Source organism: Rosa rugosa, chromosome 4, assembly GCF_958449725.1.
Source record: "Rosa rugosa chromosome 4, drRosRugo1.1, whole genome shotgun sequence".
Classification (NCBI taxonomy): Eukaryota; Viridiplantae; Streptophyta; class Magnoliopsida; order Rosales; family Rosaceae; genus Rosa; species Rosa rugosa.
The window spans coordinates 12,079,845-12,151,933 of NC_084823.1; the positions used below are offsets into that span (position 1 = coordinate 12,079,845).

The following is a 72,089-nucleotide window of genomic DNA, read 5'->3' on the forward strand; positions in this document are numbered from 1 at the left end:
TTATATTAGATACTGAATAGATCTGCCTTTTAATATTTTCTAATTTAATTCATTTTTTTTTTTTTTAGAAAAACGGAATCAGGTTTCATTAATAATAACAACGACATCTCTCGATCAAGATAGAGAAATTCGAAAATCCATCATATTACATCTCGATACACAAAATCCCTCATATTCTTTTTTTTCTTTTTTTAACTTAATTAGACTAATGATTTAAAAACCAATTTGTGTTCTCAAAAAGAAGAAATTTTAGATCTGTACACAGCTCCGAGCAATATTACCAAGGGGAAATGATCATTTACCCAATTTCAACAACAAAATTGCCCACTTGCTCCACCATGAGTTGTTAAACCTCATTTACCCAAAACACTCTAAGGGATTATTTCCCCTTTACCCAATTAATTCTTTTTTTATTCTTTTTATTTATTTTAGGGACTTTTTTGCCCTCTCCTTCTTTCTCACTTAGAGGGAGAAATCATCCTCCACCTTGCCGGACTCCGGTGACTAGTGGCCGGCCTCGGACTCCGGTGACCGATGACCGGAATCCGGCGACCAGGTACAGGAATCCGGCGATCGGTCACTAATAATACCCAGTAACCATATTATTGCCCCCCAGTAATCATATTATTGCCCCCCAAAAATAACATTATTGCCTCCAATAATCATATTATTGCCGTCCAGTGAATTGTATGAACTCCCAAAATCAAAATGAATACACTACAGGCACAATTGATCAATTTATAATCATATTATTGCCCCCCAATAATCATATTATTGCCTCCCAATAATCATAGTTTCGACCAATCACAGAGTGCCATGTCACATTTGTTGTGTCATCCAACCAATCATAAAGCTCCAAAATAAGTCCATAATTTTCTGAATATATTTTTGCCGAAATATCCATTAATTAATTCTGATTTTCTTCTTTATTTTCGGCCAAAATTCCTTTAGGAATTGTAGGATGAACCTAGACTTGTTTTGGAATTCTTCTTTCCTTAAAATTCTCCCTTGAAAATCTCCATACATATCATTCCTTGTGTGGCGTCAATCACCTTGATTTTCCACGTTATTTCCTTGTTTCTCTCTTGGCTTTTTACGGCAACACATAATTAACTCCTCCAAGAATATCTTTTTGCCCTTAAAAATCTCCCTTGATTTCCTCCAATCGAAATCTCCAATCACTCTCCTTGATTTTCACGTTGGCTCCTTTTTTTCCTCTCCCCCAATAATCATATTATTACCCTCCAATAATCATATTATTGCCCCCCAATAATCTATTGACACTATGTTATTATTTGTGGGAATTATGTTTTTGATAGCTGATACGTTTATTTGTGTTTATAGTGTGGAAATGTAGTGTACTATGTTGGTCTATTGGGGGGCAATAGAAATATTATTGCCCCCCAGTAATGTGATTTTTAGACGTCTATTGCCCCCAATAGACATTTAACTTCTCTCTATTGGCCTCCAATTGACATTCAAATCTTTTTTTTTTTCTTTTTTCTTTCCTTCTGCCCCTTATTTTACTTAAAAAAAAAAATTTGGGCACCCAGAAAAATGATCTGGGCACCCACATCAAGACCGGACGCTTTTCTCGACTACTAGGTGTTGGACTCCGGCGAGGTAGGCCGACCAAAGCTGCTTGGTCGTCTTCAGGAGTGGATGCTGCTTCTCCAATCGGCGCCGCAGACCGGAAAGCCCAGATCGCCGAAATCGACCAGAAGCCCGGTCGCCGAAATCGACCTTGCTCGTCGCCGTCCGATCTCAACAGAGTCCTCGATCTGCGGCCTCTGAGGCGTCGTCTTCGGCCTATGCGGCGTCGTCCGGCCTCTGTGGAGCGCGGCAACGGGCACGGTGCGGGGGGAGAGAGAGAGAGAGAGAGAGAGAAACTGGAGGTGGAGATCGGGGGGAGAGAGACAGAGAGTCTGAGGGGAGAGGGATGAGTTTCTTTTTAATTAATAGGGATTAAAATGTCAATAGATATTAGATTGGGTAAATTGGGTTAAAAAACTGTTGGTGGAGCAAGTGGGCAATGTTGATGCTAAAATTGGGTAAGTGGTCACGGCCCCTATTACCAATAGATAATCACCATAGCTCTCACAAAACAAATCCGAATCATCATTATACTAGATTACTCTACTTGTTTGGTCATTCAACTCCATCCATCGTGCATTCTATGTTTTATTCAACAACTAGTACTTCTTTTAATTCCCCCAATTAGTGGCCAAATTAAAAGAAAGAAGAAAGCTTTTTCTCAGTTCTTTCTTTAATCTATGAATCGCATGCTTTTTCAAAACCGTGGGCCTTGACATACTCGATTGATTCTTCTCCCACAATAAGCTCCAGAAGATATGAGTCGGTTAATTTCCGTACGTACCTGGATTACAAAATAGAGTACTGGTAAAGCGTACGAGCACTACTCCACTCACACCAAACCCACCCACTATCTTTATCTCAATCTCCATCACCCTCTATATATCATCGTAAGCACCGGCCACTTACATTACAAGTACTAGCTAGTCTTTCTCTTTCTCTTTATCTTTCTCTTGCCATATATAAACTTTTAGGACAATCAACTAATCAGTGAGATCGATGATCAGAAAGGGAGAGGAGAATGGAGAACGATGAAGTATCAACTCGGCCTTCTTTAGCTTTTCCTCTGGGTTTGGCTCTTCTTCTTCTCATGCTATTGAGCATCAGCACCTTCTTCTTCTGCTGCCTCTACTGGGACAGAGTTCGATCTCTCTTCATATCCTCTCTCGATCAAGATCAAGACCCAGAAGCAAATTTAGATCAGAAACCTGCACGTCCGAAAACGGTAACTAATTGAATTTAACTCTTATTCTCTTTACTCTTTTGATTGTTCCAGCTTATATGAAAAGTTCATAGCCAAACAAATTATAAGCAAAATTACTGGTGTTTGATTAATTGATGTTTTTCTCTTTTTTAATTTGTTGTATAGATGGAAAATCAAAATCAACTACAGAGCTTGCCAGTACTGATGCCTGGAGATCAAGTGCCAAAGTTCATAGCAATTGCATGTCCCTGTGAACTTCCGGCGGTGGAGAAGAAGATCACGGTGATAGTAGCCGAGCCTACCCGTTTGTGTCATGCTAGTACTGTATGTAGCTAGTTTTTTTTTTTTTTTTTTGGCTCTTTTTTTTTTTTTCACATATATGATTTTGTATAATATTATTTGTAAAAAGGAAATTAATTTATGCTAATTGTGTGAGGTGGAACCCTATAACAGAACTAATTACAAATTAACCTCTATAATACGTTCCCTTCTTTCTTTCTGTAATTACGTTAGAGCCAGAAAACTTTGGCGAGCTAGCTAGTATGAATTTAACCAGAAAGCATGGACAGTTGGCCAATGAGGCTATGATGAGTTATATTCTCGAAATTTAATGAAGTGAAATGCTAGGGGCCCGTATACTTAACCTCATTACTAGAATTTACATGAACACCTTTTTAGTGGAAATATGATTGAGCGCACACTTTATTTGCGGGAAATGTCGACTAACGAATCTAAAAGTCAGTGAATCAGTCCAGTTTTCTTGAAAACAGTTTTTTTTATTTTTAAGTGAACATTTATAGAGGAAACTTATTTAAGAAAAAAAATAAGAGATATAAAGAGGGAGACCAAATCAAACCTCTTAGGAATACCCAAAAAATTTCTATTACAAAGCCCAAGAATAAAGGGTGGTGTCAAATCTCACCAAACTCTACCATTTGAAGAACATCTAAAATTGACAAGAGCATCTGTAACTTAATTATCTTCTCTGAAAATATGCGAGGAACAAAATTGGATTCGAGCAATTCGGTGTAAACAATTGTTCCACTAGACTTGAACACGTCACAGAACTAAGTGAGGAGAACAGAGAAAATAAATGACAAGAGATGAATCAACCTCCAACCAAACATGCTTTCAATCTCTAATGCGTGATAATGGCCTTAATAATCACCATCACCTCGGCATCCACTATCACCTCTTGAAAACAGTGAATTATATAGACATGACAAGAAAGATTTGGGCTCGGATATCACCTCTTGAAAACAGTTAATTATATAGACATGACAAGAAAGATTTGACATTCCTAATAAAAAGAGTTACTAATTTTTGGAGTTCAAAAATGAGCGGTTTTTCATGCAAAACTCAAATGTGCAAGAAATTATGTGCAATCATATAAAATATGTGGAACTGTGGAAGTGTCTTGTGTAAACTTGAGGCGGCTTCGTTGTCTTCTTACGTGCTTTTGGAAAGAATTCATCCGTGCCAAGCATTTTCGTGCATATTTATCAAGCAGCTGAAACGAGTTGAACCTGTAGTTCTACTCGAGACGTGAAAGCTTTCACAAATTTATGCAAATTGGGAATGACACCCTCCTAATTAATCGGATTTTAGCTAAAGCAAAATTGTCATGCCAATACATTCGACCAAGCGTGGAGAGATGTCTCGGTTTTTATAAAGTTTGGTTGTTTTAATTTGTATGTAATTAACATACACGATCAAAACAAAATAAAGGTTCAGGTATAAGAGAATTTCAAACAAAACTTAATGCTTTTCAAGAGATTATATTTGTATCTACAAACTCATGATGATGTTCTAGCTTGTGCAGTACAATTCCTCTCACAGCATGAGATTCCCAACCAAGTGGGCTTTTGATTAGAAACCTAGTGGGATTGTTAGCAACTTAGCATATATCTCCTCCATAATTGTAATGAATTATCACTTATTTGATCCAAAGCAGACCTATCTATATATTCTAGAATGGAATGGACAATGGTCGGGACAGTAGGCGTTGCCTAGTATTAGATACTACGAGTTTATAAGTGGGACATATTATTTCCTTTTCGCAAGTTAAGCTGTCCGCTAGAGTCGCCTGTTTCATTTAATCAGAGAAGAGCCCTTCGACCAAATCTGTAAATTAACTTGACCACACATCAACTAACAGCTTAGGTAGGCTATTGATCAATTGCTAATTCAGTTGGTATTCATGTATTTATACTATTATTAAGAGAATAGGCTTTGTTAGCCAAAACTGAAAATTTTGACAAATTTAACCCTGAAAGATTAAAAAACTTTGACAATAAATTAAATCACAAAAGTAAATAGGACAATTATAAAATAGATTTTATTAAGAAAATTGAAAAGAAATTATCCCACTACCTCCACTTTTCTCTTCCACTATTTTCTCTCTGCAATAACTACCCATTGAATCTATTTTCTTTTGCAGATCACTTTTTTTTTTTTTTTACAATTAAATTTTTTCTTACACATGCAGAGCATGTGATTGCAGACTAGTACTATTATTAAGAGGAGAAGAGACTTTGTTCGTCAAAACTGAAATATGTACCAAAATAACCTTAAGATATTAAAAAACAAAGTCCAACTTTTATTCTCCATAGACATAATCGTTAAAGTACTGAAACAAGAAAAAATTAAATGTACATGGGAAAATAGAAAAATACAATCCACTTTCTCTTCAGATAACTACCCATTATCTGCAATTATCTATAGGGAGTGAATTATTCAGATAACTACCCACTATCATCAGTGGCGTAGCTGGAATTTAAGTTTATTGGGGCACAAAAAAATATATATATAAAAATATACAAAATTTTTAAATGTAACTTTTATCAATTACAATGGTAATTGTGCTCGACCAAATTTCATAATTTGAAATCGTTGCATAATAGTCTCATCATTTATACTAATAAAAATTTCTTTCTCAATATATGAAATCAAGCAATCATTCATAAACTTATCACCCATTCGACTGTGTAAACGAGTTCATAGCAAAAAATACTGAGAATCATTACTTGACGACACACACACACACACACATGTTATTGATATAATAAAATATTTTTTAAATCGTATCTATATTAGACTTGAAAATCTATAAGTAATATGGAAATAGGAATCATTAACTATAACCGATTCTATTACTAATGTTAAAAAAATTTAGGAAAGAAAAATAATATGTAAATATTATATAATATTTACAGTGATTAATTAGGGTTTTTTTTGCACCAACAGTGTCTGGAGACTTAGGTGACTGATAATATAATACCCGAACTTACAAAGTTATCAAAGTAATACCCAGACTCAATTTTTCGTATCAACATCGTACCTCACGTCTCCGTTAATCTTGATCACGTGCGACACACGTGAGTCACAAAATAAGGGCAAGAAGGACTTTTTTACTCCAAAAATCCCAATCCAATAGATTCTCCAAAAAAAAAAAAAAAAATCCCAATCCAATCGTCATGCATCCCCATTAGAACTTCTCTGACCATGAAATTCAAAGAAACCTATTTATTATGATCTTCTTCATCTTTTAGAATTTGGATTTGGGTTGTTCAGGAATATGTCAAAGCTAATTCAAATTTCATTTGGATTTGGATGCTAAACTACGATAATCTCTCTCCTCTCGAAACTCCATCTCCAAATCCAGATTAGCCACCACCGCCACCTCCTCCACCAGCCCTTCTTCCCAGTTGAATCAAACCCTCCAACCCAATCACCATCTTCCTCTCCTCCCCCCACTGCCGGTCTCCGTCACCGCTACACTTATCATCACCTCCGCCACTGTATTTTTACTCTCGCCGGCGCCGGAAGCTCGACCCCACTTCGGCTGACAACAAGGCCTCCAGAATTGACAGCCCAATCGTTGAATTCCAAGACACCAAGTTCCTCACACTCATCTTCTCAAACACCTTAACTGAATCTCCAACAAACCCAAATCCACATACACATCCGAAGCCAAACCCATATTCACAACCATCCCATGAACCCCCTGAAGGAATGGATGGATTTCAAAACTTTTTAATTAGTGCGGAATTAGTTTAACCATTAAACTACTAACTAAACATAAAATCCATTCCTTTAACCCATGATCTTGGCTTATTGTGATATGTATATAAACATAGCATGCATAGTAAGGAAGAACAAAGAGGGAGTTTATGTTCTACTCACCCTTGGAGCGTGATTTTAATCCGATCCAAGTGAACCACCAAAGTTTCTCTCCTTGATCTCTCCTTGTGTGTGTTTCCTCCACCTTGAAGCACCTTGGATTAAGAACTCCTTCTTGTACTCCTTCTTGTGCTTGTAATCTTCTCTTTGATGTAACAAGTAAAGCCACAAAAGGATATGGCCTCTAAGGATCTTCACCAAGTGAATCAAGAGATGAAGAAAGATGAAAGAAAAGAAGAAATTATGCAAGTGTTCTTCTTTCCTTTTATTTTGTAATGGACCAAGAAAGAACTCTTTCTCTCTCTCTATCTCAAATCTGAAAATAATAGTGTGGAGACACACTTATTCTCTTTGTCCATGCTTTCACTTTTATATAATAAGAAATAACTCCAATTACTAAAAGAAAATATTGACTTTCATAAAGCCAATATTTTGGCTGGTCCATACTTGTTATTGGGCACTAAAAATGTGTCTTGGGCTTTCATTTAAATCTCATTTAGTGAAGCCCAAGTCCACACGAAAAGCCCGACAATCGTTTAGGCCCAATAGGTTCGGTTTTACCCGAAAAACCTAATTATGTCCAAATAATAAATCTAATTAATTATTTGGTCATAACTAACTCTTGTTTAATCTTCTTCATATACAATCTCAAGGATCCACTTATATGGTGTGCGATCTCTTAGGTTCTAATTAACAAGGCAGTGAAGTTTATAGAAACCATTCTATTTTGTTTACGAATCAAAAACTCCATTTTTGATTCTCCCTTGTTATTAGGATTATAAATGTTTATTAATCCTCGGGGACTTCACAAGTCATGAGTGACGTCTTGCAACATATCATGACTACCCTAGTTAATGTAGAATGACAAAGAACCTATTCAATTGGAATTACAATACAATACGGTCCTTCTCTAACACTATGTTCTAAATCACATCATCGGGGTATGGAATTGATATGTCAATCCCCTAATGTGATTTTCATTCTTATGTGATTCTTAGAATGTGATTAAAAACTCCTTTTTAATCTCATTCAATATTGCTTTGGCCAAAGACTCATTGAATCACATCTTTGAACATACACCTTATTTACTTAAGGATAGAGATTCCTTATTGTACACTCACATGTCTCCATGACCGAATTGATTATACCAATGAATGCATCTATTATATCCATTAAGGGACACAATATTATTGCATCATCAAGAGATAATCCATTCACTCATAAGACAACTATGGTGTCTCAGGTCAAAGGACTAATTTGTATTATTGCAATTTAGAGTTCAAGTTTGACATGTAAGTAAGACTCCATACAAGAACTCTAATGATCGCGTTCAGTGTACTCTTTAAATTAAGAGCACCCACATACTTATATTAGTGTCTCTACACAAATGACAAGAGACATATCATCCTCCATATTGAGCATACATAGTATGTGCTAGTCTTTCCGGATTATCAATGTCTAAGTGATAATCCTATGACTAGGAACCTTTTAGGATAAGAGTGTGAAAGAGTAAAGGTCTCACACATCTAACTCTTTAGATTACTTTCTCTTTAACTCATATTCCTTGGACCTTGTTCAATCAAATATTAAATATAAGCAATGAACAATAAACTTGCCCTTTTGATTAATAATAATTACAATAATAATTACATCAAAATGATTGTTTTAGGACACAATTCCTTCACCCCCTGCCCCAAACCCACATCCAAAAGCCCACCACAGGCCTTGGCTTCGGATGTGTATGTGGGTTTACTATTTTTTTTATTTGAGAGATTTCTTAAATATGCAGAGCATGTGTTTGCAGCTTAGTATATATTAAAAAACAAAAACAAAAACAAAAATATATATATATAAAAAAAAAACTTGCATAAGGCCTTAGAATTTTTTCGTTTCATATGTACGTCATGACGTAATACTTTGGGTAATCAATTTAGAACCAATTGTCAATAGGTGCAATCCCAAAACCATTATAAATCCTTATACAAATGTAATGTCTCAAACAAAACAGTTTAACTTAGTTTATACTTCGGACTTAAAAATTTTGCATCACAAAATAGTGAATCATCATCCTACAATAGAGCTCATTAGAGCCATGTTTTTCAATTCACAAAATAATTAATGAAAAAAACTAATGATTGGAGTCATTGGACAAGTCGCAATTTAGTTAGGTAATTGTGTTAAGTTACAATTTGCTTATGTAATTGTGCCCAAAACTATGAAAATTGACTTGTCTCCCATACTATTTTTTCATCTTTAATCCACATCATGATATTGGAGACCCATCTCCACCATCATTTCCGTCATCATCAATAGTCAGTCTTCACTCCCTATCTCTTTATTTACTTAATGTATTTTAAAATGTTAAAGTTTGTTTATCTAGTTATGAGTGAGTAGTGAACTAAATAAGGCTAGGGTGAAAGTTTTAGCCAAACTTGCTTGTATTGATGTTCTTGTTTACAAATTGATGAAAACTCATGTTGTAATCCTCACATGCTAAATCCATATTTGAATGCATTTACTTAAACCTAATAAATTTGAGTCAATACGTTTGCCATGACATGAAGTTTTTGCTAAGAGATTGATTACCTTACGCAAAAGGAAGCATGAAAGCACATCATGTGTGCATGTGAGGGTAGTGAGCAAAAATCACTTAGAGATAGGATTGGTTTGCTTGTTTGGTTACCTAAACTCTAAGAGTTATGCATCTAGGACAAAGAATTTAGACCTAACCATTAATTGACTTTGTCCATAGGTAGTTAATTCTAGACCTAACCTGTCAGAGTTGATAAAATCAAAGGGGTCTGAGCCTTAGTAGTCATAACCAAATGCTAAGAGGGTAGTTAGATAACTGTTTTGCATCATTCATAATCAAATGCTTTAATGCTTGCAAGGGAGGCACAAGGTGGAACTCAATGCCCTAACTCCCATCCAGGGGTCATCATTTGGCTCGCAGACCCAAAAGCCCATGGGCGCTCACTGGGCTCAGTGGGCAAAAGGCCATCTCGGCCCTGCCCGTTGGGCACGAGGTAGGGCTGGTAGAGGGTTCAAAGCCCAGGCCCGGCCCGCGACCTGGCCTATTAAAGCCCGTCTGGCCCGGCCTTATAAGCCCAGCCCGAAAGTCCATTCAATTCTAGTATTAATATTTTCTTATGTAGTTTTTAGTTCAATATGTGAACTAATTATTGCATTAGGCAATATTTTCCTTTAATTTTGTATTTTATCTTATTCAATCATTAATATATCATAATTTTTCATAGTTTTTTGTATTTATTTAATAAAAGAACATTACATATAAATGTAATGGGCTTGGCCATGCCCACCCAGAAAACCCGCCTGAAAAAGCTCGTAAGGCCCTGGGCCCATGGGCGGCCCTAGGGGTTTGATTTTTAAGAAAAGCACGGCCCTACCCAACCTAAAAAATAAAAATAAAAATATGTTGTGACCCTGCCCAGCCCGGCCCGAGCCCATTGACAACCCCTACTCATGTCCATCTTATAACAACCTTATCTTAGTCTAGTCTTGCTTATTTTCATTGCAATTAGTGTAATCATTTAACCAAAAATCTCAACAACAAATCACTATCCATTTATCCATATCACCCTTCACATGTCATACCTTGTCATGAGTTTTGGTTTTGTGACTTTGTAAATTGTGTGCATTCTTTCTTGTTTTCTTAAGTCTTGCTAACTAGAAAAGGATTTGCCAATCTTTGTGGGTTCGACATCCTTCCTTATTCCCCTTCTATAATTTGCACCTCTTGCATTTGAAGGTAGCTCTAATGCTAACACAATGAGGCCAAGTCACAACCATTAGACTTAGCAAGGAAAGTAGGCAAGGAATTTCACCAATACTAACCATCATTCACGGCACCATAATTTGCAAGCTTGCCAGCTAGCTAGAGAATTATCTTCCCTAAAAATATGAGAGGTACAAAAATTAAGTAAACGAGTAAATGTCATTCAGTTTCACAAGGGAATGCCAAGCCTCCATGGGACTAGCTTGGGAGATTTGAAATATTGTACCACCAAATTTGAGTCAGTTTCAAACAAAATATAACGAATTCAACACCAAACCCAAGCAACTCTAATTGCTTCAATCACCACTAGGACTTCCACATGAATAGCAATTGGAGCAGCATTGGCGACAATCCAAGGTCGCATATCCAAGGGGCACCAAATTTAAAATCTCAATTTATTTTAGTATATATATGTATGTGATATGAGGCCATTTTTGTAATGACAGAGATGGGAAAAAAAAAACTGATCAAGAACCAAGGAAATTTTAATTAAATAGAATTAAAGTAGGTTTTCTCTCCTAACCAAACAGATTTTTTTTCTTCTAAGAATGCTTTTCTCTCTGACTCTCTCACGAGAGGTTTCTCGTGGGCGGCTAACCAACCTTAGCAGCCACATAACACCTACGCTCAGACAAGTTGGACTTGCCCTCTTCTCTGGTCGTCCCTTGAACGGCGGTGCTCATTTGCCTTGTGGCTCCTTTTCCTTTGATTCTGGTTTTCTGGTGGTGAAGACGGACTTTGATTGTCACCCCCCCCCCCCCCCCCCAAATTTCAATCATGAATAATAATACAATTAAATCAAATACAATGCTCTGGGCGTGATGGTTCAGACATCAATACAAAAGCTGTGAAATTTTCCTTTAAACAAAGGCACAAAGGCAACCAACGATGTCCGAACCCACAATGTGAATACAGACTCGTTCTTTAGAGTCACATATTACATTAAGCAAAGTTTACAAATTAAACTGAAAAGGTCAATTCAATGTAACTGCATACACTACACTCTTTACACAACGGAAGACTAATAAATGCGTAGCACAATTAGGTAATAAACCTATCACAACAACGACAAGGAAGCTCTATGGCTTCAACCACACTCACCTTAACCTGCAGGATAAACTCGTACACCATGGAATAGTGCACCAGGTTGCAACCACAAACTCGGTAAGCTTTTGCAAGCTTGTATGAGTAAACTCAAAAATCAGCAACAGAAACACATGCTTAAGTCCTTTCAACCTAACAATCAATAAGCATATATCACAGCATCAACTATCAATTTCACATCATTCAATAGCATGCATCAGCAAGTCCACTCGTGACAAAATTTATATGCTCAGAGAACAAATCATCATTCAATTTCACGATCATAGTTCAAAATAAAACCACTTCAAGTAATGTTTGAAATCATTTTTCACACTTGAAAGCGAACCACAAATTCACATAATCCGCGATAAATCGAGTCAAATCTACTTGAGGAAGCAACTCAGGCAAATCGCGATAAATCTACTCAAATCAACTTGAGGAAACAACTCACGCAAGCAACTCAGGCATAGTTTTCTTTTCCAAAACTCAACATCCTTTTCTCAAAAGAAAACATGTGTCACTCCGTGACAAATCATATTAATTGAAATCTCAACAATTCAAATATGAAAGTCAAAGTCCCTCATGGACAATAAAAGAAAGACTACTCTCAAGATTCTCTTTTAAAACATGTACTCATTAATCTCTAGTAACCAGCAATTACCCCCATGAAGTACCCCAGCAGACAAACTAGAGCTCTAACTGATATTAACCAATCACCCAGGCAAGACTTGGTTCCCGATAACATGCCTTGGTCACCATCTGTGACATCTGATTTTCAGACCTATCTAGTCTTCAGACCTAGATCTCCACAGATCAAAACATTTAAAGAAGTCGCGCTAGACTTAAAAATGTTACACCGATTACGATCACCATCCGTGACCTAATCCTAGTCACCATTTGTGACCCAATCTTCATCACCATCCGTAACCCGATCTTGTTCACCATCCGTGACGAAGTTCAAAACATTAAGCGAGTCGCACTTGATCCAAAATGTTCCACAAATCTACTCAAAGATTTCCCAATCTTGCTCACCATCCGTGACGAAGTTCAAAACATTAAGCGAGTCGCACTGGATCCAAAATGTTCCACAAATCTACTCAAAGATTTCCCAATCTTGCTCACCATCTGTGACAAGACTAAAACATTAAGCGAGTTGCACTGGACCCAAAATGTTACTCCAATCTCAATACTTTTCAAAACAATAGAAACCATAATTTCCAAAATAGGACTAAATTCAGTTTGCCCCCTCCAACTTTGGGGCAAACATCAGTTTGTCGTTGACTTTTTTTTTAATCATGATGGTCCTTGCACTTCCATTTTCCATCACGCGGGTCTAAAAATCAAATTCAACTCGAAAGATGACGTCAGAAGCTAAGTAGGCCCTGACACAAGGGCCCACTTTTCAGACTTTGACCTTCAGTTTGGGGGTAATGTCCAAACTACCCCTTGTTACCAATTTTCTTCTTCTTCGAAGACTTCACCCCTCTCTCTCTGGATTCAGATGGAAGACTCGCCGATGATTCAACCACCTACCACCTCCTCTAATCGCCCCTGCGCTGCCATCATCAACTTTGCAGATTTGGCGCACCGATCCAAGCCAAACCGCTCATCATGATCTCTGCCATTTTTCTACTGCTCATCCATGGCGCCAATTCCTTCTTCTTCCCCGGAGTCGCTCCCGAGGACCTCATCAAGGTCAGCTCTAAATCACTTCAAAATCTATACACAAACTCTTCTCAGTCCACAGTCCTCCCCAAAATTCCAAACCTCTCCACACAACCAAGAACCAACCATGACTTCACAAAAAAGCGCAAGACGGACGAGAACGGCAACATTTCGATGGTCCCGCCTTCCTAATTCACAATCCTATCCCTCGACGATTTCTGCAAACTTCTCCAGCCCATGTCCCATATGACCACGTAGTCGAAGTCCTCGAAAACGCCGTCATTGGCCACCCGAACGTCCTTGAATCCCTCCGCCACTTCACCAACTGTGACCTCACCCTTCGCAAGCTTTTCGTCCGCAGCCTCGGCCCTGACACCACTACCGATTCACTCCACTTCGTCTTCTTCGCCTTCGGCAACCTCGACGAGGCAATCATCATCTTCGACAAGGCCACCAGAAAATCCAAAAGCCATGGATTCGTCACCTTCAAGCACTCCGATGAAGCCCTCATTGACTCCTCCGCCGCCACGCCTCTCCAGGCTGTCAAGCTCCTCGCCCTCTAACTCTCCGGCCCCGATTACAAAAGGTTTGTCATCGTTCTTGTCGCATTTGATTGGAATTGGTGACAGTTTGAATTGAAATTGTGTGTGTGCAGGAATCGGCGATCTCGAATCTAAAGGAGTTCAAGGCATCTGGAAATAGAGGTGAAATTAGGGAAACTCGGGATGGAATCGGTGAAGATAGAAGTGGAGGTGGTGCAAAAAAAAATTCTTTCTAAAAATATTTTTATTGTTAAAATGTCTATTTTACCCTTCTTATGGGCCATGTTGTCGGTGCCAACTCAGCTTCTGACGACATCTTTCTAGTCGAATTTGATTTTTGGACCCGCGTGATGGAAAATAGAAGTGCAAGGACCATCATGATTAAAAAAAAACATCAGGGACTAAACTGATGTTTGCCACAAAGTTGGAGGGGGCAAACTGAATTTAGTCCTCCAAAATATATTGTTTTCCGAAAAGTCACATCTCAAACAATAATGTCAACATAATCATGCATATTGTTTTCATCGTACATCAAATCCACAAGGATAAATATATATATTTCACGTAAAAATATATATTCGTAGTCATTCACTTAGGAATGCCACTATTACCAACTATAGTCACAGTCAAATAAACAACTCTAAGATGGTAAGGTAACTTTGTTCGTAAATGAACATTGTGAGATTTACTCACCTCTGAGTCCCGCTGCGTCTTCTATACAAAACAGAGATAACACACTCACAAAATATCCGTCCAAGAATACTTTGTCAAGTACCTAATCACATACGGTCACATCTCAGTACTCGAAACACAAAACGATTGAAGTTCGAATCCCCCAATTGAACTACAACCCGAAAGTAACGCCAATCGAGGTGGAACTTCATCCGAGAGCATCCAAAGTCTTCGGGATACTTCTAGGATCGATATGACAAAACTACAAGTCGATCGAAAGGCCGGATCCTCACGGATCAATAACCGAGACAATCGAAAATGGTGAAAAAAACCCTAACAAATTCATACGATCTCTAAAAATTACGTATTATATATCAAAATGTTCGTATCGACGATTAGATGATATATAAAATCATAAACTGCCCTTGACATGGCCAGAAACACCGCCAAGCTCCGCCACAGGTGGTGGCACACCGCTGCCGGCCGAACTCCAAACTAGCAAGATCCAACCGTCCAAAATGGAGTTTATACAATGAGGATCAACTTTAATACTTGAGGTTTTGGCCGGTTTGGCCTTGATCGGCCTCAATCAAGCCCCAAGCCAGAGTTAACTATTCACCGTGAGTTGACTCTTCTCCAGTGCAACTCGTCCACAACCACCACCTTGAATTGAAAGAGGAAGCTCCCACGAACCAAACAAGACCGGTTTCAAGCCATGCCGGAGTTGGGATTTCCGGTCAGGTCCGACTACACCAAGCTTCCCCGCTTCGATACGCCGCCATGGGTGAGTATCAGAGCAAGCCGCCCCCACAGGGAGGTAGGCGACGTCAGTCTGAGTCGAGCTGAGCTGGTCCTGTCGCTAGAGGTGGACGGAGGTGGCCGAAAAAGTCGAGTCGGGTTGAGCGGGTACGGGTCGGGTTAGTCGAAAAAACATGGATAGTGAGGGTTTCGGTCTAGAGAGAAAGAGATTTCCAATTTTGGAAATTTTAAAATTATGACAAAAAATTCGGAAAAAAACATATTTATACCAAAATGGAAACTTTTTCTGACGACCATAACTTCATCATACGAACTCCGATTTTGGTATTCCACTTGTCCACGAACTCGTATCGATGCACTCTACGACTTTTATGAAGGAAGTTTGTGGAGAAACTCAAGGTATAAAAAATCAACCTTTGCGCTCCCCCTAAATGACGTTTTCTGAATAAATTTTCGTCCAAAAATAATTTCACCTCATCCCTGAACTACGTACTCGTCCTAATAACCACTGAATAAATTCCAAAAAAATCCTGGAAAAATAATAATGAATTTCCAGGGTATTACATTGATGGTGGATCTCCTAGCGATATTGGAGACTCTGCTCTGGTTTTGCCGTTCTAGGGTGGAGGGCGGTAGTAGGCTCAATTGTGATGGCGGCGGGCTGATATGGTTGATAGCCAGGTTGGTTATCACGACGGGTGCTGGTCGTTTTGACAGTGCAGGATGGGAATTGGATAGGCTTGCTACCATGGTAGGGATCTGCGATGGCGGTACTGTTGCTGGTTGTATTGTCGGAAAGTCGAATGGCATCGATGAGGGAAACACAGTCGGTGGCGGCGGCTCTGAAGGGGATGAGGAAGTGATACTTACTAGGGTTCTCATTGGTTGGGGAGATTGGGTGGCCTGGACCCTGAGTTTTGGGTTCTGGGCTTTCGTAGGTAGGGGATGGAGGATGGTTTGTTATCCTCTAACCCAAATATTGTTTAATATTGTTGTCGGGTCGCAAAACCTAGTTGCTCGGTTGTTATATTTACTTAAACTGCTTCTGAGTTTTCTAGGTTTTGTTAGAATAAAGGTGCGTGAACTTCCTTAAAAGGTGCAAGGTTCTTTTTTTTTTTTCTAGAATAGGTCCTTTGTCGTATGTCCTAAAGGACGACTCTTTCTGTCGACCCCTCAGGGGTGTGTCGTTTCTGGTACTGCTTGCTGAATATTATAAAATTAGATGACCTATTTCGATTAAAAAAAAAAAGGTTCTCTCTCCTAGGCATTTTTCTCTTTCTTTACAACCTCTTTCTCTCTTCCATATAACAAGAAAACACTCTCTCTTTTCTCAATTTTTCCCTCCATATCTCCCTCAATCCCTCTTCCCTCACAAGCTCATCGAGTCATTGCCTCATCATATTTTCTTCCTTATTGTTTTCTCTTCTGATTTTTTTTCTTCTCTCTTTGCTGCAATCTTCAGAAATTAGGGTTTTTGAAATAATAATAATCAGAGATATGTCTTCTACTTTTCTAGACTCCAATACATAAGGAGAAAGAGATTATGTTTTTTTTTTAATGAGTTTGGTTAACCCTCAATACTAATACACATTTTGTTTATAATTTTGTTGAGTTTTGCAGTAGAGGTTTTTTTGGCTGCTGAAATTTTGCAGTAGAGTTTGATAGTTCCATTGAAATAGATATTTTATTTATATATAGTTGTGTTAATCCTCAATAAATAACATGGATTTATATAGACCTTATTGCACTCGATTTTTGACAAGTCTTGTGAATCAAAGACTCTTTACGAGACTTATATCAATATGCAAGTTAGGGGCCCCCGGGATAATTCTCGCCCAGGGTCTTGAAAGCCTCAGGACGACCCTGGGAGCAGTATGGATATATCACTTCTTTTAAGTAAATCGGTGGTTATCATCTCGATTTGGTTATGAAATGACGTTAAGTGTGGGGCTCAAGATGAAGGTTACAGAGTGGTACCTTTGATGTTGCATTAAGTCTAATATGTTAAACTGACAATGAATTAGAGTATCATTCCTCAATTTATATTTGAAGAATTTACAACTCATTTTTGGTTGTTTCAATTTTTTCTGCATGTTGATTGAGCCTTCTCTTTATTAAATTCAATCACCTTACTATGTCGGCTGCAATTTCAGCACCACAATATACTATCTTAGTGAGTAAGGCTTTTAATGCAATGCATCATGAAAAGGAGTTTATGAAATAGCAAGTTTAGGCAGTGACCCGTTGCTAAGAAACCATCTGCCAATTGTATCTATTGGGAAAGGGGTTAGAAGCATTGACTATGGGTTGTTGGTTCTTGATACTGGTCGTGTTTGAAGTAGAAGAATGGCAGAAACTGTTGCAACTGTTTTTTTTTTTTTTTTTGATCAAATAAGAACTTCATTAATAATGAACTGCTTACAACGAGTTTTAGGCGACATCTCTTATCCAGAAATGGCCTCTAGACTTCTCACTGGATTTCTATAAACTGACTCTAAACTTGCACTACAACTGTATGACAAAGACAAAAGACGCAGGAGCAGTGAATCCTTGACATCTCACCTCTCGTCCAGTCAGTAAGAACTCTAAAACTAGACAACTCATTTGTGTCGACACTAAACTCACCAACCAGAGTCCTCCTGACCAGTTTTTGATCGACCAAGCCAACACTCATTGTGACCTAAACTCAACCAAAAGGATTGTCGGACTTCCAGACCTGGGACTAAAGAAAACCCAACACCATCACCACCCTATTGTCGACACCATTCATCCACCACTGCTCCAAAACGCCATCGCCTCCGACCCGATCCCATATAGGAAGGACCCACTAGAAGGCCAAGGATGATTGTCTAGCCAGACTGTTTCGCCACCGCTGCTGACCCAACTCCAGAACAGGAACGATCCCCGAGACCGCGACAGAGAAGATCGTCTCTGCCACACCTTTAGTAGTGTCTTATTATCAACAATAAAATAAAACCAGACCCAAAAACACTAATAACAGCCAAGCCCGCCACCATGGCAAACCTTCGCCTACCATACTTGGATGGGGACTTATTGGAAACACTAACAAAGCAAAAAACATAAGCAAAAAACTGACACACGCCCACCTGTACAGGCCCAACACTCTAAGCCCGACCCATCCTCCAATCATTCCAGCAAAGGACGCCAAAGCTGCAGACCACCCATTCCACCGCCATCGAACCTGTAACACCACGCCGCCAACAATCAGAGATCACCGCTGAAATCGACGGCCGGACCCCAAAGTACAGCCAATCCTTGTCTGAATCGCCACTGCCAGGAGAAAGAACCCCCAATCCCAACCCAAACCCAGATCGTCAAGGCGTCGGTGACCCCCCATCCCATCACCGGTTGGCCACACCCCCACACTGCTCTGCACTTGCGATTTCCCACGACCAGAGAAGATCGGATCGGAATCGATCCACCCACCCCAACATCCTCCTTCCTGCCATCTTTCCCAGACCATTCTTGAGCCAGAAACCTGCTAGTGCGCACGACAACCTCACAAGCTCCATGAGGACAGTGCCCGTCCGGCTGCACGCGCCACACGCCGACGCGGCCAGAGGCCCACGCCGATGTAGGTGTGCCGCCGGACAAGAAGAGTATTTGACTCGGGAAACCCTAGCTATAGCACACCTCAAATTTTGCTTGCTCTTACTTGTTTGTTTGTTTAACTGTTGCAACTGTTTGTGCAATGCTTCATATCGATCCTTTAGGTTCCATGTCAGTTTATTTACTTTTATTAGTTTTTCTTAGTTAGTTTTGTGATTTCTTTCCTTTTATTGTTTTTCGGATTTTGGAGACTATAAAAATCCTATATTCTCATCTTGTTTTATCAACTTGGCTATTCAGAAATCAACTAGGTATAGACTCCCCATATAATCCTTAGCTATCAAGTGGAGAATGAACAAGTGGTTAGAGTTCTATTTGGTTGCTTTGATCCTATAATTATGGTTATTCTTCATCTAAGGAGTAAAGAATCAACAGGGATTAGAATGACGATATAGAAACTACTATTTTATGACGCACATTGAAGGCGTGCATTTGATGCGCATCATAATTGATAATCATTCACGGCGCCCCTTAAATAATATATGACTTTGGTCATTTATGGCTTGCATTTCATTTACTGCCATACATCTTGAATGACTTGTTTTAGGTTTTTTATGGTTTTGCCTCTTGGTGCTTCGTAAATGTAACGCCTCTCTTATGGTGCGCTTCATTGATGATGTATGGCATACGTTGAAGTTGTGAACAAAATTTAGTAATTTGCTAGATCTCATTTAAGACAAATGTTCAACTCATTTACGATGCATAGTAACACATTTACGGCATAGTAAATATAAAAAGTCTTTTACAATAACGTCTTTTATGTAGTAAAAAGATGATTTACAACACACAAAATGGATCCTAAAAAATCATTTTTCCTATAGCAAGAGTTTCATAATTGTTCACATTCAATTTTTACTCGACCCTGTGCTGCATCAGTTTTTTTTTTTTTTGGAATGACTGGTCTTTTTAAGTTGTAGTACTTTACTACTTCTTTCCTAAAAGCATTAACTACTTAGGTTGTTACAGAAGCTGTACACTTCATGCATAAGCTTCGACATCAAGAAATAGGTTTTTTCTCTCTTAAAACTTGACATAAGTAAAGCTTATGATCGTTTAGAGTGGTATTTTGTACAATAAATTCTGTTGGGTTTTGATCAGAGATAGGTTCAAATGGTTATGAATTGTGTAATGTCTGTTAAGTATGCTATTCTGATTCATGGAGAGCCTTCAGCACCAATCATTCCATCTAGGGGTATTAGGCAAGGTGATCCCCTATCACCTTACCTATTTATTCTTTGCAGTGAGGGGCTTTCTGCCTTGATTTCCTAAGCTATCCAGGACAACTCAATACAGGGTCTAACTATGTTTCCTCAGGCCCCCACATTGCATCATCTCTTCTTTGCATATGACAATATACTTTTTGGCACCACTACTAATGAGAATGCATGCAGTACAGAAGACTGTTAAATGTGTATGAAAAAGTATCTGGTCAGAAAGACAATTTTGAGAAAAGTAGTGTTGTTTTTAGTAACAATGTGCCACAGGAGCGGAAGGAGGAACTTGTTGCTATCCTTGAAGTCAAATGTGTAGCAGAGCATCACAGATATTTAGGGCTACCTATGCGCATTGGAAGGTCCAAAACTGCCATCTTTGAGTACATTAAAGAAAAGCTCGCCAAGAAACTTGTCAGTTGGAAAGCAAAAATTCTCAGTGTTGCTGGTAAAGAAATGTTAATTAAAGCTGTTACACAGACTATGCCTTTATATGCCATGAACTGCTACTTGCTTCCAAAAGGTTTATGTGATGACATCCATCAATTGTGTGCATCTTTCTTTTGGGGAGACACTGATGAGAAAAAGAAAATACATTGGCAGAGTTGGGAGAAACTTTGCCTTACAAAATTGGAAGGTGGTATGGGCTTCAAAAATATTTATGCTTATAATTTAGCGATGCTAGCTAAACAAGCATGGAGACTTGTGACAAATCCTCACTCATTAATTGCCCAATTATATAAAGCAAGATATCATCCACATTGTAGTTTCTGGTGGAGGGTGGGAAATGGAACAAATATCAACATGTGGACTGACTGGTGGATTCCAAATTGTCCACAATATTTGCTGCAAAGACTAGATGAGTGCCCCTTTGAACATGTAGCTGAACTCATTGACCTCTATACTCGGCAATGGCTACCATCTGTAGTCAATTTGGTTTTCTCTGCTGAAGTTGCACAAAAGATTCTATGCATTCCACTTAGCCAAAGGAATTTACATGATCGACTTTGTTGGCATCCGGAATGCAATGGGTTATATTTAGTCAAATTGGCATATTGGATAGCTACGGCTACGATGCTTGAATACACCTTAGCCTCCTTCTCACAGGGTGATCCATACAAGGTTCTATGACAGCGCCTTTGGAAAGCCAAAGTGTCGAGCAAGGTGCAAGTATGCCTTTGGTGTGCATTTCAGGATTTGCTTCCCACAAGAGCCAAACTGCAAACCAAAGGCTATAATGGGGACTTACGATCCTTCTTTGCAACCACCAGTATGAAGACGATGCACATGTTCTATGTAAGTGTCTTGTGGCCTCTACGGTTTTGTCTTCATCATTGTTTAATCTAAATGGCAGCTTACTTCCCAACCTCAACTTCAAGGAATGGATGTTAGAACGAGCGATGCAACTGAAAAGTATCAATTTTGAGCAGTTGTTGATGGTATTGTGGGCATTATGGAAGAACAGGAATAATAAGTTATGGTAAAGAAAATGTCAAACTGGATATAGTATCCTCTGTAGTGTTGTAGCGTGGTTGGAGGAGTTCCACAAAGCTAGAAACATTGATTGGCGTCCCAAACTGAAAATGAAAACTGGATGGAAGCCAGCAGCAGATGATAGCTGGAAACTGAATGTGGATGGAAGTTATTTGCCTAATAATTTCAAGGGATGTCTAGGTGGCATTCTGCTGTGATGGAACTGGGCAATTCCGAGCAGCCTTTGCTGTCCCTGTTTCAAATATGGCATCCCCAAAGCAGGTGGAATTAAGAGCAATCAAAGAAGGTATGCAACTAATTAAAACATTGCAAGTTGATAATGTTGTAGTGAAGATTGATTGTCTGCAAGCAACATGGGATATTGCCAATGAGCATCATGAAACTCTGATGGATGGCAACCTGATTGATGACATCAAGACGGCCTTACATGCTTTACCAACTGTTTCTCTGGGCCACATTCCCAGAACTGCCAACTCTATTGCTCACCGTCTAGCAAGCATTGCATATGATACTAGCACCAATCTGTTATGGTTTAATCATGTACCGGAGTGCATCCTTGATGCATTTAACTTTGATTCTAATCAACCCAATTAAGGGTCTTTTGAATGAAATTCATTTAACTCACAAATAAATAAAAAATAAAAAATAAAAAAACTTAGGTTGTTAAACAGTCTCTTCTAAAATTAAAGCATATGTTGTTTTTACAAAATAAATTAGGGTGTTATGATCGTAATTGGTAACTTGATCGTTGTTCTTGTTATTATACAACAACTAAGGGAGCTTCTATTTATACCTCCAAAATTGGTATTTGGATCTCTCCACTTAATAGACCTCTAACTTATTTTTACAAATAACCAATATGCTATCTACACCTCTTTAATTTTCCCAAAATGCCCATTGCCCAATAAAATCAATAAAAGTCTTTTTTTTTTTAGATTCTATTCATACCTCCAAAATCGGTAAATGGACCTCCTTTAATTTTTGAACAATTCACAATCCTATTTTACCTTAAAAAAAAATTAAAAAAATCTCCAGGTGGTAGTCTCTAGGGCTGGGCTCGGGTCGGGTCGGGCCGGGCCCGAAAATTAGTCAGACCGAGACCGAACCCGAAACTATCGGTTCGGGCCGGTTCGGGCTTTTTGTAAACTGAAAACCGACAGATCCCGAACCCATTCGGGCCGGTTCGGTTTTCGGGCCCAAAATGCCAGTTCATCATTACTTTGCCTGTTTTGGTACCTGGAAGACTGGAATGCATATCAAATTATAATGCTGTGAAATAAACTCATTAACATAACTGTAATCAATTTGCAATAATCAAGTTTAGCCATAGTTTACAACACAAACTCAAGAGTCCAGAATACATTGTCCAACAGAAAACAATCCAAATTGTCCAACAGAAACATAAACACAATTTGCAGTTTTGCAAATTGTCCAGAAACATAAACCAAAGAACCCAATCTGAAACCAAATACCATTATCGGTGACAACAGAACCCAAACAAAATTCTGACCATTTAACGAAAGAAAGAATCCCAACCAAGTGAAAAATATGGTGAGATCAAAAGAAAAGCCTCAACCTGCCCCCAAAACTCAATATCGTTGCTGCTTGATCCAAACCGTAGACCCAAATCCCTCATCTTTTCCTTCGCTCAGCCACCAGAAGATTAAAGCAGCAAAGTTTGAGCTCTCTCTCTCTCTGTCTCTTTCTCTCTCACAATCTAAGCGAAGAGTGTACATTCGATCATCTTTCGATCAACAACCAACGGAAGAAGATGAAACTTGCAAACTCTGAACTCTGAAACCTGAAACTTTCCAGAAGATGACCCAAATAACAGTAAAAATGTCAAGACTCAAGAGGATTGAAAATTTAAAAAGTCAAATTGAAAACCCTAGAATCTAGATTACTCACTTAAATGAGTTGCGAGGAGCGAAGTGTAGACTGCAGACCATCAAGGCTCAGGGAGAATCGACGGCGACGGTGAACCTTCGCCTCCAATGGCGGAGGAGCCGAGGAGGATTTCGATTTTCGGAGACGGAGACTGGAGCAGGAGACGGTAATGGACGGAGAGAGAGAGAGATAGACAACTCAGAGAGGGGTGAGGGAGGGACTGAGAGGGAGATTTCAGCTGCAAATCTGGGTTTTCAGATTTTGATAATTTGGGGCTGAGATCGTCGATACCATCGAGAGAGGGACTGAGGGAGTGAGGGAGGCTGAGGTAGTGAGGTCGATTTAGACACAGTCGTTTTAGACTTTTAGGGTTGTTTATTTTTTATTTTTTAATATTTAACATATTATTATAACACCCAATTATGGAGCGACATGTGGCATATGCTAAAGATACGGGTCGGTTCGGGCTTTCGGGCCCTGAAAATATGAAGACCGAGACCGAACCGAAAAAATGCATTCGGGTCGGGCTTCAGACCGAACCGAAAATTTCTATACTAAAACCGAACCGAATCGGGCTCTTTTCCTCGGTTAGGGTCGGGTCCTCGGTCTTTCGGGTCGTCAACGTCACATGCACAAGTTCCTCGGTCTCTCTCATGTAATTTTGTCGCTCCTATTTTATTTCTTTCATTCCATATGTATTTTAGTGTTTCTTCCATGAACTTGTGCATGTGACGTTGACGAGTTATATCAAAAGTTCAAAAGTTAGCTAGGTACTGTAGCACATATAAATGTGCATAATCATCATATGATTGTTCAAAGGTCAAACATAAATATTCAAATTTCTACTAGATAATTAACTAGGTATAAATTTCTAAGTAGAAAACTGACAGAAAAGAAGCTAAAACTAGGTATAACTTTCTAACTAGGTATTAAGCTTGATAGATTCTATCTCACCTCTGACTCGGGGAGTAAAATCTCACCACCAAGATTGACGTTTGAGAGATAAAGAATAACTGTTGCTAATGATGCCGTTTAAGAGATAAAGAATAACTGCTGCTAATGATTTTAGGGTTTATATTGGAGGAGAAAGTTTTCTCCAAGTTGAAGACTTATTATTATTATTATTATTATTTTCTCCCATCTTTTGTGTCCTTGTTGGTAATTTGATATGAGTTGACAAAGTCAACTATTACTTGGAAAAGATAGAGGTTCAAATACCAATCTTGGAGATATGAATAGAAGCTCCCAACAACTAATCCTCCTTGATTTTTGTAATAACCCGAAAATTAGTGTCAACTATAGAGTACTATATTATTAGTTATATTCGAAATGTCTTACTTTGTTATTAAGCTCAAGACTCTCATCCATATTATTTTTATGATGCATGTCATTTTAGTACTAATTATTGATATTTTCTTTTTACCTTAAGAAAGCACTAAAGTTCTTTACTTATCAATTAGGTAAATGTGTATCTATATATTTATGGATGTGTGCATGTATATATATATATATATATATAATTGGCAAAGCTGCTTTATGTTTTCTTTCTTTTACTACTCTTTTAATTTTACTCTTCCTTTTAATATATCATTTAACCTAACTAGTGGATTAGCCACTTGCATTACAATATTAGTCACTCACTTATCTTAGTGGTTAATTCTAGCCTATATATATCATTATGATCTGATCATACTCAACTTGAAGATCAAATGCAAAATTTGATCAAAAAACTCCCTTAGTTGAAGAGAAAACCCAACTAAAAGTTCCTCACACAAATCCTTCATCCTATTTCCCTTAAGAAGTTTCCTTTTGTGAAAGAAGTCCAAAGTTTGATCACAAGACCTTCTGAGTTCCTTAAGTAAGTACATGAATACATTTCTATGTTCTTTTGTCTTTAAGATTTATCAAACTACATAATCAATGATAAAATGGAAAAGGATCTGCTTTGCTGCAAACCTGTATTTTCGTATATAACAAAGTCTGTTTTGTTAAAACTATTTACAGTATTAAATTCCTCATCAAAAGTTATTCAGTTTAGGCTTTTGAATCACTAAAAAAGGTTAAGAAATGAAGAAGTTATGGCTAATCAAAGTTTTCAACTTTTAAACTCGCTGGAAATCTCATACAGCCATCACAACTTCAAAAATTCATATCTCCCTCATTTCTTATCCGTTTTCTACAAACTTTATATCAATTTGAAGCTTAGGACCTCTACTTATGATCTGGAGAGTTTGAGAATTAATGGTAAAATACACGGAACGTAAAGACTTAAACACCAAAGGTCAGTATCAAAAATATCGGTTTCTGCACTGTTATGGTTCTTCACCATTTCTGGACTATATCCCTCTGATCTGGACTACATGACTTATTCCATTGAATTCCTTGTGAAAAACCCTTTGAAATGGTGTACTCATTTGACTAATTCGGACTTGTGATGGACAATATAACACATCTTGAAGTTTGATGACTCTAATCGGAGAAACATGAACACGGTTGATGAACTTCAATGGATTTGGACATAAGAACTGAAATACTAACTATAATATAATTTTGTTAAATTCTGTATATTTACTTATTTAATGCTTGTACTTTATTATTTTACTTTATTTCAGTTATTTACAAGCTTATTAATTGTGTATAGTTACTCATTTAATGCTTGTGCTTTATTATTTTACTTGATTTCAATTATGTATAAGCTTATTTATTTTATTATGTTGCTTGCAAGTGAATTTACTTATTTGTGTTATACAATTATGTTACATATGTTTTCATATGAGATGATTGCTAAATATATGTATCTATATGTGTGTGTACATATACATATATTACGATCTATAATTCATAAAGATTGTATTTTGCGAATTTGATTATGTTTGAAAAGTACAGTTGTGAAGCCGGGTGATTTCTACAACCCCGTGCTTAAGTGAATTACTGGTAAATGTGTTTTGGTGTTATGAGACGTTAAGCCTGGGCCCTAGTCCCTACAGATAGTGCACTATTATACTCTTAAGAAAGAGGTGTTCTCCTTGAGTATACATACTTTGGATTTGTCCTCTGTATGCTGCGGCTTACCCGTGCTTTGGTATTATGGACCCTAACACGTGGATTTATGATTTGTTACCAGTCAACCTGGCTTACTCGTGCTTTGGGTATAGTACGTTGGACCCTAGCACTTGTATTTATGATTTATTACCAGTTAATCCGAAAATTCACTAAGAAGAGAAGTGTACTTATATTATTTCGATCAAATATCTGTCTGCGATATATTATTAATATGTTACGATGATAAGTGAAAAAGAGAATTGAGCATGCATTTCTTTGAGGTTATTTCACATATTAATGCTGCAATATATTGTTGGTTCAATAAGGAGATGTGACTATATGATTTATTATAAACCATTCACACGGATGAATATATTTGTATATATGTGTGTGTGTATTGTGCGTATACATATACATATTTAAGAATTCGTATGAACATATAAATCGTTCCCGGTACATTTTTACTTGGTTATTCACTTTAATTTCCTATAAGACACATTAATATAAGAATGTATGTTGTGTACTTACTGGGCTTGTGTTGCTCATGATGCTACACCTTCTTGTTTTCAGGTAGCGATTAGACGCTTGGGGAAAATGGGGCGATTCTCTAAATAAATGAATGTTTTATTTTCTACCGCTTTCTCAAAAGAAATAATGTAATATATTTTGTTCAGCTTTAGTATTGTAAAAATAATAATTTCAATTTCTAATAAAAGTATTATTCAGACTTATTTGCAAATTCTTTTACTTTAATTTATCCATTGAGGAAGTTTTATTTGTAATAACCCACATCACGAATTCGGGTACCATATTTCAGTATAATATTGGTCTCGGGTTTGGGGTGTGACAATTTCATTCTTAAAAAAAAAAAAAAAAAAAATCTTGTTGATTTGAATTCATGTACTTTTATTTACAATAATTTCTCTAATCTTTTTTCAGAAAAATATCAACTAATGTCGAGTACCATTTTGTCTAGTAGCATAAGTCTCCCCTTTTATAAGTGGGAAGTCTCACTGTAGGCTAGTTGTTATGTATAAGTTGTTTATTTGATAAAAAAGAAATATAACTAATAATAAACGAAAATGAGGGTGGGGCCTCTGGGGTTTTGGAAATTGGAGGGCAACATGATTACATTAGACATGCCCATTCTCAAATGAAAGTCAAAGCATAATTTTATATCTTCATTAGCTGCAACAACTCTTTGAGAGATTCTTAGGTAGGGCAGGCGTGTCACGTGATCATACGCCAAGCCAATCATTACCTATGTTGGGAAGTGTTTTGGGTATTTCATTATAATTAAATATGGGTAGTCTTGGAATTCAATTAAAAAATAGAGAGATATGATTGGCCGAACGTACCACGTGGCTGGTATGTTTGCCCCTACCTAAAAATTTCTCCAATCGTTTTCCTTCCCCACCAAAAATGAATGAAAGAATAGGCATAACTGCCCAGAGCTTGTAGGACATCATCCCCATGATTCCTCTCTAGTTTAGGGCAGAACGATGAAAACATGGAACTAAAGATTACCCACACGGGCAGAAAGATTAGGAAGTGTCCTAGACTCCTAGTTGTGAATCTTGCATGTGATTCACAATGAACAGGGATTCGTCACTGTGTTAGGAATTATTGGACAGGTTTGGTGGGATTCCAATATATGAACACACAGGTGCATGTGCCCATGTTATGCACTATGAAAATCCAAATTCCTTGAGGTAATGAATAATCGCATGGTTTCCAAATCCACGCAAGTAGTTAGTTGGTTTCCTTTGCTTTTCTTTGGTGTCGTTACTGCTAAGTGATAGCAGTAACATGCATGGTCTGACTTGATCTGATGCCTAACAAGAATCTCATCTTATCAGATTGACATTGGGATTCAGCCTCAGCATTTGCATTAAATGGATTCCATTTGGTTTTTTTTTTCTTTTCTTTTCTTTTTGGTTATGATTCCATTTGAATAGCACTCACTACGTCTTCAATCTTAATTTGTCTTTCAGCATCTTTCATGATGGCATATTGGCATTGCTTAGGTGACAAGGTACACATTTGACTCATGACAAGCATTGCTTGATTTAATGCTTCTGAGTAAGAAACATAACGAAGCACGCTATAAAAGAGGCAATCTTGAAGATTTAAGTTACCCAATGACCAAATTAAAGAAAATTATTAGGTTTCATGGGTCATGGCTCTAAACAAAGTTACACTAGTTCTCTATTAGAGTAAGTGCACCCGTAGTCAAGAAAAGGCAAAGTCGAGAAGTCGAGAATTCGACCAGTCAAGTTACTATTCACTGTCACTGGACATGGGTTTACACCCGTTGTTTTTCTTGCCCGGTCAACACTGTTCATTATTATATAATTTTAGGGGGTCTCGAAAATCGACTTTTTACACATACATAATTTGGGAAAACTTCCTTCATGAAAGTTATAGAGATCGTCGATACGATCTCATGCATACATGGAACACAATATTCGGAGTTCGTATGAATTTATTATGAATTTTTGAAATCTGAAAATTTTCTATAAATAGCAAAAAAAAAATTCTATTTTGTTTCAAAGGACGAAAATTTTTCATTTTTTCATTTCCCCCCCCCTCCGGTTCTCTCTCTCGCAGCTGCACCAGACATGGCGGGTTTCGTCCGACCCGACCCCGATTTTTCTCCGTCCTCCGGCCACGGACCCGGCTCCCCCGAGGTCGCCTCACCTCTTCCGGCCGCTCTGTGGCGTCAAACTGCCCAAACGCTGCCCCTAGGCTGAGATCGAAGCAACCCAAGCGGAGATCGAAGCAACCCAGGCCGAGATCGAAGCAACCCAGACTCTGTGACGTCAGCCATGTGCTCTCCCCTTCCAACGTGGCAGCTGGGCTTCTCCTTCGACTGGTCAAGAAATTAGTCAGGGCTTTGCCCTTTTTCTTCCCCTCGGTCATCCCAAGCCAAGTTTTGGCTGGGTAAAAGCAGCCCGGTGGAGGACTGGAAATCACCATGCCCGGTCACCACATCATCATTCCATGCTTTTGCCTGGTCAAAACCAGACCGGTGCACTTGCTCTTAATGGTCCAGCAATACCCTAGAATGAGCTAGTTAGACTGGAAGCTAGTCAAAATCTGCTTTCGTCAATGGTACTTTAAAAAAATAAAGAAAATTTTAAATTGCTTAGTCATTTAATTATGATTATAATCGTCTTAATATTTATAAATATAACATATTTGTTCATTTGTATGTAATTTACTTATTAACAATTAGATAATTAAACGATGACGGTTGTCTCCACTTTCCACTAGTGGTTCTATTTTTTTAGCTAATTTAAGATACCGACGGTGAGACATATTTTTCGATCACATATCAATCTCTAAACTAAACCACTTATGTAATTTTTAGTTAAATTAAAAATTGCTTACATTATATACGATTAAAATACATTATAACATTAAATATGAGTTTGTGAGTTGAAAGAGGAATATAAAATATAAAAACAAACTGAAAGGGGGAGCAAGAGAAAAGAGGAAAGCTTTTCAATTTGGTTCTGGGGAGACACTTGGTTTTAATAAAGTGTTATTTTATTATTATTGCATAGAGCCGATAGAGGTTCACATCGGACAGCAAACTAGCTTCTCTCACTTGTGTTACCTAGTGCCGAATGGAGGGTCCTTAGCTCCCTTTTCTCTCTCCAACTCTCTCACCTTCTCCTTGTCAGCTAAAACCAAAAGAGACCCTCTTCAATTCAATTTCTTGGCTTTCTTTCCTTTTTTCTCTTCTGGGTTTTCTTCAGCCGCTGATCTGCATAGTATTTCAGGTAAATGTGGTTCCTCAGGCATCATTTTGACCCAGATTTGCTTCTGTTTCTCAATCTTTTTCCGGTAATCTTCACTTTCAGTGACGCTGGTTTTGGTTTTCAACTCAAAGTCTCTATCTTTGTTTCTCCTACTGTGCTTTGGCTTTGAAGGGAAGGAAGTGCAGGTAATATACAGCTCTTATTTGCATTCTTTTCCTTGCAATAAAGTAGTTTACTTTACTGGGTTTCTGGGCTTTTACTCTCTACTCCCACAAAATGCATGAATTTAAGGTTTGCATTTTTATTGTGTTTATATTTTCTCTTAGTTCTTTTTTATTTCTTCTCGGAAAAGCATCAATATCTGGTTATTTTGTTTTTTGGGTATGCTCTGATTCTATGTTGGGGTGAATTTATGTTGCTGGGTTTCTCACTTTTTGATTGTTTTTCTTTGATATAAGGAAGTTGTATTAATTTTATTGTGTATTTGTGTACATGCATTTAATATTAAACTACAGGTGGATCACTATTCATTTTGGGTCTGTTTTCTTTGATTTGGGTTTCACTTGAATATTCCGTTCTTCATTAACTTCAATATCCTTTATTTATGGCACACACAGACAGTGAACTACTCATAAAATTAAAGCTATGATTCTATTAAGTTCTGAAAACTTGATTCTGAAATCTATAAAACCAACCACCAATTTTATTTTTTATTTTTGTGGCTTTTGCCCCCTAATATGGCTCTTACTCTGGAACTGTGGTGATTGCAACTTGATTAGCAGATTACTCCTTGTCTTTCTTCAGTGCTTCTGACCTGATACATATTCTTTGCCGAAGTGATAATATTATAGTCTCATTCATCTCTTTATTTATTAGATATGTAACCCTTTTACCAGGAACGTAAAGATTGGTAAATTCTTAAGCTTCACGCAGTTTAATTTTTTAGTTTATCCACTGAAAATTTTAATGAGAATATGCTGAACTTTTCATTGTGTGTTATTTATTTCTCTCTTTTCTTTGGTGTTTTTGCTTGTAAAACGGTTCTTAGACACAAAATAGGATTATTTGTGTCTTAAGGAATGCATGTTTAAATAAGGGGACTTTCAAGTTTAATCTTTCGATTGCCTCTGCTGGATTTGCTTTCTCATTAAACTGAGGGTGGACAGCTGTTGTTGATTGTATTGTTTTTGCTTCTGCGTCCATTTTAAGATTCTGGGTTGTGTAACTTCTGTTTTATTGGTGTTTTTATGAAGATTTTTCATTACGTTTAACAGGTTGCAAACCAAATTGGGAGGAATTTTCTTGTCTGAATACTGATGTCACAACCACTTCTCGGTGCTGGGGAGGAGGAAGGTAGGAGTGATGTTACAGCATTATCTTCCTCACTTTCTATGGAGAGTGTATGTCCTAACAGCTCAGATTTGAAGGAGCGAAATTACATGGGATTATCTGATTGCTCTTCGGTAGACAGTTCAAAAGTCTCCCATGTAGATGGAAGTAAAAGTAGACTGAACCTGAAGGCTACGGAACTTAGGCTTGGGCTTCCTGGATCCCAGTCTCCTGACAGAGACTCAGAACTGAGGCTAGTCTCCACTGAACTTGATGAGAAGCCCCTTTTCCCATTACATCCTTTAAAGGATTCATTGCAGAAAACAGTTGTTTCAGGCAACAAGAGAGGGTTCTCTGATGCTATGGATGAGTTCTCAGAGGTGAACACAATTGCTTTGTGCAAACTTGGAAAGAATTGGTTGTATTTATTTACGTTTAGTATTACTTCTGTTTTACAACCTACTTGTGATGCAGGGCAAATATGCTAATACAGAGGTAAACATGTTGCTGTCGCCCAGGCCTTCTCCAAACTTGGGATTGAAAACTGGTTCTGTACTTGAGAACCTTGGGACTCAGGAGCCCAAAATGAAAGAGATAGCACCACCGAAGATAATGCAAGAGAGGCCTCATGCTGCCAAAGAAACTAGGCCAAATCATTCTAGTACTAACAGTGCACCTGCTACCAAGTAAATGATTAAAAAAGTTTGGTGTAGTAGTGAAAATTTTGTTGGCAATGGCCTTAACAAGAAAATGGAGTCTTATATTTCTTGTACATCAGGGCGCAGGTTGTTGGTTGGCCACCTATAAGATCATTTAGGAAGAACTCATTGGCCACTGTCTCAAAGAACGTGGAGGAAGTAGATGGAAAAGCAGGGCCTGGTGCTCTATATGTCAAAGTCAGCATGGATGGTGCTCCGTATTTGAGGAAAGTAGATTTGAAACATTACTCTGCATACCAGGAACTTTCTTCTGCTCTTGAAAAGATGTTTAGCTGTTTTACTATAGGTGAGCTATTGCCAAGATTCAATTTTTATACATAAGGTCTTGGTCTGTGTATATGTAATTTGCATTTAATTCAGTGTTTAACATTTAAGTTTGCTACGTTTTGCATGGATGTTGCATGGATCCAGTTACTGCTGTGTTGGTATGATTTCAGGTCAATATGGATCTCATGGAGCTCTGGGCAGAGAGATTAGTGAAAGCAAGCTGAAGGATCTCCTTCATGGCTCAGAATATGTCCTCACCTACGAGGACAAAGATGGTGACTGGATGCTTGTGGGTGATGTCCCTTGGGAGTAAGTTATCATTCACTTGCATATTTGCGCTTCTTTTAATCGTTTGTTGCTGATTACATAGTTGACTTGCTATTGATGCCAAAGCTAAATAACTGTCACCTTTTCTGTGTCATTCTACAAAATAATTAGCTTTTGCATAGGCTGAGATCAATTACAATTATGTAGCACGGGGATATACTGCCTTTTGTCTGTAAGATAGTGAATTAGAAATTCTGGAAATAGTTGACGTTAGCTTCTGTGAACAGCAAGCATGGCAAGGACCTTAAAGGTATCAGAGAGTGCACAAATGTTAACTATTAAAACTCCTGTGATTAGGCCATCATTTAGGTATCAACTTTGGGTTCCTTAACTTGAAGAGTATGTGGAATTTATGAACCCACAAGCACTGAGACAAAATGTGATTTTGTATTGTGTAGACTGTGGACCATAAAACTTGATTTTACTAGTATGCATGGTCGTGACGGGGGCTCTTGTTCAGCAATGAGAATAAAATATATCTGATGTGCATGTGGCTGTAGTTGCATGTACCCAGTTAGCCAGTAACTTAAGCATCAAGGCATCTTCACCAAGATAGGATCAGTTTGTTGTATTTATAAACCATGTAGGTGTCATAGTTGTGTTAAGAAATGCAGTGCCTACGTATAAATGCATATTTTTTTAAAAACTATCTGCCTATATTGGCATTTCCTTTGCATTTTATCTTAATGGGGGAGAGAAGTAGGTGCTTTATCAGCCAAACCTACTGAGAAACAGCTTCTGCACTAAGGTACAAAAAGTATTCTTGAACCTGGAAGCCTGAATTAGAAAAATTGTTTATTGATCCAGGGTTTCATCTGTTTTCATTTATCAGCACCAACTTCCCATGCCCATGACTAGGTGTGGTTGTAATATTACAAAATGAAAGCATCTCGGTTGTGTGTAGTGCTCTGGTAGTTTCCTGCCATTTGTGGATATCTTGCTGTGTCCACGTATTTTTTCTTTTTTTACACCAATGTTGTCGTTTACTTAAGTTTATAATTCTATTGTAATGCCTAGGTTTTTTTTTTAGGGGAAAAAAAAAATCTAATTGAATGTTTGGACTTTTGACAGGATGTTTATCGATACCTGCAAAAGGATGAGGATAATGAAAAGCTCAGATGCCATTGGCCTTGGTACGTATATTATGCACTCCATTGATTTTTTTTTAATTATGAGCAACTACAAATTGGCAGGGCTGGTAAGAGGCCCTTTGCAATAAATGGGAAATTTAACTTTGAGAGTCGGGTGAAAGGTTGAGAGAAGTTTGAAAGAGGCAGGAGAGTGAAGTCAGAGAGAGAAGAGTCTAGATGAGGGAGTAATTCAACCATTGGCAGTATTAAATAAATAAAACAAAGGTCTCATTTTCTGCTTTACCGACGCCATCCACCATCCTGTGTCACTAGAGTGAGCTACACTTGAGCGATCCACCTAAACCCTTATCAGCTCGATCAAATTTAGGAAACTAAGATCCAGATAAAGTGAGTGGTTAAAAAATGGAGTCCCCTAGCTGTGAGGACTCACAGGCGAATAGCTGCATTTGCTCAGCGTTGGCTCCAAGTATTAGCATAGCTTTTCCTTCACCCAGGATTTATTTTTAATTTGTCATGATTGCAATAATAGAATAGTAGATCTGATTAGTTGCTGCACTAGTATCTTATGGAGTTTATAGTATGCACTGAACTTTAGAACACACCCTCTTAGAAAGGCATCGGTTTATATTCCTGAATTGAGATGGTGTATGCAATGGATCTGTGTTGCATTCAGTTTTTGCAGAATTGCTAGGTTTTTTTATGGAGTTTGTTGTTCCAACTGGTATTTCTATTATATTTATGCATGCGTGTGCTCGTGTCTGTATAACATTAGTTCCAGAAGAAATTATTGGAAGTAGTTTCCATTTCCTGCATCGTTGTAATTGATTTCACCTTTAAGCTAGAAATTTCAAAGGTTTAGATTGCACTTGTTATTCCATAGTTCTCTTGTTTTCTCTATTACTTTTCTCATGCATTGTAACTCTGCAAGCTTTGCTCATGCCTCCTATGATGAGGGCCACATTGGGTGGTCCACTTACAGATTTGGGCTGCGATAATCTTAGTAGTAACTTTCCTTAATCTGTGGACATTTCACAAGAGTTTTTTTTTTAATGCATTTCCTAATAGGGTTCCTCTAGTTTAATAAAAGATTTATGAGATCTCAAATTCCCTTTTGCTTTGAATTATAAGCTGTTAAGGATTTTTGATTATATACTCTACCACCACAATCGGACAGTAAAAGTTTAGATACATACTGAATTGTTGTTGAAATCTAATTCTAGAATGGGGGCTCTATCCTGTTATATGGCCACCGGTAAACCTTATTCTAGCTCCTGCATAAAATTATGCAGACAGGTTGAGCAGTGTGCAATGTTGATTTTGAATTTAGCATATGCATGTTTCTTGTTGGCTAAATCTAATTGTAACCCAGCAGGACTGATACTTGGATTTTATTGAGATATATAACTGTGTATTTATGTATTTGTTTATGTTTTAACTTTTTAATTCATTTTGGTTTGATGTGCAGCTCCAAGAGCCATGGAGAAGTGCAGGAACAGGAACTAGCCAGTAATATGCACCGTGATCTCTTCCATTCAGCCGTCTTAGTCTGCTTCTACTATGTTATTACTACATCTGTAATTTTTTTTTCCATGAATTCAAGTTTCTGTCAGCTACTTTTCTAACTTAATGTCGTTATTAATACTCCTGAAACTCTTAAAAACTATATCCAGAAGTACTCATTTACTAGTCCTTATGTCGGCAGGTTCCTGTTTCCATACAGGATCCAAAGAAAAGTGCTATTGTTTGTGAAACTTGTAATGTATGTGCCCAAGTTATCTGTCTTAATCCGGTTGGTTGTTCGTTTTTGTTGTTTTTGCCTCAATTTCTGGGCACACAAGGGACCAAAAAATCAATTGAATTGATTCAGAAAGCCCTTAACCTCTTAAAGAATTTTCAAAACCAAGGGCAATGCATCCAATTACCAAATAATGCACCATTGTTATAACCGGGTCCCTTATCCCATTTCTTGTATTATCTTAGATTTCCTTGGGTCAGTTGTATTATCTTGGACAATATCATTGCTTTTCAGACATAATCTTTGCATCCTTGAATTTCGCTTCAGCTGAGTAGATCTTTTTCTTGTTATCTTCTAAAAGTGGGTGCTCTTTATATTTTCTCTATGAATGGGTTAGCTAGTCCCTACTTCTATCATGACCAAAATGATTTATCTAGAACACTACAACAAAAAATCTACTTATTCTATAATACTTTACCCGTCAATAATGCCAAAGTCGGACTCAAAAGTATAATGAATCGGACTCTATTGTTGCTCGCACATGTTCCTGAAACATTAGAATGACCCTTGATCCTGTGACATGTTTTAATGGGGTTATGAGTTGAGACTTGAATAAAGACAATCGCTCGTTCTCACCATTTCTTTTTTCAATTCGACTCTTGCCAGTAATTTGATGCACCATCTCCTTTTAACCTTTAGATGGAAGAACAGTAAAATTTAAAAACAAAAATAACAATTCATGGACTGACTTAATTGTCTTCTCCCAATACCCAGAGATGCATTTGGCATCTAGGGCTCAAGAACAAGCCATTAAATGATTCAATAGTTTTTGATTGTCTGTTATTTTCCTTATACACAAGGGATCGAGAGTAGATTGGCAAAAAAGATGCTTGTTGAATGCCTTAAAGAGACTAAGAACTTAATGGCGATTAATCCTGCCAAGAAAAATTCTTGATTAAACGCTACTGCCTTGAACGATGTGCATAAATACTCTGTATCGGTATAGATGGATGGTGAGTCGGGGACAAGTTGAATTAAGAATACTAGAATAAACTGTTAATCGAAGGGAAATATCCGTAGGGTTTTTTTGTTTTTATTTTTCTATTTAGGCAGTATGCAGCAATCTGTTTATATTTGTGTCTTCAATGCATAATGCATGTGCTCAAATAAAATTTTATCACAAAACTGAATCGGTAAGTTACTGGTTCCATTAGAAGAAACCATATCATGAGAACATCTGACATTCATTTGATCTGTTCATATACTGTCAACAGCAAAACTGATGGCACATGATTGTTCTTATTCATGCAGCAGGGATCAAATTTTAACCCATTACCTGCCTCCAATCTGATATAACTTGGCAAACTTGCCCATTCCTCCAAATAATTACTAATTGCGAAATCGAAAACGAAAACAACCAGGTTCCTGCACCTTCAGCAGCAGCTAGCAGTACACTAGGAGAGCTTATAATTGAAACATGCAGAGTTTTCAGCAAGGGAGGATGGCAAGGATATAAATCACCCATTTCGTGTTGGCTGGGAAGTCAGCATTAAGACTAGGGAAACTCCTTTCATCAAAGACAATATCTGCATCTGCATTCATTAGATAATTTAGATTTTACTCTTTTATATTATGTGTTTCAAATGTATAGCACACCTTTTTGTTTTTCTTAGCTCATTCTATATCATTCAAGTATTCACTAGGTCCACTTAATTGGTTCAGTCACCAGTAAGGTTCGCAATTCTGGTTTGGACGGAAATTTCCGTACTGTTTCTTCGAAAGACAATGTCGAGAATCTGCATTCATTAGATGCTCTAACTGTTAGAAGCTAGGGTATATAAATTGAGAGATTCTTACGTAGGGCAAACGTACCACATGGCTGGTAGGGCTGCTCAATCAGCGAACATGAAGGATGTGTTTTGAGTATTTCATTTTAATAAGTAAGGATAAATTCGGAACACACTTAAAATTTTGTGAGTTTTGATTGGAACTGTCTCATCACCACGTGATACGTTTGCTCTACGTAAGAATTTCTCATATAAATTGAGCACAGTCATCACCTAAAGACTCAAAAACAGTGACATGGAGTCATGGATCAAATAAAGACGATGACTCAGCCCTAACCATTAAAGTGAGCAATTTAACAAAAGCTACGAGCAGTCCTCTGCTCATAATGGTGCCAAAGCAAATTCTTGTGCTACAAGACAATTAAAATAGATAAGATTCCATCAGAATTCAAATATGGAGTAGATCGATCATGACAAACAGGAAAAGGAAGAGGCCAATATACATGCATCAAAGAAAGACGACTTGAGCATCACTACCAATCGGACAGCACTAGTGTTCTAGTCAGTACTGTTTTATATATATATATAGCATTTCTGTACATGTTAGGTTTGATTTTAGCCTATATAAACAATGTTATAACGAACAAAGAATACAAGAAAACAGTACAAACTTCACACAGCAAACTTATGTGTTCTTTACTAAGGTCTTGCTTTGATCTATGAGGAAATTAATTTCGGTGATTATATAGAATTAAACATTTGAAAAATGACAATTTTCAATTCTCAATATTCTCAAAATTTGATTATATCCGAGCACAACCTTCGATATAGAAGCCTAAGACGCCACAACTTCATTGTCGTCACCACGACCTTCTTACTCTTCACAACACCGGCACAATTCCCATGGACTCTACTGGTGTTGCAACTGAAGTCGCTTCCACCACCAACAGAACTGGCCACGAGCACCAACCTATATTTTGCTTCCATCGCCTCCGCTGCCACTATAAACATCGCTTAATTTATAATTTGTTTCATTTTAATTTCTATGTACTACATACATGCATGACAAAACGGTTTCTTCGAATTACTGAAATATTAAATTATGGGGTTTAGCAAGCTTTTTGAAAATGAAAAGACTTCCTTGATCTCAACTCATTATGATTTTCCGGAGCTTGGAAAAATTGTAGTCTATTAGAAAGGCGTTAATAAAGTACTTTAACAGTTTTCAACTCTCATGTATTACTATAAGGAAAAAAGCCGACGAAAGTATCAGAATGCATCTGAGATGGATTCGAAGCATGTGAAACTAGTACATAGAGGTATGCAATTAGCCTAATAAGCAACCATTCTTTGTTTTCCTGCATGTTCCTTTGCTACATATATAATATCTAATTTGAGGGAATTGGAGTGGTTAGAAACTTGGAAAATGTTAGTTGGAATTCAATTCAAAGAAGAGACTGATATAATATGAAAAGGAAAGATTTCTGTCTTAATTAATTGTACTCTTACTTCTTAATTCCCACTATCTGCTTTCTCAATTGGTGCTTTGACTCTCATGCATGATTGTTGTCATTTGATGCATATCTGCATGATTAATATAATTGATACATTAATTTAATTGATCAGTTTAAAATAAACAGCCTTTATGTAAAGCACGTTGCATGAGTGGTTCTGTATCCATAATGATTTGGATTTTGGAGGCTTCAATATATTTCAACTTGGTAGAATATTCCTTTGAATAAGTTTGATCAGACCCCTATTGACCATGTTAAGATCTTGAGCCTTATTGAATCAATTTGTTTATGCATTAGCCAAGCCAAAATGTTGTTCTTCCCTTATATGTTTGGGCTACATTAGCTAACAGGTAAATGTGTTTGTTTATATATTATTACATGTAATGTGTCAATTTGATTTTTTTTTTTTTTTTTTTAAGTTCGAAGTAGATAAAAAAAAAAAATTGGCTAGAAACTGGAGATTAAGAGAGGCAGAAAGCCTCCATAACCCCAGATTTTATTGAAAAAAGTATTACAAAAGGAGGGGAGCAAACCAAACCCTAGATTTTACTGAAATGTGTCAATTTGATTTATTCATAGGTTTTTTTTTTTTTTTTTTTTTTTTGTATTGCGGTTCTCGGGTTATGATTGTGCGTTGTTTAAATTCAATTGCGATCACGGTTTACCGCCGTAAGACGGTTACGGTGTTTCATTTAACGAATACAATATGATGCATAAAAAATTCTCCCAATATTATATTTATAGAGGAGAAATTTTTGAAGATTAATTTATCAGTAGAGAAGATATGTTTAGTGAATTTGGAAGCTTTTGATATTTTATTGTATCCCAGGCATAGTCCTTAAAATCCTGAGCTGTATACGGCACATCATGACCTATTAATCAAAATCAATTTTGTTGTATATAAATGTCTATATGTGCATTATATTCTAACCGCGGCAGAACTTAAGATGATCCCTAGCTCATCACAATAATCTATATACTAGTGTTGAGAGGGAAGTCTTTGTCAATTGGTGTACGAGGAAATGTCTATTTTTAGCCCTGTATTGCACCAACATAAACTTTGAAATTGTAATCAATGTAATACTCGATCTTCAATCTTCTCATCTTTGATACAAAAATGATTACATTAACAATAAATAAAAGCAAACAGTCAACATAGTCCTTACACCAAACATAAGTGCTGCTATCTAATAGCTCAGATATATTTGACCATTGACAAATATAACTTACCGTAGACTTATGATAACTAGCGAAATAAGCCAATAGTTAGATAAAAACACTTATTACTTCAAAGGAAATATGGTATACTAATTACCTCCCTCACTTTTACATTTGTAATAACGAACAAATAATGGGTTTGTCTATATCAGAGACTCATTATATGAGACCTAATGCAGACATTCAAACTCGCCGTTAGATAAACACAACGACTCAGATTTTCGGAGCCAAATGCCCTTTTCTTCATTCTACTTGTCATTCATCATATTTTAAGAACATTGGCACTCACAAAGCACTTATCACCATCACAGTCATCACTCTTATGCCTAAAAACCTAGACAAAAACACTTCACCTGCGAAAAAGAAATATCATCTACCAGTTATCACCATCACTTTTATGTTACTTGCAATGACTAAATATATAATAGTGATGAACATGTTGGTTTTGATTTGTACCTACTTAAGAATAGGCATTGTTTATTGGGAAAATGGCCCAACAATGTCAGACTTTTTTCCCATTCTAAATTTTTGTACCTCATCTTCTAAAACTATTAGATCTGAGGTTTTCACCCCGACCCAATTTTAGTATCTGGAGCCGTTAGCTCCGTTACAGAGTCTGCCAGTGGCAATTTTTTAAGGGTATTTTCGTCTCTTCATGTCTTAATCGATTTATTTTCCTTTTGGGATCCAAATTTGATCTGGGCACCCACAAATGTATTATGAGCACCCATCTCCCCCTTCTCTGAAGCACTGTAGCCAACTCACCCCATTTTCTGTGAAGCACTGCAACCAAATCCCATATCCAGAGGCCGAGATTGTGATCAACGAGCTCGATTCCGATAAGAATTAGATATTAATTCTGGTGCGTCTGCGGGGAGGTATGGCGGAGGGTGAACAAGGATGGTGAGTGGGGCTGCGTGTCTCTCTGCGGGGAGCCATCATTGGTTCTGTGTGCAGATCGAAGTCATGAACTTTGGTGGCAGATCGGAGGTGGGTGACGCCTCAGTAATCCGGCGTCGTTTTCGTCCAAATTGATCTTCTCTATCACGGCGAATTAGATATTGTGGTCGTTTTTGTTCCTGCCGATTTGGGCTCGAGGTTCTTCGGCAAGGGGTCGTTTGAGCTTGACGATGAGAATTGATTTCTAGGTATTTACACTGAAATCAATCAAGCTGAATGATTTGAATGCGAATCATATAGAGGTGAATGTGGGTAGCTTTGTATCCATGACTGGTTAGTGTTTCTTCATTGAATTTGGTGCTTAATAGTGGAGAAAATGTGAAATCTTAGATTGATTATGATGCTACTTCGAAAAGATTAGAGATAAGATTGAGTATGTTGGGGGTGAGCTCTACTTCCATGATTACATATATCTACTTCGATGATTTCTAGGAAGTTTTCATTGATGGCTTTACCAACTCATTCTCCATTCTGGGCTATCTCTACCAAGTCGTGTGCTTTGTTTTGTTCTTCATATCCTTGATGGCTTTACCAACCTAGATGAATGGTCGTTGGGTTGATCAAATAAAGTACAGATCGAGAAGAAGCACAGAGAGAGAGAGAGAGAGAGAGAGAGAGAGAGAGAGAGAGAGAGAAGGGGGAAAAAAAAAACTTAGAGAAAAGAAAAAAAAATAGATTAAGACATGAAGAGACGAAAATACTCTTAAACAATTGCCACATGGCAGACTCCGTAACGGAGCTAACGGCTCTAGATACCAAAATTAGGTAGGTCGGGGTGAAAACTACCAATCTGATGGTTTTAGAAAGTGAGATAGGAAAATTTAGAATGAAAAAAAAATAAGACACTATTTGAGCCATTTTCCTTTATTTATTTATATCTAGTTGTTGTTAGGATCCTATATATTTTTACGGTTATTACTTAATGTGAACAGTTTAAAACATGTGCATCCAAATAATTAATGATAACATATATGATCCCAACAGCAAAGACTAAGGGGGATGCCATGCTATTATTTATTTGGAGTTAAGCCTAATATTCAAGTCTTCCCCTTAATTGCTCGCTCTCTAAAAATTATTTTCACTTAGATAGATACCCTTAATTAATTCTGTCACCCATGTGCCTTGGTAGCCTTACCAACCAATTACAATCAGTTTTAACTAACTATATATTCCACTACCAACTGCTCATCTCTATTATTATACTCATTTCAATTGCATCTTCAATTTCCTTAGCTAATTATTGCTTTTAGTATTAAATTCATTTGTTTAAGGGATAATAGTCTTGATTCATTAGTAGAGCCCTACCCAGGCCACAGCCTCACACTTTGGATTAGGTAATTAGGAAGACATTCAAACAAGTCTTTAGTGTTACTAATACTATGTTGTATGTACATAGCATATAGTTTTACTTACTAAAAGCATTAATTTATTCAGAGAAGGTATTAAGTATTTCAAGTTCGGCTCACCATTTAAAAAATTGATAAATTGATAAAAAAAATTATAATATTGAATATCAAAATGTTTTGTTCATTATAATGTTTGTCCCTAAAACTTATACTACTCAACTTCCAATTATTCATCTAATTTGATTTCAAATGTTATTGGTATCACATTTGAGTTTTTCTTTCATTTTACTAGATTTTCTATCAAAATTAATGATAGAAATCATCACAAGTTAGTCATCGATCACGCATTCCCCTTTGGGTGTGCTTACTTGATTACGTCGATTTAGGTTTAATCACTTTAATGAATATATTTTAGAGAAAGAACTATAGTCATGAATCGCCATGAGATGATACAGGCTGACAATGATTTCTCCTTTTGGCTAGCTAGGGTAACAAAAGTGAGACACAGTAAGAAAATTTGAATATTTGAAAGGAGAGAAGTGAAAATCACACAAGAACTGAATGGGTTAATGCTAAGATAAACTCTTAAAAAGATCCCCATGCCAACCCTCCTCAATCCTAATGACATAATCAAATCTAAGTGTTTTCACTAATATAATGGCTTAAAGTGTTATTGGAACCCATTACATTGATTTTCGTAGAAATTTTAATTAATCAATAAAATAAGCAACAAACCATCTCAAACGTGAGGATCCGATCATGGCATAAGTATCACTCAACCCCCCATTTTGTTGCCTTGTGTCATTATTTCATGTTAATCAGTATCATAGATTAAGTTCAATGCAAGGACCAATTCAAAGGGTTTAGTTGAATGCAATTTTGTGATGGGATGGGATCTTCTCTTCATTAACAAGTTCATTGTTTGCAGGCAACAAATCCTCAACTTGGAGTTTGCAAAATGATGGGATCTTTTCCATATGGGGTGTCCAGTTATGTCATGTGCTATGTGGACATTCCCTAAACTCCAAATTTTTTTTGACTTTTTTTTTGACTTTGTCAAGGGGAACCCAAAGGCTTCCTAAACCCAAGATAAACCCCTTCGGCGCATGTGAAATTCTCCAACTATGCATTGCAGCACAGTGCCTGACCACTTTGACAGCTTAGGGATTCGAACCTAGGTTGGGGAGCACACCCAACTAGGCAAGAACCATTAGGTCACTTGCAGTGGTTCTCTAAACTCCAAATTGATCCACCCTCAGATGAAATATTGTTTAGATAGTTAGATGGCTTAAATGTTAATGTCTCGTGATCAATTTGGTCATAATTGTCGATTGTATCTCGAACTCATAATTACGAAAATTAACACTATTTATTTAACGCAAATTGTCTCTTAGGCAATTATTCTATTCTAATGTAGTCAATTTGGAGTGAATTTTTGTATAATGTTACCTAGGCCTCTATTCGGTTTTATAATGGAGTGTCACCCACTAAAAAAAACTATTCATATGTTAGTGTACTGGCTCAAGTTGCATACTTGCTCCAGGCCACGAACACTAGTGGTGAGTACAGTTTAATCAAGAAACGTGGCCATGACTCAATTTGCAAGAATGAAATTATTTTCACCACATGGAAATTATTGATTATATGATCTTTCAAAACGTTTAAATCCTGACAGGGAAGTACTGAATTTTATGAATATTGAGAATGGCAATGGGTTCGGGGATTGAATACCATTTCTATTTGGATTCCCACTGAGAATTACGGGTGTATCCGTCTCAAAATTCTGTTAACATATATTGCTAATTTGCTTTAACAACTTCTTTTTTTTTTTTTTAAATAATGGAGTTTGAAACTCAGTCAAGTTGGGAGGCTCATTCCTACGCCCATGTTATTATTAATTAATTCTTGCCGCATCGGGGGAGGACTTATAGCCTGAAGCCCTAGCGATCATAGAAGCATTATAAAGATTCTCGTAGAAAACATTCTGAATAAAACCAGGTTTTAATACTCAAAGTTTTAAATATGAAATTACAACTAAAACATCAATAAAAAATCAAAGGATTTGACGTTCACATATATCCATTCAGTAAGTGAATAGTTCATATTAATATTCTTAATTACACAATTAACAACACAAGCAACTCTAGAGTTGAGCAGAAGGAGCAGCAACGGCGGCGACAATCCGTCAGTGTAATAGCGGTGCTGTGTTTCGTCGCTGACTGTAGGGCGGTGATCGAGCGCTGGCACGTTCTTGAGACGTGTTGGGGGATCGACACAAGGTTGCAGGTGCAATCAGATCTGGCTTGCTCTGCAGGCATTCCGGAGATCGACGTTCAACGTCGGCAGATTGAGGTCAAATGCGACGGCGTTGGTGCAGATCGAACGTGTTGGTGGTTGCTGTCGAGCGCGTTGGCGTGCAAGTATCGGGTTTGGCGTCTTGGGTGCCCTTCCTGGTTGATTTGACGACGGGGGTTGTTGCTTGATATACGTTGTGGTGGACCAGTAGATCAAGCAACTGCCCCCGTTGTCAAATCAACGGGAAAGGGCACCCAAGACACCAACCCCGATACTTGCACGCCGACGTAATAAGGTTGATTGAGCGGCCAAAATAATGTCAAAATTTGGTTTCTTGGTAAATATCTACAAAAGAAACTTTTGTATAGTTTGGGACCACCATGTGTAGGGTGGTTTATGCTAATGTGATTGGTCTACATGAAAAGTACTTATTGATGAGTTAGGAATCTGTTTGGCTCCAATTTTGTTACAGCTGGTCAACAGTCTCTTTTCTGCTCGGGCGTGCCAGCACCGTTCGGGTGCGGTCGTCAGGGGTGTCCCTTGACCTGACTTCTATCAAGCGATTGTAGACGAGGAGAGCACCAACCTCGTTGTGGGATTCTTTGTGCCTCGTGGTGAGGACTTTGCTGAAGTTTCTTCTTGTTCACAAGTCGATACTCAATATTGCAGATTGAGCAGAGCGAAATCACCGGGAAGTATTGAGATCTTGCTAAAGCGTGACTTTAGCTTGGCTAGGTTGCTAGGGCGTTACCCTTGCTTGGCTGGTTCTGTAACCGTTGTGGTCGTGGCACTACCGTCGGCTCCCGAGGAGACTAGGACCGAAGCACGTTGACAGAGGGTTTGGTGGCACTGAAAGTCGGCTTCTGAGAAGACTAGGACTAAGAGTGTGATCGCCGATAAGAGAAAGAGAAGGAGAGGAGTTGCTCTTAGAGAGGTTGCTCTAGAGAGAACTTAGATCATCTTAGAGATGTTGTTGAATTGTCTTGTTGTTGTCCTTTTGATACTTGTTGTAGCCTCTATATATAGGCTACCAAGCAACACTATTTGGCCTTAAACAACTCATAATGGGTTAGGTTTTAGCACTTAAACATTAATGGAATGTTAGGTTTAAGCACTTAAAACACTAATGGAATGTTAGGTTTAAGCACTTAAACACTAATGGAATGTTAGGTTTAAGCACTTACTGCTCCAATTTTGCTGCAGCTATATCTCCACTAAGAACTCAAAATGGTCCTTCGACCTCTTCACATCAAATGATCCACAATGAGTGTAGATCATTGTGGCAAATTTTCAGAGCTTTCTTCCATGTGGTTGGGCCGGAAACGCTGCTGGACCTCTTACAGGTCCAGTTTTCCAGTTTTGCTTCTGCAGAAAATTGGACTAATTGTTTGAAGGCCTTCCACTCAAAACTAGCTCTGGCACTCTTCATAAGAAATGATCATTGGGCTGTCTAGAATGGATATGCAGAGTTTCAGCTCATTTAGAGTTCATTTGGTCAGGCGGCCGCTCCTTCTGTTTAGCTCGGTTTCTCCTAGCCGAAGTAGGAAAATGTACTAAAGTTGACTTTTCATGCTTCCATAGTAGGCTTTATTTAGCCTCTAAATATATATTTCGAACTTTTTGACAATATATAGCTTGAGCCACTGACTTTGGCTCAATTTCTCCAAGACGTGCCTTGTCAGGCAAAAATGCTCATTTTGGGTCCAAACAGAATCTCCAATTTGGATGAATTTGTTTTTTTATTTTAATTTTTTTTATAGAAATTATTTTTAAAAGTTGATTTAAAGTCGAACGGTTCATGAAACTACATTGTTGAAATGTTACAAATGTGTATGTTTGGACCACCGCTTAACAATTCCACGTGGTATTTTGGAACCATAGAATGATTATTGTATTCAAAAACTCCAAGATTTGTCATTCATCAACTATATTTATCAATAATACTAGTTATAAGTTGAATGTTTGATACTCCCCTATACTGAAACTTGTTACGGTCATGATTAAATATGAAAAAAAAAATAGCATCAAGGATAAATTTCTCTCTAAACACTCTCATTTGCGTAATTAAAAGTTGGTGTGTACTAAAGAGGAAAAAAGGCAAATCTTAGTTACACAAATCAGCTCCACATCTTGTTAGTTAAGGTTTGCAGAGCCAACAGGGATTCAACTGGCTGGTGTCTGATTTTTACAGCTCATCCCAACAATCATCATACTCCTACCAATCAAACTCACTAGCACCAAGAGAGGGCTGACTTTTGATCAATGTTAGTGAGATTTGAACTTGGGTAGACTCAATTGCATCCAAATAAGTTACCAATTTTTATGATTATATACGAAGAAACTAGGGTTTGTTCATACTTACAAATTTGAAAAGAATAATTCTGAATTATTAAGATTTGTAACATGTCTCTGGTGCGTCTATAATAATAGAACATTACGACTTTATTGATGAGCTCGGTTGGAGCGTTTAATTAGTAGGTCCTCAAATCCTCTTGTTTGTTTTTGGACAAAGAAAATCAAATGGAAAATAAAAACACATAGAAACATGCTTTTGGAAAAACAGAATTAATGAAAAGCAATAGAAATGGGTTTTTAGAAGTTTCTCTCGAGACAAACAAAACCATCATTTCACAAATTCTTGTTCTTTAATTTGTGTGGTCAACAGCTTTGACTGAAGTGAACATAATTAGAGTGCGATGATTGAGATTCTGCCACGTGGACTGGGATTATATTTTGGGAATGGATTGGACTCTTTAGAGTTTATGTTACTAATTTGGAGTAAAATTAGCACTCCCTAAATTACAAACCACACTCTCTTTAATATATTTTAATATTTTCTCAATTAAATTTTATGAAATTTCCAAGTTTACCCTTTTGAACATAGTCCAAATTGTTTCTATCTGATGATTTTTTTCAATTCATATCTTCAGTTTTCTCATTTCTGAACTGAAAGCTTCGTGAGAATGGAAATCCTCTTTACATTAACTATTAAAGACTTCTACTCATTAACCCTAGATCCCTTCACCATTAACGAAACTTAAAAATGAAAATTTGTTAAAAGCTATAAGCAAGGGAGATGGGAGTTGATTTGATCCTGGGAAGATTTTATTTTCTTTTTTTGAATAGTGGGAAGCATTTCTTTTTATCTGTCTTTTGTGTTTATGGGTTTGGAAAGAGAGTAGACAGAGATAATATGGTGAGGATGAAGCCAGATTTGGGAGTAGGCAACAAAAATAACCTTTCTTGGAAAATCCCAAATGGAACCGAGATCTTATAAGGACTTTAATTTGCTTCATTGATCGTTTCACGAATCAATTTTCCTGGAAAATTTAGTTGCAGAAACAAAGCTAAAGCTTTTTTAATTGTGGTGAAATGATGGGTATATGATTCGCTAAAAGCAAAGGTTGCATAAGTGGAGGGTAGTTCATAATTGTGGAGAGGAGGTTGGGGAGGAGAGTACAGAGGAGAGGAGGTTGGGGAGGAGAGTACAGAGGAGAGGGTTCTTAGCCCAGTGCAGCTAGTCCGAGATGTCCGTGACGGAGTCTAGAGGAAGGCAAGCTTGGTGCGGAGGGGCTACCACCGGTCGGCGAATGATCGGACGGTGAGGGAGGTGCGGAGGAAGAGGGAGAGGGTCTTGGTAGTGAGGTCGATGAGGGTTTGGAGTGGGGCGGTGGCGGCAGTGCTCTGCATTGTGGTGGTCGGGTATTGATTGTTTTTTTTTTTTTTTGTCTTTCTATATACGGGGTGCTGGAAAATTCAAATGCATTTGGAGGGTAGAATTGAGAACTTAAAAACAGAAACCTTGAGATATATTATAAAATTAGAAAATGAGTGTGATTTGTAATTTGGGGAATGTAAATTCCACTCCAAAAAAAGAAAAAAAACATAATAATTAAGGGGAAGACTAGAGAGCCAAGTTTGGCGTCCTCAATGTAGCCGTAAAATCCGACCGAAGTGAAGTTAGCTTGTTTGATAATGTGGTGGGACAAGATGTCTTAAAATTATCGAAGTGAAATTAGATTGTTTGATAATGTGGTGGGACGAGATGTCTTTAACGGCGTTTGTTAATGGTCGAATGTCTTAGAGATAACTCTAGGGTTCACGGAAATAATAGTGTCTGATAACATTTTTATTAAAATTTTGGCCATTTGCTTTTGTAAATACTAACATTATACATTTATAACAACCGTAAAAATATTTTAACAAATTTCTCTTGCATCCTTTTTTTATGTCAAAAATATACCCTCTTGGAATTTAAAAGTAAAAGCTAAGGATTTAAGAGTCAATTTGGGCTGTGTCCCTTGTACTGTTGTTTGGCTTTGAGCCTTGTTAATTGATGCTACCCTTCGACCAAAAAAAAAAAAAAAAAAGGATTTAAGAGTCAATTGACCTCCTTCGACCACCCTTATCTACTTATGAACTCGAGGACAATGCAACATAGTATTAAATATGAACACAAACACTAGGATGTAGATTGATGTAGAAATAGAACATAGATTAGCACTTAAGGTCAGATCAGAGGAGGTGAGAGAATGATGGATGTTATTATCAAACCTCATCCATGTTCCGTTTATGCACATCCTCTAATACTAGTGACGCTTTCACGATGTGTTATAAAAAAAAAATGAGAATGTGAAAATTCCTCTCATTTCTTAAATTTTCTCCTTTTTGACTTTTTAAAGCTGAACAGTATTATAAGTATTTAAATTTTTGTGAAACCTTTGATACTAAAGTTTATAATCCATTCAAATATAATAGCTTCATACCCATGCGATGCTTGTGTTATTGTTGAAAGAAAAAAAAATCATGAAAGTTCCCTTGTTGAACAATTCTTGGGTTCACCCACTACAATTTTTTCATAATTATGTTTTTATGTCATTTATTTTACCATAGTAACTTTTCAAATAATTTTATTATGTTTAAGGAAAACTGAATTGGGAGAGAATTGAGTCGTGCTTTCATTGATAATAAGGGCCTCTTGATATAGAGGATTACAAGCATAGAGATAGAGTTGTACATGGAAACATAATCGTACATTGATTGGATGATTCTCCGAGAATATCTCTAATATAAACCCTATTTCAACTAGAGCAAGTAACCTCGAGTTTGGGCCAGACACATATTCTGGATTTACTTGAACACTCCTCCTTGTGTTGCCCAAACGTGGTGTTCCTCTCGTTGCCTCATTAAAAATCTTGCCGAGTAACAAAAACCCAGTGGGACAAAAATAACCTCGGTCAAAGGGGAAAAAGAGCACAACACACCCTTTACGTTTCGAGACCATACATGTAGACATCTCCCCCTAATGTCTGCATCTCCCCCTGATGACTACGGTCATGGGAGTTCGGATAACTTCCGCAAACAATGCTACCAACATGTTTCTCGAAAGTGGAATTTAGGCAATGACTTAGTGAGCAAGTCTACCGCACTGTCCTCAAATTGAACCTAGTTCACTTTAATCTTGAGGAGAGTCTGTTGTCACTGATTATACTTGGTGTTGTCGCTTTTGATGTAGCCTTGCTTCAAAACAAGTAGCATTATCCTATATGCTCGTAGGCTCATCTGTGGTAGACTTCAAACCACAATTGTTCGAACATGCGGAGCTATGGATCCAATCCATATACATTCACGAACCACTTCGTGAAGAGTAATGATATCTGCATTGTTCGAAGATATAGCGACTAGGGCCACTTTCTTTGGCGTTGGCGCCATATATACCTACCTCCGTGTAGGGTGGTGCTACGTTCTCTTGTAGGGACGTCCATCCTTGCAGGCATGTTTGCAGCAGATATGTGTGATCTCATCACTTTAGCAGGGATCTAGATGAGACATAGTGGGGACAGGCCACGACAATTCCTGTCAAACCTGCTGAACATTCGTGTTCTTATCTCCCCCTAACGACGGGAAGACTGTCTCATCAAAGTGACAACCCGCAAATCTAGCAGTAATGAGATCGCCTTGCAAGGGCATTAAGTGGCGGACGATTGTCAGAGTCTCAAATCCAATGTAGTTGCCCATTAGTCTGTAAGGACCCATCATAGAGCGCTGTGGTGGCGCAATTGGCACATAAATTGCACACTCAAATATGCATAAGTACGATACTTGTACCCAGTCACAAGCTGTAATGCAGAGTTAGATTGAGTGGCGGTGGGTCGTAGACGAATTAGCATAGTTGCATGCGATATTGCATCACCGCAAGCTGATATATGGAGATTGGTGCGCATTACCAATGTCCTGACTACCATTGTAGTCGTTTCCGCGAGACTATTTGGGCGTGTTCATGAGAATATGATGTCCAATATCAGTCCCATTGCAATATCCATCGAAAGTCTTCGATGTAAACTCTCTCGCATAGTCAAATCCAATCGACTGAATAGGATGATTCGAGGAGTGAGCCCGTTGTCATATGATATGTGCTAGGAGTGTAGCATAAGCAGCATTACAAGTTGACAATGGCACAACACGTGACCAGCGTGTTTGCATGTCAACCAACATCATGAGATATTTAAACATCCGCAAGTTGGTTGAATTAGTCCACAGAATCCCCATGGATTCTATGTAAGAATAGAATGAGTATTGTCATATCCTTCGCATAAGACGGTCTTGGTCCTAATTTATGTAAGGAATGGGCTTTGTAAAATGAGCGAGAGGCCTTAGAAGCAACCAATGAGGATTTTGGTTGGGCCTAAGCGTCTGAAACGCTATTTGAAGCAAAGTTGGTGATTGCAGCATCACTTAGGGTGCCATCACCATGATGGACGCCATCCATAGTGTCATGGGTAGGGACTGTGCCAGCCCTAGGCTGGTGGTGGACGGCGGCGGTACCAGAGGCAGCAGCGGCGATCACACTTAGTCCAAGAATCAACTTTTGATTCATCATGACTAGGATGGCATATCCTGTCGTGACAAAGCCATTATGTGTCTAAATCCAAGAGATCTTCTCTCATAACTTTTATTGGATTTAATAGCTCGAATAGTGACCTAGAGTCCACTAGAGAGACACATAAACTTCTCTAAGATGCGCATTTGTTCGCAATCATTAGAGGTATTACAAAGGAACTCATTTCCGTTCTCTACATGCGATTTCGCATGGAATCCGTTGGCTATTCATAAGGTACGATTTGCCCTAGGAGCGTCGAGAGTTTCTGTGATAGTAATCAAGGTGCCATTTGGCAAGGGGAACTTGGGCTATTCCTTATCCTTGAATTAATACTGATGGCCCAGCCATCATAGTCACAAAGTAATATGCTCAGAATCAAAATGGCGTTATAATGAAAAGAACTCGAAATTTTTATTCATAAGCCAACAGAGTACATCATTGTCTCTTAATCATTAGGAAAATCTAATCCAAATGATAGCTAATGCAAAACAAATGTAGTCGTTTGACTTCTTTTGGTAACACCAAAATAAATATGACCAGGTGAGTAGAGAGATGTCGGTGGAGCAAATCTCGCTTAAGTACCACTTATCTCAAAACCTTCCTAGACATCATACTCATTTTGGATGAGCCTATGTGAAGAAAAACTAAACCAATGGCATTTACTACAAAGTATATGACAATTGCCTATTACATCTCTTGGAAAAATAAATACTTAAACAAAATTGGCGATCTATTGATCCCAGCCAGATTTGTAGTCTTTAACCCTTCACTCTAGATCATCTTCTTGATCTTCTTGTTCCACATAGTGAGCTTCTCTTGCTTCACAATGTGCTTTGTAGGTGGTGACAATTTCTTCATGAGCTTTACAAATGTGTGCCCAATGACCGGATACTCCACATCGAGAACATATATCTCTTTGCTCAGACTCCATTGATTGAGGCGCTTTGAAAGCGTCATTTAGATGGCTCTTAGTGTTGGTGGCGCCACCAATATGGCCAGAGGTGTTGCCTCCCTCTCTCTTTCCACGTTGACCTCTTCGGTTCCGTGTTCACCTATTTTGGCGGTTACCTTCCCAAGTAGAGCGATTATATGGACTAGAACGTCCAGAAGTATCCCTAAAATTAAGGTTTCGCTCTTGGCGCCCTCTCTTAGGGGTGCGACTATAATTGGATTCCGGAATAAGCTCTGTTTCTACGGATCTCAAATTATAGTTCTTCACAAGGATGTTGTCATGCTTTTCAGCGACATTCATAGCAAGCTCATGAAACCTTGTGATCCGTCCTGCAGTAACATCAATTCGATAGTTCTTAGCAACCATCAATGCAGAGACAGGGAAGGTAGAGAGAGTCTTCTCAATCAACATCGCATGTGTGATCTCTTTACCACAGAATTCCATTAAGGATTTAATGCGAAGTGCTTTCGAGTTGTAGTCAAGAACTGACTTGAAATCATAGAAGCGGAGGCTATGCCATCTCACTTCTAGGTCAGGAAGCAGGGGGTCACGGACGTTGCCAAATCTTTCTTTGAGTGAGACCCACAGCCTTTTGGGGTCTTCTTCATTCATACACTCGTACTGGAGCGAATCATCCATATATATGACGAGTCATTAGGATGATGACTTTCGCCTTATTTGCCTCTATTTGCTTCCAAAGTTTGAGCTTGCTCAACAGTTAGCACGTCCTGGCTAGGCTCGAGAATCATATCCAGGATTCCATTGGCCTTGAGATGCTGGCGGACATCACGAACCTACCTGTGATATCCAGAGCCAGTTGTTCCCAATGGAGCAAAGTCCAATTTGTTCAAGTTACTCATCCTGAAAGAGAACAAGAAAAATGGTTAGTTTCGGAGCGGAAAAAGCTACCACGAAAACATATAAAATTACTTAGCGTAATCGCTTCCAGGAAATTAGGAATTTATGAGCATAATCGCTTCCAAGAAATTCAATTCCAAGAGGTATTGGATTAGATCGAAACAATGACGTAAGTGGTCGATCATAAATTCTCTACAAACTCTAAGTTTGGAGATCTCAACAAACTTAATTAGGTCTCCCCTATGACGAAGAAAGGGGGAGTAGAAGAAGGGAGTTTGCAAGTCCCCGAGAAAAAGAAGAGAAATTGAAATAAAAACTTCAAAAACGGGAACTTTTAGTAAAAAATACATCGAAATAAGTCGCCGGAAAATTTGACCTGAAAAAGTCACCGGAAAAGGGCCGGAAAAGTCGCCGGCGGTGACCTGTCGTCGGAGCTGCTGACGTGGCAGATCTGGAGTGGTCTGATGTGGCGGAGTTGTTGCTGACGTGGCGTCATTGACTAGGCGCTGACGTGGATAGGCTTCTGGGCTTGGGCTTCTCTTCTGCTTCTGGGCCTAGTTCTTCTGGGCCGTTGACTTCTTCTGCTGTGGGCCAAGTCAGCCTCTTTTTTCCTTCTGGGCCGCACACTCACGTGGGCCTTTGGGCCTTGGGCTACCTTCTCCTTTCCCTTTTTTTTTTTTCCTTCTCTTTTCTGCCGATTTTCCTGCAGTAGGGTTTTGCTGCCGGTTCAGTATCTTCTAGACCGGTTCTTGGGCTATTTCTTCCGGTTCCTAAATCTTTGGTTTGGGTAGCTTCTGCTGGCAAAATTTGGTAGAAATTGGAGGTCCAGAAGGTGGTGAACTGATAGAGTATTTGCTGCGAGTGATTTAGAGATTCCGGTGGCCGGTTCGATAAGTTTCTGGCCGGTTCTAGTGGTTCTGCCGCCGGTTCTGGATTCCTGGGGTCGAGGGCTTCAAGTTGTGTGGCGGAGGCAGAAAAGTTATCAAGGTTTTGTTTTCGGATTTGGGGTTTTAGCTATTAGGTTTTAGGGTTAGGGCGTCGTGCTGATAACGTGTTTAAGGAAAACTGAATTGGGAGAAAATTGAGTCGTGATTTCATTGATAATAAGGGCCTCTTTATATAGAGGATTACAAGCACAGAGATAGAGTTGTACATGGAAACATAATCGTACATTGATTGGATATCTCCTAAGATTCTCCGAGAATATCTCTAATATAAACCCTATTTCAACTAGAGCAAGTAACCTCGAGTTTGGGCCAGACACATATTATGGATTTACTTGAACATATTATGATTTTTTAATTTTTTTATTCTAATGGATATTTTGGGACTTTCAAATTTTTGAAAAGTGGATTTTATTAAACGCATGCCAAGATGGCCATTACATATCCTTCTGCTGCCTTCAACTAGACAGATCAAGAAGTCGTAGCAAGAGAACTACTGCGATACATAGAGACATACTATCTATATTCGAACTAACCACTCACTTATTTAAAAAGTGAGCCTATAAACTATGGAAAAATAGCAAAAACATAGGCTCCTACCACATTGAACTAGATTTTTTCCTTGCCCTTCAAGCTAGGGCTTGGAGGCTTACTCGAGTACAAAACAGTTAAGACTTCATCAGCAGAGACCTTTGTTGCCTTAGTAGTTTTATTTTTGGATCCCAAAGGCCTTCCCCTCTTCTTCTTTGTACTTGGCAACATAACCTTAGCCGACACAAACATACATCCTGGAGTTTCTACAAGGCCCAAAGACATGGTGCTGAATTTCAAAGAGAATTCAGGCATTTTAACCTTTTTTTGCAGAGGCAATCGAACTTGTCTTCCCCTCAAGCAAGTCAGACATCAAGAAATGCAATTTTTTTGGGGAGGGAAAAGATCTGCCCTTCTTAGCCTGACCTTCAGCCTCAACTGGAACAAGGGCAAGGGAGTCCCCATCACTAGCTTCCTTAACATTTGCATTTTTGATGATCACTGGCCTCCTTGGCTTGCTGGACTCAGGACCCCCAAAAAATGAACGATTAACCGATGGCAGAATGGGCGTAGTGATGCCCTGAAACCTAAATGTTCTCTCCTTGAACTAATGGCCGTGTAATCCAAGAAACTGGTGAGTGAGGTCTAGTTTACGAGCTACCGGTTGCTCAGCGGTTTTCATAGCAGATGGCACCATGTTAGGGTTGCATGGGCCTTTCTCATGAAAAACATAAGCACATATATCACACATGCCCACCATATTTTCGAATAGAAAGTGCACCTCTTGCTCAACACCCTTAGCAAACTTTAGGGTTTTTTATTTTTTTAGAATGGTTTCAGGATCGAGTGGGAGACCCGAACTCTAATCTCCCCTGTGGCATCAAATAGATTCCCATCGATGTCCAGATACTTCCCCGCTACCGTAGCCACATTTGCAATGGTTTTCTGTTGTTCAAACGCTGGAGGCATATCGGTTATACGAACCCAGAAGAATAAATCGAGCATAGGCATTGACCGCAGCGGTGCAATACCATCATAGGGCTGCAATACCACGAGAGTCTTGTTAAAACTCTATGGTCCACCCATCAACACCTTCCTGAGATCAAATGAGAACAGAAACCTATATGGTGTCCTCTGCTGGACATTAAAACCTTGGTTCAAAACCCAAACATGCCGGAAATGGCGCTTCAGATCCATCACTGTTGTTGGCTTCGTGGTGAGGGGTCGGGCCAAGAGATAGGACTGGGAAGTACGCTGTGCACCTCCCTCAGTCATGCTGGAGATGTCGACAACGTCATTGCTTGCGATGGTGAGCGAAGTAGCAAAGTTTTTGGTAACTGAGTCGATGTTTGCCATGATAGGCAGCGAGATAAAGCAGAAGATCAGTGGATTTGGTTGCAGAAGCAGCCGACACAGATGCCAGAATTGGGTGCTAGGGTTTCTAGGTTTGTGCGGCCGTGAAAGCCTTTAGGGTTTAATTTAAAGGATCCATGTAAAATGAACTTGTGTGTTGGGACTTTCAAATTTTAGTGAAGGTTTGACATTAAAAATGAGGCCTCCTTTTTTTTATTATTATTTTTTTTAAATAAAGTGTCTCTAGGACTTTTCATTAATAATAAAGGTAAGGCTAGAATAACCATTATATATCTTTCTGCTACCATCTACAAATAGATAAGAAGTTGTGATGTAGAAACACCACGATGATAGATAGGCTAGGTCTATTCATTCAACAACTCATGCTCACTTATTAAAGTAAGCCTATTCTAGCTATGAAGTAACATAGTAAATAAGCATTGATTGATAAAACAGAAAATTCAATCTTCTCCTTACCCTTAGAGCTAGGACAATGAGGTTTTCCAGAATAGAGCAAAGTCAGCAAACTCAAAACCTCTTCAGCAAGAATTTTCTTTAACTTGGAGGGATTTTTGTTCTTCAATCCCAAAGGACGACCCCTTTTCTTCTGGGTAACCAACTGATCACTATCAGCCCCATTCTTGGGCTCTTTTGGCATAATCACCTCCATTGGAACAAGCATGCCTTTTGGAGTTTCAACTAAACCAAGAGATTTAGTTGGGAACTCAGGCACTCTTACCTGAGCCATTACCTCCTTTGCCATTACCTCCTTTGCCAAGTCATAGTGATTCACATTGAGCAGAAACTTTGGTTTCTTTGGGGAAGAGTATGGGGATGCATGCCTGCTTCTCTTCAAGTCCTTTGGTACATCTTCAATTGGGATCAAAGCAAGAGTGTCATCATTACTGGTGGATCTACTATCAGTCCCTGAGCTTTTAATGACAACCGGTTTTCGTGGCTTATTGCTATTAACAGAACCAAACAGGTTTCATGCTATAGAAGGCAGTATAGGTGTTTGAATGCCTTGAAATTAAAAAGTCCCATTCACGAACCTGTTTTCTGCAAAACCCATGAATGACTATGGAAGCTGCAGCCTTTGTGCATCAGATGCTTCTACACTTTTGTTTCATGATTTGTGCACTGCTTGACAAACCCCCTGTGCATGGTAAATTAGATTGCACTTCCTACATTTTTCAATTAGATTTTCATAAAAGAAAGAGAACTCTTCAACAACCCCAACAACTAGCCTTAGGGTTTTCTTAGGAAAGAAAGGCTTGGAGATTTCGTGGCCAACATGAACTCGAATCTTACCAGTTGAATCAAGCAAATTTTTATCAATGTCTTGATATGTACCAGCGATGGATGCAACATTCATAATCGTTTTCTTGTCTTCCAGGGCCGGTGGAATATTGCTTATGCGCACCCAAAAGTATAAGGTTTCCATCTTCACAGATTGGGGCTGAGCAAGGCCGTCATAAGCTTGCAGGACGACGGGGGCCTTGTTGAAGTACCGTGGACCTTGTTCCAATCCCGGCGTAAGTCAAACCAGAAGTCGTATCGATCTGTGTTCCTGTCTTGCATTTTGAAACCACATTTAAGCACCCATATAAGCCAGAAATGGCGTTGCAGTTCAGGGGCGCTGAATCTCTTTGTCGTTATGTGACGAGCCAGTAAGAAAGCTTGTGTTCCATGTTGAGTTCTCCCTCCAGCCATATGAGAGATATCCACGACATCATCTCCGGCCAAAGCGAGAGAAGCAGCAAAAGTAGCAGTGACATCTTCTATGGAAGCCATGGAGCAGCGATGTAGGAGGCCGACGTACCGCGTTAGGGTCTTGGTTTTGAGAGCCACACGCTGCGGCTGTTAGGATTTTAGGCTCATTCTACATATTAAGGCATCCTTTTATTAGTAAAGATTATTATATATAAGGGAAAATCGTCCAAACAATGTCTGAACTTTTTCGGACTATTAACTTTCATACCTATATTTTGAAAAATATCAAAATGGTACCTAACGATTTAAATCCGATCCAATTTTCATACGTAGCAACAGTAAAAACGTTAACCCCGTTAACTTTTCAGGAGTATTTTCGTCCTTTCAGTTTTTTTTTCTTCCCTTCTATCCTGGTCTTGGTTGAAATCCACATCAGCAACAATCCTCCAAACCCATTAACGGCCGTGGCTTCCAAAACGCCGCTGCCGAAGGAGCTGTCGTTCTACGAGCTGCTAAGGATACCCAAGTCCAAATCCATTATGGAGATCAAGATGGCGTGCAAGTAGCTCCTCCTTCCTCTTTACCTTCACCTTCACACTTCCCAACACCAACCTCCTCAACGTCCACAATAACCCCACTCTCATGCTTTGCAGTTTCTCTCAAGCCCAACAGAAACTACCCTTCTCGGAGCCCCACTTACCCGAACCCGAAGGAATCGGAGCCGCTGTTGGGAGTCGGAACCGGAGCCGTTGTTGGGTGTCGAAACTGAGACCACAGACACGAAGGGAACATCAAGTCGAAGTCATCCATACCGGTGAGATGTCTCGATTTGACCGGAATCAGAAACCACACTGAAAAACCAGAGAAGCTTTCGGGCTTTGCTTTGCCACCGTCGCAGGTCGTTCGAAGTCGGAAAACGACGGGGTTGCGCTTCGCGCCGCCGAGAGGAGTCCAACGATGCTGGTCCGACGTCCAGGCGAGGCCAGAAAATGGAGTTCAAGACACCCAGAGACATTTGGGGGTCCAAATTAATTTCTTGAAATAACTTCCGAATCTTGGCCTTCACACTCGCTCCTCCTCCGACTTGCTTTGCATGCTGCTGATTATAAAACCCCTCTGCATCAAAATCAATCTCTCGTTCTTCTTTCTTTCTTCCTCTAAAGAGACTGTTGTGAAGTGAATCAATCAATCAGAGAAAGAGAGAGAAAAGAATCCGAAAGCAGTTGAAAGGAGAGGGTTAACTCCTAAAAAAAGGTTTTTGTTTCGGAAATAGCACTTTTACCCCTGAAAATTTAATGGGGTTAACGTTTTTACTGTTCCTAGGTACAAAAAAATTATATAGGGTTTAAATTTTTAAGTACCATTTTGAAATTTTTCAAAATATAGGTATTAAAGTTAATAATTCGAAAAAATTCAGACACTGTTTAGACGATTTTTTCTATATATAAATCTAATATCTACCTATCATACAATAGAAAAATACAAAATTACTATGACATAAGAACAAAAAAGATATTCTTGTAGCCAGAATTTAAATTTAAATTTTGTCTTTAAATATCGGAAAACTAGGTAAAGCATGTTGCGTTGTTCATACTTGACCAGAGTGAGATGACATTCCATGTCAGTAAGTCAGTAAGACTTACTTTGCGACCACGTCCTACTCCGTACCATTGCGTGAGGTAAAAAGCTAAACTCCAGTACATTCCATACGTGCTTGATTGACACTCACACAGTCACACATGGACACACACAACCATGGATGATGGATTAGTTACCTTCCTACCTTGGGTAACAATTCTCCATTGGAGATCCAATCCAGCTCTCTTCCAGTCTTCAGAACCCATAATTTTGCAACTTTCGAAACATCAACCAATAATAGCCAACCCCAAAGGGTAAAAACAAAATCCCAAATTCCTCGCGGTAAAAAAAATTACCCAAAGGTTGAGTGCTGTCTACCCAAACAAAAACCATTAAAGTCGTGTCTCCTGCTTCTGCACGTAAGTGATCCAGAAGGAAGAAAAATTAGCCATAATCGATAATAGTAAACAAAGTTAAAGTAAAGCCGCTTTTTTTTTACTCCGGCCTAACTTGATTTGAAAAACACTCAAAAAGGGATTTAGTCGGTAATTAACAAATGATTAGATTAAGATTAGCTTTCTAATTCCCAAAGCGGAGTTGACACTTGACGTTTGACAAAGCCTTTGTTTCAGTTATTGGTTTTGACGAAGATGACGTCGGCAACTGGAAGCTATAAAAAGTTGGAGAGATAGAGTAGCAGAGTAGCTAACGGCGTTGGACTGAGAGACCTACGGAGGAAGAGGGAGGCTAGGGGGACCACACCGTCAGAGAGTAGTAGTGTCGAAATTATTGACCAATTGATTTGCTGACACAGCAATTGAATTTTTACTGTGGCTGTGATTGTTTTTTGGGAAGGTACTAAATGCTAGTAAACTATTCTAGCTGTACTTGTGAAGCTTTAAGGGCGCATTGGTTTGATAAGTCATAAGTGTAAGTAATGTACTGTGAGTGGTGGAATTTGGAGGCTTTTGCTGGTTTCAATAATGGAGGTAGCCCCAGCTAAGAGGATGTAGACGCTGTTTAAGAATAAGAGAGGATTTGAATCCTAAGAATTTCTATTTAAGAATATACTATTTGTGTGTAGAGATTCTAAGGTTGTATTTGGATTGGCTGGACAAGGTTGTTGTCATGGATTTTCATTGTAAATTTTTTTTCCTTATAAAGAGAGAAAAAAAAAACTATCAATCAATGAGTTTGTCTTGTCGTGTCGTAATATGGTCTTTAAGAGTAGATTATTACGGTTGGAAGAAGTGGATTGATGTGCGATTCAAGAGAGGGCTCATAGGGTCGTTTTGGCGTAAACTTTTAGTACAATTTAAAAAATGCAAAGATCATAAGGTACTAGGATCAACACAGACAAACTCATCTCTATGTATGTTCGTATTTTCTATGACATTGAGCTAAATCAATGCTCAGTGTCGTAAAATCTAAAAGCCGCTTTCAATTGAATGCATCTCGTGTATAGTACAAAATTTTGTGTCGCATTTTCATTCAAAGTTCGTCTTGACATGACTTGATCAGTTAATTATACCGTCGTACGTGCGTAGTTAAACATTCGTTTTGATCATGGGTGTACAACATAAATGCTCATGTAATAATCATACTGAATCACGGCAATTTAATTGTATCAGGCGTATCCGATAGGATGGTCTACTCCCATGTTATCATTTCTAATAACATGATTGAAACAAACTTAGTTTATTTATCTGGATTATTCAGTTATTATTGTACCTAAATTCATAGATGGTGGACACCTGCGCAAGTAAGTAGGTTAGGGTTCATGTAAAGTTCGGCCGTGATATGCTGTTGTACCTAACGGGAGGCCCTGAGCCTGTACTGGTCTACCATCACCAGTGGTGGTCTCGAAAACACTGACATGCCCTCCATTGCACTTGCCAGGACCTGCAACCATTTTACCCCATTGTTTTAAAATTTACAACTGCTTTCGAAATGTTGAATATACTGAAAGGCACCCTTAATTGGTACGTTACATGGAACACCCCACCCCCACCTTAAAAACTAACCAATGTCTGTGGGTACAACTTCAGTTAAAAAAAAACAAAAGGTTAAATCTAGCGGATATTATTATGTTTCATCTTTATTTCAACTTATTTAGTTAAATTTAACTTTTCTAATATTGGAGATTTTTGTCATTTTATATCAGATCCTTCATTAATACCACCTACGGCATATTTTTCTAAATTTGTGAAAGTCTTTTAAGAATGATTTCATGTATTACAAACCTATCACAGTTATCAGAATTTGTTTACTATAATCTGAATTCACCATAAATAATAAGATAAAAAATTATATCTGACAAAGTAACAAATTAGATATTAGTCCAAAACAAGTGAAATTATTATCTAGAAATATTCTCATATACTACCGACGGGCTAATAATGACAATCTAGTAACTATACTTATATTATCTAAAAATACATTGAACCATGTAATAAATTGAATATTTACTGTATAAGAAATCTACCATCTTTGTTTTGGTGTGAAAAAAACAGAAAAGAGAAGAACACAATCTACATTCTTATCCCACCACCCCGTTCCATCTGTGTCAGTTTCCTTTTATTACCTGTATATTGTAATTAGAGAAGATCTTGCGTGGGGCACCCGTAGGGACACGTGGTGGGGAGGGCCAATCACTGCCCAGCAGGAGGGGTGTTTTGGGTATTTCACTTCAGAGAACAGGGGCAGTTTCGGAAGAGATGAAAAATTTCCTTTGTTTTGATTGGGTGGCCGTAAGGCCACGTGGTGGGGAAACCCCCACCTAAGTATTTGCCTTGTAATTATACAATATATTGGATAAAATTCATCGAATGAGAATTGAGAAATGCTGGGCTGACATGGTGATGAGGATCACGTGACCCATTTTGCTACCACGACGGAAGCAGGCGCGTGGAGGTAATGTCCTAAATGAGCATGGAGCATATAAGGGAAGGGAATCATACAGGTGAGATATGCGGTGGGCTTAACGTGGTCCGAAGAAGTTGACCGGTTAAGTAGTAAAAAAACACAAGAAGAGGTAAAATTAAACCCACACGTGGCGGTTACCGAGGGTAAATAAAATCCCTGAATCACCTTTTCCAACGAATATAAATGAATATTTCAATCCTCTGCAAAGGCCTCGAGTCTGTGAGCCTCTGAATCTGATCAGAAAGGAGAGAGAGACTGAGAGAGAGATAGAGTAGCAGTAGATCTCTAGTCTCTTTGGGCGCAGAGATCTTTTTGTTCTTTTTATTTAATAGAAAAGAGAGAAACAAAAGCCATCGAGTAAAACAGAGAGCAGAAGAAGAAGAAGAGAAACAGGTCCATGCCATCTCTGTGTCTCTCTGTTTATCTTATTCATCTCAATAGTTTGTCCTCATTGCTTTGATCCCATGCTTTTCTCACAAAAATCAGTCCTACCCTTTTGTCCTCAGATCGACCAAAAACAAACCCACTTTTCTTCTTCTTCTTCTTCCTCAGACTAGCTTCTAGTGCTTCTTTTTTCCTTTTGATCTTTTCGAGTGGGTTTTTTAATCGAGAGAAATGGGTACTGGTTGGAGACGAGCCTTTTGCACTACGATTCCTCGAGATCCATCAGAACACAGAGTTTCAGATCAAAAGCAGAGAAGCCCGAGTCCGAGCCCGAGCCCGAGCCCAAGAACCCGACTGAGCTTCTTCTCCTCCGGTGGTAGCAACCCGTCAACTCCGAAACTACGTTGTAAAACAGGGTCGGAAGCTCTACTTCAAAAATCGAATAGTATGCCTACGAATAATAGTGTTGCCGAGAGCCCGAGGGTCCTTGAAATCAAAACCAGCACTCCCAAATCGTCTAATCCGTCTTCTCCTCGATCCCCTCTCAAGCTCTCCCTCTTCAAGAACAGCTTCAAATTTCGAGTAAGTCTTAGCATTTTTCTATTACCATTTTCATATATTAAGCACGACTGTGACCTTGTTTATTCTAATTAATTAATTTGTTTGGGTTTTTGAATTTCAGAGTAGCTGTGGAATTTGCTTGAATAGTGTGAAGACTGGGCAAGGCACAGCGATTTACACAGCAGAGTGTAGTCACGCCTTTCATTTTCCTTGCATAGCTTCTTATGTACGGAAGCATGGAAGCCTCATCTGCCCAGTTTGCAATTCCACATGGAAAGACGTTCCTTTACTGGCTATGCACAAGAGTCCCAGCCCTGATTCCCACCCGCCAGCCAACGACGCCGTTTCGGCACCTGTCACCCCCATGCCCAAAGTCGAAGAGAAAAAGGTGTTAGCTGAATCCGCCTCCCCCAGATACACGTTGAAGCCATACGACGATGACGAGCCACTCTTGTCTCCGTCCGTCGGAGGCCGGATTATCCCCATTCCCGAGGCGGAGGAGGAGGAGGAGGAGGAGGACGCCGAGGATGACGTCGAAGAGTTCCAGGGCTTTTTCGTCAATCCCAACACTTCCTCTTCCGTCAAGTATTCTGATGATCCTCAGATAAATAATGGCAGAGATTTCAGGAACAATGTGCAGGTCAGGCTGTTACCGGAGGCTGCTTTGCTGTCCTCCGGCCGGGGTTTCGAGACCTACGCAGTGGCTTTGACAGTCAAGGCTCCGCCGGCGTCGGCTCGTCAGACTACCAGCGCGTCGATTCTGGACCCTTCCCACCGTGCCCCGATCGATTTGGTGACGGTGCTCGACGTCAGCGGCAGCATGACCGGCGGGAAGCTTCAGATGCTGAAACGCGCCATGCGTTTGGTCATTTCCTCGCTCGGCTCGGCTGATCGGCTCTCCATCGTGGCTTTCTCGGCTTCACCAAAGAGACTGATGCCGTTGAAGAGAATGACGGCTCATGGCCAGCGCGCGGCTCGGCGCATCGTTGACCGGCTGGTCTGCGGTCAAGGGAGTAGCGTTAGTGAGGCCTTGATGAAGGCCACGAAGGTTCTGGAAGACCGGAGGGAGAGGAATCCAGTGGCGAGCATCATGCTCTTATCGGACGGTCAGGACGAGAGGGTCAACAACTCCGGCTCAACCAATCAACGTCAGGTCTCAAACGATGCGTCGTCCACCCGCTTCGCCCACATTGAGATTCCGGTTCATGCTTTCGGGTTCGGGCATAACGCCGGCTACTGCCAGGAGCCGGCTGAGGACGCCTTTGCCAAATGCGTCGGGGGTTTACTCAGCGTCGTGGTTCAGGACTTGAGAGTTCAGCTCGGCTTCTCATCCGGCTCGGCTCCGGCTGAGATAACCGCCATTTATTCCTGCAACGGACGGCCCACCGTGCACGGCTCGTCTTCGATTCGGCTCGGAGATTTGTACGCCGAGGAAGAGAGGGAGTTGCTCGTTGAGCTTCGTATCCCTACATCGGCTGCTGGGACCCACCATGTGATGTCAGTTCGGTGCTTATACAAAGACCCGGCGACCCAAGAAGTTGTCTACGGCAAGGAGCAGGGACTAGTAGTGCCCCTCACGCAGTCAGCCGTCCGATCGGTGTCCTCGAATCCGAAGATCCAACGGTTGAGAAGACTTTTCATGACTACGCGTGCTGTAGCGGAGTCACGGAGGCTGGTTGAGCACAATGACTTCCAAAGTGCACATAACTTGCTAGCATCGACTCGAGCTCTGCTCATGCAGTCCGGCTTGGCTTCGGCTGATGAGTACGTTCGGACATTAGAGGCTCAGCTGGCGGAGTTGCATTGGAAGAGGCAGAATCAGCTGGAGGAGCAGCAGCAGCAGATGATGATAATGCAGCGGCGGAGAGTAAGCGAGAGAGAAATGGCGGCGTCGGCGGCTGTCGATGAAAACGGAGAGCCGCTGACGCCCTCTTCGGCATGGAGAGCCGCGGAGAAGCTGGCTAAGGTAGCTATGATGAAGAAGTCGTTGAATAGGGTCAGTGACTTGCACGGCTTTGAAAATGCTAGGTTTTAATTTTCAATTTCTAGAATAAAAATTGAAATGGGGGGATATTGTTATTGTTGTGATGATTATGTAATAGGGACAAGCTGGTACTAGACGGCGCGCCCTTTTTCTGGTCTGAGGACTAAAAACACTGGGAGAGGTAGTTAGCATACCCTACAGAAAACTTGATTGATTGGGTAGAAATGGATGCTTAAGCTAGCTTTGTCCTTTTGTTTTTTGTGCTTTTTTCAATTTTGATCCCATACATCTTTTGAGACAATTCTATCTGTGCTCGACTATTCTGGGAATTCATGATGAACAAGAGAGTACCAACCAGAACTTAAAGGTGCAAGTGCAATGGACACGCTATAAAGTGTAGAGATTTTAATGATGGGTTTGCAAAGGAGTATGATTATGAGAGGAGCACAAAACAAAGTAGGACAGAATGAAGGAAGTTTGCTTGGATTGTATAGGATATATGATGAACATATATCCGGTTACTATATTGTCACAGCATAACTTTTGGGAATTGAATGTCCTTCCTTGTCTTCTGCTCCATTTTATGATATCTCTGTATTTTTTTGTGGGGTGCAATAATCATAGTTTTGTTGATAGCACACCTGTAGACAGTCAAATTCTACAAAATTTTGTGCTGAGAACCACGTCCTTATAAGCAATGCCACCCTATTCAGCTTTTTATTTTTATTCACCTTATTAAAATGAGATTTTTTGTTGTACTAGGGTTTTGTCTAGCCGCAAAACTGAGCGTTCATAGATTGGGATCGATGGCCTCTAGGGTCGATGGTTCCGGCTTCGTCCCCTTTTGGGATTTTGGGTTGGCTTCAGCCTTCTTCTTATTTTCCTCTACCTGTCTAGCCGGGTTTTTTCTTGGAGTACGTTATGATGAGGCCATGCTATATGGCGGCAGGGTTTGGTTTGAAGATGGTGGTGGATTGGTGAGGGTATTTCTGGAGCGGGGACGAGCAGTGATGCAGCCTTTTCACGCCAGTGTTCTATTGGCGTGAGTCATGCCATGTAATTAGGATAGTGAATATTGTGTATTATTAGGATTATTCTATTGTAATTAGTTTCCTAATAGGTCTTGATGTATCTTGTATATATACTCCGTTTTTGGAGAAGGTAAATAATATATCAGAAAATCCCAAATCTCTTGTTCCTTTGTTCTTCTTGACTTGGTATCAGAGCCGAGATCCATTCGGACTCGGTTTGTTCTTTCCGCTGCGAATATAGGGTTCTTTTGATTCGGTCCTTTTTGATTCGGTTGAATTGGTTCTTTTGGTCGATTGATTCTCTTGCCTTGGTTCTTCTTGTCGAATTGGTTCTTTTGCTTTTGCAAGTCGTGAATTGGTTCTTTTGCTTCTACAAGTTGATTTCATCCTTTGTCCATAAGTTCATCCCTTTTGTTCTTGTGTCCGTCCGCATCCTTCCTGGTTCTTTGGTATTCTTTTTGTTACAATTTGTAGGGTCTGAAAAAAAAAAGGGGGAAAAAAAAGGGAGAAGGATGGTGGATTTGAAGGTTACAGATAGGAAGGATGGAGAGTCTCAGGGTTCATCTGGAGAGAAGAGTCATATGTCCCGAGAGATTGTTGTTGTTTAGAATGTTACAGACAACTCTAGTTTTGGTGTCAAGCTGGATGGTACCAGTTATCAGCTATGGCAGAGACTTATGAAGATCCATATTCAGGGGATTGGAAAGTGGAGCTATGTTACTGGTAGTGCAGCAAGACCTGTTGCAGGACCAAAAGCCGATGAATGGGATACAGCAAAATTAATGTGATGAGAATTCTTCTCAAGGCTATGACTCCGGAGGTAATGAGATTATTTGCTAACTATGATTCTCCCAAAGCAATTTGGGATACTGTTGCTGCTACATAGTATGATGGGAGTGACTTTGCTCGTGTTCATGAATTGAGTGTCAAAGCTTTCAAAATAACTCAGAGTGGACAGCCTGTTGCAACCTTTTATGTGAATTTGAAGACAATTTGGCAGGAGCATGATCAGCAAAACCCTAATCCTATGACTTGTTAAGCTGATATTAATTCCTATCGGACTGAGCAGGACAAGATGCGTGTCCATATTTTTCTTGCAGACCTGGATCCTCACTTTGAAGGGGCAAAGAATGAGTTATTGCGTCTTGCAACTCCACCTACATTGGAACAAGCGTTTGCCTACATCAGAAGAGATAAAGGTAATAAGGCTGCCGCTCAGAACCTTCATACTAAAATTTCTGGGTTAGCAATCCATGCTACACCTCCACCTCAACCTCAGATTGGGAATTCTACCTTAGTTCCATCTCAGAGTCAGTATCAACCATGGAATCAGGGATATTAGCAGAATCAGAATTATAACCAAATGACTTGCAACTATTGCAAGGAAGTTGGCCATTTCAAGAATCAATGTCCTAAGCTACGAAGGTTTAATTACAATAACTCTAGTTGGAGAAGAGGCAATAATACTGGAGGACGTGGTGGTGGTCAAAGAGGCAAAGCAGCAGTCCAATTGGTGCCAGAACCTAACTTCTACGGCATTGCAGGGCAAGATCCCTCAAAGGGTAATGTTTCCTTAACTCGAGGTAAAATTGGTGTTGCGTTACATGTTTATGACTTTACTGGTAGTGATACATGGATAATTGATTCTGGTGCGTCTAACCATATGACCTATGATAAGTCCTTCTTTATGTCTATGTCATCTCCTTCTATATCCCATGTCTCTAATGCGAATGGTGAGTCTTTTCCGGTCCTAGGTATTGGGTATGTTCAGGTTAGACCATCCCTTGTATTGCATGATGTGCTTTATGTACCCTTATTGTCTCAGCATCTTTTGTCTGTATCCCAGTTGGGGTTACAAAATAAGTGCTCTGTAACTTTTTATCCAATGTATGTTATTTTTCAGAATCTGTGCACCAGGGTGATCATGGGCAAGGGAGACCTGACCGGGAGACTGTTTCATTTGGATTGCATGTACGCAGAGCCAACACAAGCACCGGAACAGCCTTTGGCCCTGACATTGAATTCTGACTGATTGAGTGAGCTATGGTTGTGGCACAAGCGTTTGGGTCATCCATCTTTTGGGGTTATGAAGAAGTCCATGCCTTCATTGTTTCTGGGAGTTAGTGAGTCTAGCCTGGATTGTGAAACTTGTGCTTTGGCTAAGAGTCATAGGTCTAGTTATCCTTCGCGTTTTCATTCTAGTACTATGCCTTTTGAGTTAATTTATTCAGATGTATGGGGTCCTTCTAAACATTCTACATTTTCTGGAACGCGAAATTTTGTGTTATTCATTGATGACTTTACTCGATTATCTTGGGTGGTTTTACTTAAGTCCAAAGATTTTGTATTCTCTGCTTTTACAGCATTCCATAAGCTTGTTCGTACTCAATATGATGCTCATTTTAAGGTCTTTCGTTCCGATAATGGGGATGAATTTGTCAATCATTCTTTTCATGAATATTTCCAACACCATGGCATAATACATCAAACTCCATGTCCACAGACACCTGAGCAAAATGGGGCATCTGAACAGAAAAATCTTCATCTTGTGGACATGGCTCGGTCTCTTCTACTTAGTGCTAACATGCCTAAGTATCTTTGGAGAGAGGCCATTTTGTGTGCTTCTCATCTAATCAATCGTCTTCCATCTGCCTCTCTTCAAGGTTGTGTCCCACTTGAGGTCCTGTCTAACTACGTTTCTATTCCATCTTCTAATACCCTTCCTGCTTGTGTCTTTGGTTGTATTGCTTATGTTCATCTGTATAAGAATCAGAGGTCAAAGTTGGATGCTAGAGCCCTTAAGTGTGTGTTTGTAGGGTATGGTTCTCATCAGAAATGTAACAAATGTTATCATCCTCAATCCCAGAAGTTTTATGTCACCATGGATGTTACGTTTAGTGAAGATGCATGTTATTTTTTGCCTCTTGTGACTCCTTGTCAGGGGGAGAAGTCTTGTTATTATGAAGATTTGCTTAGTGGGCAAGATTTGAGACTGACATTTGAGTTATCAAGGCTGGAGTGTCTGGGTACGGAACTTGAAAAAGAGGACAGTAGCCTATCGATCGGAGAAGAGAATTTGGGTAGTCAGCTACCGACCAGTCGACCGGATTAGTTCGACCGGTCGACTGGAGAGGAAATTCTCGATTTTGTTTCCGATGAAATTCCTGATGCCTCCAATGCTGTTTTTAACAGTTCTTCTGTCTCTCCTCTCCTTCAGCGGTCTCACCTGCTCAATCATCACTCGAGGTATGTTCTAATCCTTCTTTATCTAATACTTCTTCTGTGTCAGCTAGTGTGATTCCTTCTTCTATGTCAGATATTGTTCCCACCAAAACTCTGCCTAGTGGTTCCACCCGTGGTCAACCCCCGAAACACTATGAACCTACTCTAAGTGCAAAAGCTAAATACCCCGTTGCTAGTTATATGTCAACTCATAGGCTGTCTAAACTATATATAGCCTTTGTGAATCAATTATCTTCTGTGTCTCTCCCTAGTAAAGTGCAGGATACAATGAGGGATGAGAAGTGGATGCAAGCAATGACAATCGAAATTGATGCTCTTGAGAAGAATTGTACGTGGGAGTTAGTATAATTACCACCCGGGAAGAAGACAGTTGGTTGTCGGTGGGTGTATACCGTGAAACATAATTCGGATGGATCCGTGGACAAGTACAAGGCAAGATTTGTGGCTAAAGGCTATACTCAGAAGTATGGAGTGGATTATGATGAGACATTTGCACCAGTGGCCAAAATTAACACAATTCGGGTACTTCTTTCGTTAACTGCTAATCTTGATTGGCCGTTACAACAGTTTGATGTTAAGAATGCATTCTTGCATGGTGATCTGCATGAAGAGGTTTATATGGATTTGCCTCCTGAATATGGTACTTCTACTAGAGAACAGGTGGTGTGCAAATTGAAAAAAATCTCTTTATGATTTGGCTTCAGAGCTTGGCTTGGCAAGTTCACCAAGTTCATGAAGAAAATTGGGTACCGGCAGAGAAATTTAGATCACACCTTGTTCCTTAAACATCAGTGTGGTAAAGTGACTGCCTTGATTATTTATGTTGATGACATGGTTGTGACAGGTGATGACTTTGAGGAGATTCAAAGGCTACAAGGTCAGTTATCTTCTGAATTTGAGATGAAAGATTTGGGTAATTTGAAATATTTCTTGGGAATTGAAGTTGCTCGTGGGAAGGATTGTATTGTGTTGAGTCAGAGGAAGTATGTTCTCGACTTGCTGGGAGAAACAGGTATGCTTGACTGTCAACCTGTTGATACTCTTATTGAGCAGAATCATTGGTTAGCAGAGTATTTGGATCAAGTACCTACGAATAAAGCAAGATACCAGAGGTTAGTTGTCCAGTTGATTTATTTATCCCACACTAGACCAGATTTAGCCTATGCAGTTAGTGTGGTAAGTCAGTTTATGCATACCAGTAAGACTCATATGGATGTTGTATTTCGTATTTTGCGGTATTTGAAGTCTGCTCCAGGGAAGGGATTACTCTTTTCAAAACACAGTCACTTGGATGTTTCCAGGTACACAGACGAGGACTGGGCAGGTAATATTACAGATCGCAGGTCTACTTCGAGATACTTCAAGTTTGTGGGTGGTAACTTGGTTACTTGGAAGAGCAAGAAACATAAGGTGGTGGCTCGTTCTAGTGCAGAAGCAGAGTATAGAGGAATGACCCGAGGACTGTGTGAGATGTTGTGGTTGAGAAATTTGTTGAGGGATTTGGGGTTTAGGCAGAAAAAGGCTATGCCGCTTTATTGTGATAATAAGGCTGCAATTGAAATTGCTCACAATCATATTCAACATGATCGCACGAAGCATGTGGAGGAAGATCGACACTTCATTAAAGAGAAGCTTGATGGACAAATCATTATGTTTCCCCTACTGAAGAATAGTTGGCGGATATTCTTACAAAGGCTCTCTCGAGTAAAGCCTTCTGTGACTCACTTGACAAGTTGGGCATCCGTGATCTGTATGCACCAACTTGAGGGGGAGTGTTGGCGTGAGTAATTAATGCCATGTAATTAGGATTGTGAATATTGTGTATTATTAGGATTATTCTATTGTAATTAGTTTCCTAATAGGTCTTGATGTATCTTGTATATATACCCCGTTCTTGGAGAAGGTAAATAATATATCAGAAAATCCCAAATCTCTTGTTCCTTTGTTCTTCTTGACTTGTTCCTAGTCGGTCGGGTAGATCCGGCGGATTCTTCTTCTTGTTCAGGTTAGGATGGGTAGATCAAGTCTGTACTGATT

At 39.0% G+C, this 72,089-nt stretch overlaps 2 protein-coding genes and 1 long non-coding RNA gene across 3 annotated transcripts; all 3 read left to right on the plus strand.

Moving 5' to 3' along the window:
* The first annotated feature begins 25,457 nt into the window (after nucleotides 1-25,457).
* On the plus strand, nucleotides 25,458-27,491 carry LOC133744073 (uncharacterized). Its single transcript, XR_009863354.1, has 2 exons — nucleotides 25,458-25,576; nucleotides 27,331-27,491. It is a non-coding gene; the product is annotated as an uncharacterized LOC133744073 (long non-coding RNA).
* A 2,838-nt stretch (nucleotides 27,492-30,329) lies between these two features.
* LOC133743952 (auxin-responsive protein IAA8-like) lies at nucleotides 30,330-36,045 on the plus strand. Its single transcript, XM_062172037.1, has 8 exons — nucleotides 30,330-30,548; nucleotides 30,630-30,712; nucleotides 31,802-32,236; nucleotides 32,331-32,542; nucleotides 32,635-32,861; nucleotides 33,013-33,151; nucleotides 34,241-34,302; nucleotides 35,726-36,045. Exons 3-8 carry the CDS (start codon nucleotides 31,844-31,846, stop codon nucleotides 35,761-35,763), a joined length of 1,071 nt encoding a protein of 356 aa, XP_062028021.1. The 5' UTR covers nucleotides 30,330-30,548; nucleotides 30,630-30,712; nucleotides 31,802-31,843; the 3' UTR covers nucleotides 35,764-36,045.
* Nucleotides 36,046-63,043: 26,998 nt separating this feature from the next.
* Nucleotides 63,044-66,365, plus strand: LOC133746226 (E3 ubiquitin-protein ligase WAV3). Its single transcript, XM_062174400.1, has 2 exons — nucleotides 63,044-63,815; nucleotides 63,916-66,365. Exons 1-2 carry the CDS (start codon nucleotides 63,465-63,467, stop codon nucleotides 65,827-65,829), a joined length of 2,265 nt encoding a protein of 754 aa, XP_062030384.1. The 5' UTR covers nucleotides 63,044-63,464; the 3' UTR covers nucleotides 65,830-66,365.
* Nucleotides 66,366-72,089: the final 5,724 nt, after the last annotated feature.

Bases quoted from the DNA above. Each gene is read 5' to 3' on its own strand.
- LOC133743952 (XM_062172037.1), top strand. From the start codon at position 31,844: ATGTCACAACCACTTCTCGGTGCTGGGGAGGAGGAAGGTAGGAGTGAT. The intron at 32,543-32,634 runs GTAAATGATTAA...CTTGTACATCAG, and splicing joins AACAGTGCACCTGCTACCAA to GGCGCAGGTTGTTGGTTGGC. The intron at 32,862-33,012 runs GTGAGCTATTGC...GTATGATTTCAG, and splicing joins GTTTAGCTGTTTTACTATAG to GTCAATATGGATCTCATGGA.
- LOC133746226 (XM_062174400.1), top strand. From the start codon at position 63,465: ATGGGTACTGGTTGGAGACGAGCCTTTTGCACTACGATTCCTCGAGAT. The intron at 63,816-63,915 runs GTAAGTCTTAGC...TTTGAATTTCAG, and splicing joins AGAACAGCTTCAAATTTCGA to AGTAGCTGTGGAATTTGCTT.